Consider the following 72,089-nt stretch of genomic DNA (forward strand, 5'->3'; position numbering starts at 1 on the left):
GTACTTGCACATAGGTCAGTGGTTCTCAAACTCGGTCCTCAGGACCCCACACAGGTCACGTTTTCCAGGTCACCCAGCAGGTGCACAGGTGTAGTCATTACTCACTGACACATTTTTAAAAAAAATCCACAGGTGAAGCTAATTATTTCACTTGTGATTCTGTGAGGAGACCTGGAAAACATGTGCTGTTTGGGGTCCTGAGGACAGAGTTTGAGAACCTGTGACATAAGGCATTGTGGCATTTAGTGTTTAAGTGCTGATGTAGCTGTAACAAATACGTATTCTGCATATTTTACTGGCATGTATAGACTGTTAAACCAATGTTCTCATGCAACAATTGCACATTAACAGTTAATGTGGTTCCAAGAAACATCACTACACTCCTTTGCTGTACAGATTGTTTGTTTATTTTTTTCTTTATGAATAAGAGGCCAAAAACGTATGTACACAGAAGAGAATCCAAAGAGACCCAAAGCAAATCTGCATGGTGCAGCGTTTTCCCCTTTACCTGAGGCTTTGGTTTCAGCATTCTCCAGAGGAGATCTGGGGGGGCATCAAGACAATCACAGCGACAGTGATTACTTGATGTGCACAGTCCCAGCGACATGCACCTGGCAGAGAATCCATCGCATAATAAGCTTATGCAGGAAAAAGCTGATGCTTCCCCGGTCGCTTATTAAATTGGGGTGTTTTGTCCAGGTGGGCTTAATACTTTGATTACAGTAGCACATATTGTAAGCTTAGGCAGGAACATTATTAGAATACTCTGCTGCACTCCACACCCATACCCATGCATCATGGCACACTTCCACCATAACCAACGTCAGCATACCTATGGTCAAATTAAACCACTCATGACCACAAGGTCTCTCATAAATGCACAAATCCTCCAACACTACGCACAGAGCTTGGACCTACCAGACATTGGCAGTCATGCAGGGCCGATTACACACTTCAACTTGCAATGAATCATAGTGAAAGAGGGATGTGTGCCGTACGGAGTTTGTGCGCTCAAGGTGAATCAATAAGTTACACATGGGCTTCCATTCCAGGTGTCTACCCTGCATATATCTCACAATTTAGGGTTAGATAAGCAAAGCTCATGTTAAAGCAGCATGTTATGTTCAAAAGCGAAGGTGTGACTAACCAAGCCTGTCTGAGCATGGCCACACTAAGCTTCACATCAGGGAGGAACAAACATCCACAACTGGTGGCTCCCAGTCCCAACCCCAACTCACAGTTATGTACAAATTAACTGGGACTGTAGCAGGCGTTTTGATATGGTATGTACTAAAACAGGCACAAAATAAAGATATGTAGGACAGTGTTCCAATCATGCGTTCTGCACCAAGTCATTAGTACATAGCACTGGTTACGAAGCCAATCTGATGAATGCGTCGAGCCAAGGACATAAGATGCTGCTTGTCCTCTAAACCTTCTTATAAGTCTACTAAAACAATAAACACTCTGCCAAGGAAAGCAAAAAAGCAATTGAAAGGCATATATAATGAATATACACTCATCTTTATATATAAACCCATCTGCAGTAAGCTTCTCCCAAGCCACACTTTTAAAATACACATTGACGGCAGAACCAAACTTGCAATCTTATTCACTCCCCCTACGGAGTGATCCACACCACTCCCCAGCATTACAAATAAAAGCACTGCACTGCTGCATTTTATTGGTTGTTTCGGTTGGAAATCAAGGCATATTGTTGTTTTAAAACTAAAGGTACCAGGCTATGCACAGATCAAATATTGTGCTCAATTGTTTTTTTCTTCCCTAACAAGTTTATGTGCAAATATGCTGATGGAAACCAGATTTTATGTTGATATTTTTTCTCTCTCTGCAAGCATGCAATGCGTTGCAATAATAATAATAAAAAAAAGGAAAAAAAAAAAAAGAAAAATTATTAACTACATATATGCCATTTTATCCAAAACCCAGATTAGTAACTATACACTCGCTCGAGATTTTTAAGACCTCTCTTTCTTCTGTTTCGATTGACATTTCTGCCCTGATACTGTGATAATAAGCGAGTCTCAATCCCGTGTTGATGCAACATGTAGAAAAGAAGGGGGAGACAAATCCATCTCTATAAAGGTGCGAGGGAGAAAAGAAAGAACATAAGGTAGTTATGCATTTATCTTTTAGCCCCCTGAGCTGCAAAATGATAGTGCAGCACCTAGGTTCTTCCATCAGGGAATGGGTTACACTCAGACTAAAAATTCAAATGCAATGGAATAAGGTGAAACTGTTCGGGGTAGAAGTGAGCACGTTGCTTGCAAAGTCCACGGGATGCTGAATACTCTCGCAGCAAATGCTGGGTTCCTCCCCCCTCCCCCCCTTCCACTTCAGGCCTCTTGCTGTGCGGGTCTCTTGAGGTCCCGGATCTGTTTCACTAGGTAGGTTTTCTCATCGTTAAATTGCTCGTCCTCAGTGCGGTCGTTCTGGAACTTGCTGAGGAATTCAATGAGTTTGCTCTGGTTCTTGAGGAGGATATCCAGTACAGGCTGCGTTTTGTTTGGGTTGGCTACAAATACCTGTAGGTTACAGGAAGGTGGAAGGAAACACACATGAGATCGGATTCTAGTAAACTGGAAACAATTGGACAAAGATTTTAACCTTTTTGATAACCCAGTTATTTGCTTTGTAATAGAAAATTCATTGGTCAGATTATAAAGCTGAAAACGTGTCAAAAATAAAAATGTTCATAAAAGAAGTATCAAGCGGTGATGTAAAGTCAATGAGGTTACCCTGGCAAAAAATATCGGGTCCCCAATGTAAGACACTGGCCTTAGGCATCAGCTTTACATTTACCCGCTTCTTGCAAAAAGGTTTAAAAAAAAAAAAAAAAAAAAACTAATATAACAGACTGTAGTGAACACAGAAGGAGGGGGTGGAGGGGAAGCGAGAGTCTGGACTAATACGTTTTCAAACATGTTACCCAAAATCCACAGCAGTTCTGAGCAAGTAAAGAGGTCACCACAATAGCAGCACCTCTAGAAGATTTGTCCCACGCCACCATTATGGTGTAATATCATCATTACTTATGTCTTAAACATAAGACATTGAGGCTACATTTATATAAAACAAAAAATTATAAGCAAAGAATCCCAAACTCTGCCATTACAGTCCATGTTTTTAGGGTATCCATGCTTTAGCACAGGTGACTTAATTATTACATCATTTAATTTGATTTACCAGCAGGACTGAAGCATGGATATCCTTAAAATCTGGACTGTAATGGCGGAGTTTGGGAAATGATACAATTAACAAAAACACACACACATATACACTGTATATTGCACTTTCTACCCTTTTTTTTTTTTAAAGTACACTGCACATATTTATATGGATTGTGCATTATAAGCACCTAGATAGAGAAGGGGTGTAATCTAGGGTGTTACCTACAGTATACAACTTAAAACCCCCACGTTACCAGCAAAACTAAGAACACATACAGATGTGTCCTCATACATCTAGCCTCAACGCGCCACGCAGCGCAACTTGCCTTGTGAGTGAGCCGCCAAGTCCCGTGCTACTTTGCTAGAGTTGGATGTTTTTTTATTTTACCGGAAATGCATCTAACTCGCAATGCGATGCGAGTAGGATGCTCCCGCAGATTGTGCTGATCAATTCGATACGTGACACTTGTATATCCTTGTGTGACTGAGTCTGTATATGAATCACAACGGAACTTGCACTGAAATAAGCTGCAGCCGCTACATTGTAGCACTTCGTATACAGATTTAGAAACTTTTGCTGGATAAACAGTAGATGATCAACCAACGTAACGATATATTGGTCGCCCAGACACACAGAATGATCTAGCAAGTGACCGCGCAATATATCGTTCAGTGGCTGCATCCAGAAGCATGCCACCGGCTGCCGAATAGTCACATCTGCTGTGCAGAACAGCAGATGTGACGAAGGCACTGACACAGTTGTGCGCGCAATTGCCGGTACACATTAGAAGATAAGCCCGGTATATTATTCTGATCCGCGTCAAAACGATATATCAGATGATATATCATCTAATGTGTACCCAGTTCTAGTCGTTCACAGACATACAAGTGTCACATATCAAATTAATCAGCACAGTACGTGGGGGTGTCCAGATCGCATCGATCCTCAAGCGCATTTTCGGCACTAGCAGTGTTTCACGGGACCTGGCGCGCAGAGAGGGGCTTTTTATCTCAGCTGCAGCAAAGATGTGTAAGGACAGATTTGTACAAATAGGCACAATGGCAACAGCTTTGTTTAGGTTTAAGGGACATGAATAAATGAATATAAAGCAATGTACCATCACAGAACACTTACATCCTCTGGTAACGTACCATCACCCGAGTTCCATTCCTCCGGTAACGTACCATCACACCCCAGTTCCATCCCTCCGGTAACGTACCATCACACCCCAGTTCCATCCCTCTGGTAATGTGCCATCACACCCCAGTTCCATCCCTCCGGTAACGTACCATCACACCCCAGTTCCATCCCTCCGGTAACGTACCATCACACCCCAGTTCCATCCCTCCGGTAACGTACCATCACACCCCAGTTCCATCCCTCTGGTAATGTGCCATCACACCCCAGTTCCATCCCTCCGGTAACGTACCATCACACCCCAGTTCCATCCCTCCGGTAACGTACCATCACACCCCAGTTCCATCCCTCCGGTAACGTACCATCACACCCCAGTTCCATCCCTCCGGTAACGTACCATCACACCCCAGTTCCATCCCTCCGGTAACGTACCATCACACCCCAGTTCCATCCCTCCGGTAATGTACCATCACACCCCAGTTCCATCACTCTGGTAATGTGCCATCACACCCCAGTTCCATCCCTCTGGTAATGTGCCATCACACCCCAGTTCCATCCCTCTGGTAATGTGCCATCACACCCCAGTTCCATCCCTCCAGCAACGTACCATTACACCCCAGTTCCATCCCTTTGGTAATGTACTATCACACCCCAGTTCCATCCCTCCAGCAACGTACCATTACACCCCAGTTCCATCCCTTTGGTAATGTACTATCACACCCCAGTTCCATCCCTCCAGCAACGTACCATTACACCCCAGAACCATAACTCTGGTAATGCACCATCATACCCCAGTTCCACAACTCTGGTAACGCATCATCAAGTTTGATCCCTTTGGTGATTAAGTGTAAATACATACGGAAAGCGTTCTGCATTCTCACATTTGCGCTAATTTTCTGAGCATGCAGAGAGCAAATCCACAAATGATGTGCTGGGGTTAATGAACTTGCATCTGCCCCAAAGTATTTTAAACTACAATGGCACCTCACTTTACATAATAACAAAAGATAGAGGTATTTGCAGTGTAACTATTTGTTCTTATCCCATACAGATACAACAATATTGCCCCTACTGCAGCACCTTAAATACGTGGAAAGCTTCAAACTGAATGTTGCGGCTCTTGTCGCGCAGCAGATTCATCATCAGCTTGAGGTTCTCGGGTTTACTGATATACTTTGTCATGATGGTGAAGTTGTGTCGGTCTAACAGAAGTTCGCCAAGTAGCTGCAGAGAGAAAGAAACAGGTGAAGGGATGTGGAGGAAGGAAGAGTGAAAAGAGAGGAATGGAAAATGGGGAGAGGGGAGGAGAGTGAGAGAAGGTAAATGATAGTGCAGAAAGAATTGGATCATAAGGGAAGAGGAGAAATGGAAGAAAAATAAGATTTAAAATAAGGATTATTTTACCATACTCCATAGCTCTACACAGGAAGTTGACGAGAAGAGAAGAAAAAAAAAAAAAACACAACTCACATAATAAAAAGGGGGCTATTGTGGAAAGTGTATCATTGGTGGGAAACATCCAGATCACTGTGTGTGATCAAACCAACAGCAATAAATGTTCATTCAGCCCAGAAAAGGTAAAACTAAAGCTGGCCAGTCATATTAATAAGCAGATTATACAATATAGAAATGGACTAACATGCTACACGTACTATGGATATGTACTCGCCCTATCTATTGTTTCTACCCCCGTGCTATCTATGGGCCTAATGCAGATATGTATGTAAACCCAATGTTTTCCGTACATATCCGATGTCTGTGGGTCTGTGCATGTGCAGAACGAGTCCCGCGTGTTAGCATTGTATGACGCAGATTTCTTGGCCTCGCAAGCGACCAGGCTGAGTAAGCTGCCGGCTTACGCAGCATGGCCAAAGCAGCAGCCATGGGTCGCGAGGGTGATCCAAAGCAGCTGCACCCGGATCGCAGATGCAGCAATTAGGTGACCCCCCTCCTGCGCCGTTTGCACTTCCCTGCGGCTGTGCAATACCGTCCACACCTGAATCAGGCCCTATATTGTCTAGTTAACAAACCTGCTTTTCTTGTGGATATAACTTTTAGAATTACCTTCAATGACTGTCTCTTTGTAACATAGTTTTCTGAGTGCAACAACTTCTCGTATTCACTAAAGAACTGCAACAGAAGATAAGGTGTTAGCTACACTCTGTGGGATGCAGGACACAACATTATGTTGGACATGGAAAGGTGCAGCAAACAATATACAGAGCAGGTGCAAAGTACAAAGTACATACTGTATGTGGGGAAAAATGGGAGCCTACGTGTGGCGCTGGTGAGTGGTACATGAGCAGCTGGTCATAGAGGTGGCCAATAAAGCAGAACACAAAGATAAAGGTACTGAACAGCGCTAAGAAATATAATTTAGTGCATTATCGCTCAACATAAAAATAGCAATTCATGAAAATGTATTAAATGTCATGTTTTATGGTTGTATGTAATAAATTATGTTCTGTAGAGCCGCATATTTTTATTATTTATTACTGATTTTTATTTTGATCTATACGCACGAAATGACACTTCTTAGCGCTGTTCAGCACCTTTTCTATACAAAGACAGAATATGTACCGGTCTATGTGCAGAACAAAACTAAAGTACAGATTAAGCAAGAAGAGCACTACTGTGTTTGTTATACATATGTAAAACAGAGCAAATGATGGGTGATGGTTCTCTGCGCATCTTACCCGGTCGTAATGCTGCTCAAGAAATTCAGCACTTAAGAGCTTGTGTCTAGTCAACAGGTCCTGGCAGAAAAAACCCAGAAAGCAGAGTGAAAATCAGATTCCAGCATGGTGACTGCTATATACAGCATGTCCAGCTAGACTTCATGTCTGACCAAGAATGTCAGTTTATTTACATACATCTAATCCATTCTAGTTTTTTTTACCTTAAATGTAGCAAAGGCATCTGATGCAATATCGAACGTTGACATCTCCACATATCGGAAGAAGTCATAAAACTGCTCGGACCACAAAATAATCTTGGCAAGTGGCTCGTGCCTGATACATTCTCGCAGCATGATCCCACAGTTCAAAGCTATTTCAGAGGACTCATACCTGGGGATGCCATAATACCTAGTTATAAACTGGATAGCCAGATAAACATAGCTCAGACACAAGCACTAGATGAGAAAGTGGGAAAGAAAACTATTAGGAAAAAAAAGATTATAAATGTAAAGGCCACAAACACAGGGCCTGAATCAGACCCGGTCGCAAGCGCTGAGCGCTCGCAACAAGGTCGATGATGGCCCAGAGCGCATGCGCACGATGGAGCCGGCTCAGTCGTGCGCATGAGCGAGACCCGGCTAGCGACGGGCAATCCGTCGCTCCGGGTCTCGCACCAAAGGGAGCGTGCTGTCGATGGTGAGTGACAGCACTCCCCCTTTGGTGGGCGGGCCGGGGGGGGGTGGCTGCCCAGACGGAGGCGTTCCCATGAGAACGCCTACAGTCTGAGGGTGGTCCCACTGACATCACAAGTATTGTCAGTGGGAGAGCTTTCGGCTCTGTTTGAGCCGAAAGCTCTCTGGGGCTTGCGGCCATGAGACCCTACCACAAGGGTCTCGTCGCAAGCCCGATGGTCGCGATGGTCTTGACCATCGCGACCATCATCCTGGCCGCTCGCATTAGCTGTGGGTGGTCACAGCAATGCGAGCGGCCAGGAGCCGCACCATTAAAAAAAAAAAGACGCCCTGATTCAGAGCGAGCGTTCTGTCAGAGCGACCGGCTCTGAATCAGGGCCACAGTACATAGACATTGGGGATATTTACAAAAGCAGCCCACCAGGCATTCACGGTCTAATTTACAGTAGATGGATGCAAGCAAGTTGCTCTATACTGCAGCACAACCTTCCCTTTAGTAAACAACTTCACATATGCTACAGAAGTCCCCTTTCCGGCTAGGCTTCACAGTCCATACAGTGTTATTTACTCCATACCCTTTCAGTAGCATGAAGAGAATATTCTGCTGGGTGCATATATACTCCACTGTTGGGGTTCGCGTTCCAATCTGCCTTCGTAAAATATTGTTGAAGATCTGAGCCACATCTTTCTTTCCCTGGAAGGAATGCATTGTAAGTTCTGGGCAGGTAAGTGACATTGTAATGTGTACTGTTGTCTCATGAAGCAGTTTCCTACAATGCCATTTGTGTTTATGAGGTCTCTACCAAGTATAACATGGATTGTGCGGTAACATTATATAGATCATTATATCATCTCGTACTTGTAGATGTAGTTTTAATTCTGGCTGCTGGGATGCAAACGACCAGACAGTCAGAATCCCTGTGGCAGCATACTGACGCCAAGTAATGGGGTTAGGGGGAGGGCTGGAGTCAGGGTTAGGCACGAAGGGTTAGGTGTAGGCTGTGGAGTAGGGGGGGTAAGGGGGAAGTTAGGTTTAAGCACGGGGGGGGGGGGTTAGGTTTATGCACAAGGGAGGGTTTAGGCAGTGGGGAGAGAGGTTTAGGGGTAGGGTATCCTGACCCTGTCGGGTTGCCGGCATCAGGATTCTGATTGCCGGCATCACATCTCTTCATCTCTAATACCTCAAAGTCTATGAGCTGCAGATCAGCCACAAGAGTCCCCAGGAGGCCACTGTTGTACAATTCCTGCGCTAGCTGGGCCACAGCTTCCGTCTGTGGTTCCTTCTCATTTGTCCCATATAGGATCTCCTTCATAGCCACCAGGTTTTTAGACACTTCTTCAGTTGCCTATGAAAGAGAGGAGAAAGTGAGCGATGGCATGTTTAGCATAATATTCCCTACCGACAGGCAGGGGGATCACACCCTTCTCCGCCTTACACTTCATTATTTCCCCAGCACCACAGATTTCATCTAAACAGTCATCCTGCAGACAATCCATGCAGACAGACACACGTCTACGAATACGACAATTTCAATGCTAACAGATTGTGGAATAGGTTGAAGAAGAGCCGGTTAAAAGTAAGATCAACATGATCGAAAGAAAGTGTTAATTTCCAGACACAATGTTACTACGTTAATGTGACTAATAACACAGAAATGGCAGCACAACCAATAAAGTGCTTTATTATTAAATGGTAAATTAGGATAACTTGGGTGCTATATTCCCTAGATATATATGAAAGAACACCAAAAGTCTCCTGAAAGGATAGAACTTCATGATGTAAAATAGAAGGCACAAGGATAATTGTGTATGCACTCTCTTTAATAAGTGCAGAATTGAAACAAAACATTACAGCAGTCATGTATCTTACAATAACTTTGTACATGTGGGAGAACCATGGCTGCTATGGTACCAGTGCACTCCATGGTATGATAAGAAGCTGCACAAGTTCCCGCACCCGCTTCTTCAGCAACTTATCCCAATGTACACATGGGAATTTCAGGAGTGTATAGAATTGCAAGGGTATATGTATTAGTCATTGCATAACATCGTTCTGCCAATTACATTAAAGGGAACACAATTTGCATTCACCTTTACAGTATTGCTACATTAGTAAAACCATTAATAGGCACTAGCGCCGGTGTCCGGACATATATATCTAAAGACTAGGAAAACAACTACAACTAATCGGCAGTAATTGACTCATTTGTGTTTTTCGTCACATTACACAACGTTGCAACGTGGGGCCGCTTAAACACAGGCAGATCCCCCACATGCACACTAAATATGTTCATGGGAGACCAGGTTGAAGGTCTCCCGACACGTAAATCTGGCATTAGAGGATTGTCCAGTGGGAGGTTAGTAACTCCATCATTGGGAGGATTGTCTTCCACCAAGAGTTCCTACAAATAAAACGTTGTGACAGTGCACACATATTAACCGATAAAATTGCAGTTCTGTCCATCCTCTGCTTCCCAAACGAGTTCCTTTTGGCTTTGGGCCATGCCACTTTCTTTGGATCCTTGCTCCTGCTGCTAATGTGCAAGTCATCAGAAAGATGGTTGGAAAGTGACATGTTTGAACCAGGAGAGGGACGGGTAAGAGAATTGGTTTGGAAGGTGGGGGAGGTTGTGTGAGGTAATAGCAGCTGTGAAATAAAACAGCACAAGAAAGCAATGTATAAAATGTGCACAGGAATAGCCACAACAGCACATATCTAATGGTGAATAATGGTCATGTGACACTTCATTCCTAACAATGCATCATCCTAAACACAGAGTGTCAAACACATAGCAAAATATGATTTCTTTAACAAACAATAATATTTAGGTCTCTTTTTCACCATTAGATGACTACAATGTACAAAATGGTTATATGGCTGGAAACATACATTCACGCAGCAGGCATATACAGAGAAACTTTCAATTGGGAACAAATAAGCAACTCCTATAGATGTGTCCACACAAACCTATTCTCAAATCGTTCCAAATAGCTACGTGTGACACGAAACATATCTTTTGATTAGGCCGCGCCATACATCACACCACACAGTCTTGTACTGAATATGCACACTGAGTTGCACCTGTCAAAACCCGTGCAGTTCTTCTTTCCTGCCTGGGGGTGTCGCTCTATGCTCTGGTGCTTCTGGCACACTCTGGTCTGTATCTCAGCAGGTTGTTGCATCAGCTAGAAGCACCAGAGCAGAGAAAGAGGAACTGCACGGGTTGTGACAGGTGCACGGTGCTAGAATGAATACTAAGAGTTGCATCACTAAAACGACAAAAGTACAAAGCACGAGTACCCTGAATATTGCAGCGGACTCCTCATGCTGTATCGGACTGCAACTCGGACCTAATCTGGAAAAAAATAGGGTTTTTGTACTTACCAGTAAAATCCCTTTTCCCGATTCCACAGGGGACACTAAACTCTGGGACATAGACGGTGGCGTATGGAGCCTGACACTTTAAATCTTGAATGATTTAAACATGGCTCTCCTTTATACCCCATCTGACCTCAGTTTAGCCAAGCCCAAGATGAGACCGAGAGGAAAGAGGCATATGAGGATGCCATTAAGTGACAGAACAGGTCACCACAGACTTAACTGCAATCAACAAAACGGCATAACAAACAGAATGCAAACATACACAGGAAGAGCTGGGAGGGCACCCAGGGTCCCCTATGGAATGGAAGAAGGGGATTTCACTGGGGATGTCCCAAAGCAGCCCTCACAGGAATGAACGCGATGCAGCTGTACAAAGCACCCCGCACCCAAAGCTCACCCTCTCTAGACACAAAGGTTGAAATGGTAGAATTTAGCAAAAGTGTGCAAGAAAAAACAGATGGTCAGCCTACACAGCTGAGCAGCAGAAGCCCCATGGTGTGCAGCCCAAGAGGCGCCAACCAAGTTGATTGAGCCGTGACCCAGGAAGGAACCAGACAGCCTTGAGCAATGCAAGTCTGTCGAATGAACTCCTCTAATGAAACTCAGTTGACAAACAAGTCATCCTATCGAGGTAGGGCTAACATAAAATTTAATAGCTCATACAACATCCAAAGAATGACCAGAAGAATGTTCAGGCGAAGAGCCACTGTAAGGGAGCAAAGGAACCACAAATCTGCTGAGTGATGTGGAACTTGGAAACGGACTTCGACAAGAAGGAGGGTTTGGTATGGAGCTCCACCGAGTCATCATGAAAAATTCGAAAAGGAGAGTGACAGGATAAGGCACCCAAGCTCTGAAACCATGCTGGCTGAGGCAAATGCAAGGAGGAAGACAGTCTTCCAAGTAAGATGCTGACTTGAGTGGCTCAAATGATCAGACTGCAAAAACCAAGGTCCAAATTCAGATCCCATGGAGCCGTGGGAGGAAGAACCGGTGGTTGCAGACAGAGAATCCCCTGGAAAAGTGTGTGTAATTCAGGAAGGATAGGCTGCTCATGTCAAGGCGACGTGGATAATCGGAGTTCAAAGGAGCATGTTCCAAAGTTTTGTGGACATTCAACATTCTTTGATTTACAGTGTCATGTGTGTACCGTGAATACACAAATACAAAGATCACAATATTGCGCTATGAGTTGTCCCAACACAACATAAGAATTCTTAAATCTCACCAAAAGCAGGTATGGCTTAATCCTCCCAAAGTTCAAATAGTACATGAGAAAAAAAAAAAAAATTGGTATCAGAAACTATATATTCATGTAATAACAGCAATAATAACCAAAGTCCATAAAGGTGATCTCTTAATGCAAATCCAATAGGGTATGGATGTGTTTCAGAAAGAAAATAGATGCTCACATTGATCTTACATGAAAGAAGCATATGGCAGACCATCAAGGTTTCTTTATCACGTAGTGCAGACCTCTGAGTATCCCACAAAGAGATAATTCATTCCAATATCCAATAATTTAGCAGGAAAGAACAGCAGGAAAACAAGGAACTGGTTAAAACACCGCTGTTCATAACATAGATAGACACATGGTGTTGTGCATGTAATCTTCATATATAACGATGTTCTGATGTTGGTATAAAAACTGCACACAAATCAGTGCTTACATTAAATGCTTACACAAATCAAGCATAGTTTGTTCCCATCAAGGTTTCTTTGTCCGCTTGAAAAACTTTTTCCTCATATATTGACATGTATGTGGGTACCAGGAATACCTAGTGGAAGGCTATACCACCCGCAGGGACAGCGCAGTGGCCAACTAGCGTTCCCGCTAGGCTGTTTTAGCAGGGCGCGGCGCCCTGCCCTCCTTCTGGAGGGCAAAAAGTGCCCTGCCCTCACAGTCCGCAGGTGCAGTCTTCACCCACGGGTCGCACATGCGCCCGGCATTTATTCTCCCTGTCAGCAGCGATTGGGGGCTGGCCGGCGTGTCCGTAAGTGCCAGGCACGCCCCAAGAGTGACGAAAGGGGTGACGCTTATAGACAACCCCCTTTTCAATGGCCAAGCCCCTTTGAGTGCGCGCACAGAAGTGCCTTCTCTAGCTCCAACGCCCTGCCTGCTGCCGGAGCTAGAGTGAACACTACAACCACTGTTGCATATTTATCGTGACCAGCAGCATATTGCCAAAATAGTCCGTAGTAACAGACAAGCGACACTGGCTGAAATCACATCCACATTATAGGCAGGAGTGTCCAGAGACATATTTAGAAGGTTAGTGCAGAGTTCTTTAGCTTCTATAGGATATGGGAGCTGAAGACTCACGAGAGTGCCCCTGTTAACACTACGATACCAGACACAGCTCATCATCTGGGCTTGCGACAGTGCCAATTGGACCCTAGGGGACTGGCAACATGTGGCATGGACCACACCACATGTTGCCAGTCCTCCAGGGTACCATTAGTGAAAGGAGTCATGGTTCCAGTTGTTTCGGGCTAATGGTAGGGTTCGGTTGTGGCAAAGACCCCATGGACCCTAGTTGTCAACAAGGCACAATGTGCAGGTTGGTGGTGGTTCCATAATAATGTGGGATGTATTCATGTGGCATTGGTTGGGTCTGCATGAACAAGTCATAATACCCTGTGTCATTGGTCCGAAGTTGCTCAGAATTTTTTTCGAGGAGCATTCTGCATGTTCACCCAACATGAACCCAATCGGGCATTTATGGAACTTGCACCCAAGTTCCTGCACCTACAAATGCCAAGGAGCTATCATGACAGCATGGGTCAACATTTCTCCAGAGGTCTTCCGTCCACTTGTAGAATCAATACCACGTCGAGTTGCTGTACTTCGCTAAGCTAGAGAGGACCCTACACGATACTAGCATCTATCAAATGACTTTTGGCACTTCAGTATACACCAAGAAGTCTCCACTTTTGGGGACCACTCCCCTGAAGCTCGGGAGGAAGGGTAAAGTAGTCTCTCTCGGGACGAAGGTACATGCACCAACCCTTGCACTGAGACGGCCAAACCCCAAGTAGGGATGCCCATCAGACTGAGAAGAATGGAAAATGGGCGTACCTTCGAGGACTAACTCAGAGGAGAGTCCCGCTATCAGAGGAAGCTCAGAGGAGCAGGAATAGAGGGGACTATATTCCTGCTAGTAATTGTTGGAACAGTTCTCACATCACCCCAGCAAACATTGCCACCCAAGCAGCACGCGCAGGAGCTACGCCACTCTGGGCCTCCACAGCACATGCCTCGCAAATGGCCTCCCAGTCAGACTGTGCATGAGGAAATTTAGTTTTACACTTTGTACAGATTAAAACTTTTTTTTGTATAGCTCCACTGTTAACAGGGAGCAACCCAGTAGCATTGCCCTTCCCAGACAGAATGGTGACAAGGGAGGGAACACAAGGAATTGCAATATTCAAACACACAGCACAATGCAGCAAAAAATCTGAATATAGAAATCATTCTAGATTACAAGTGGCAAGCTCCAAACAGCACCATCTACACTCCAGTGTTGTGTCCCCCCAGTGGAAGAAAGAGAAAAGGCAAAAGACCAAAGACCAATATGAGTGAGCAGTGCCTTGCATACCGCCATACAGCATTATTCTTAATCTTCCACTTTATAACAACTGCACTGCGACAAAAACACTAATCCTATACACTATAAGCAACGTTGGACGCAGATGCAGTAGAAAAGTCCAGGAATCGCTACACATGGCAGAGCATCTAAGTTGTGTCAGATGGTGCAAAAAGACTGTTCCTATAACATGACATGGCAGCCACGCCTAAAAAGGTGGCACTCCTGGATTTAGTGTAAAAAAAAAAAAAGCTTGTGTTCAAGTGATCAACATCATCAGGACTATAACATGACAATCAAGTGTATAAAAATATGTGCTTACCTTATAAAGGATTTATATATGATGTCCCTCTACATTTTATTACATTCTATACTATTTGCCTATGTTTCAGCGCTGCGCTCCCTAGTTATGTGGCTGGGCGACAATGGTTACGAGGCGACAGTTTGGGTCTCCCCGCCTTCCACACTCTGGGGATGTGCAGCGTTCCGACAGCCTTCACTCGCCTCCTATTCCTTTATAAGGTAAGCACATATTTTTATGCACTTGATTGTCATGTTATAGCCCTGATGAAAAGGTCTTAGGACCTTGAAACGTTGACTTCTTATAAAGATGTTGTTGATCACTTGAATACAAGCTTTTTTTTTTATACTAAATCCAGGAGTGCTGCCTTATTTCCTTACTTCTGTGAGGCTGCCATGTCATTTATAAACATATTAGAGTGTCAGGTATAATAATAAAACATTTTTTTGCAGAATAGTGGGGGACACGTACTCTATTAGCAACTACACAAAGAAAAGAGACATTAGCTGCTGCTGACTATGGGACCATGGGTATAGGTGCCTGTGACCCAGGTTTGTGCAGTTACATATCAGTCATCTACAATAAAACAGGTTGTAACAAGAGAGGTGAGACAGCTAACAGTAGGTGTGAACTATCTGGGTTACAATAAAGAATGGGACGTGAATCACTTCCTGCGCTCGCACACCCAATGGCACAGGGACACTGCACAAAGAACAGTGCTATACTATACAGAATTCCAACTAATAACTATACGTACAGAGAAATCAGATTTTAGCTTTTTTTATTTTTATTTTTTTTTTATTAAGTAATTTTAATTGAATTTTTTCATATATAGAAACAATATTCATTTACAATGGGTATGTCAAACCGTTACCTGTTACTTGTACATACAAATTCAACATACAAGAGGATAGAAAATTAACAGTTCAATACAAAAGCAATGAAAATCCGAATAATAATATTCTAGGAAATATAAACTATTGTACCTAATACAGAACTTAAATATTAGAGAAAGTAAATCAGGTTAAAGAGAGGAGGGAAGGGGAATGTAAGACATAGGGAAAACACATGAGGGGAGATGAAGGAGGGGGAATTGGCCAAATACAATGTAAAATGGGGTAAGGTACTCAAAGTAGTCAAGACCTGATAGAAGTCAATTGTAGATGTAATATGTCTGAAGAGTTTTTTCTTTAAAATATAGATGTAGAAGTTTATTACGTTATAAATAATAATTATCGTAGAAGCGAATTTAAAGTAATATAACCAAGGATAATGTTGCGTACTAAGGAGTCTATACAAAACCATTTTGTAGGTTCAAAAAAACTAAATATATGAGTTTGGGTGCTGGTATCTAGACTTTCAATATACCTGCCCCAATTATTAAAGTTATAGTATTTTTAATCACCTTTATTAATATCCTGTATTGTAGATTTTATATCAAAGTAAAGTAACTGTAAGAGCTTCCTTTACTAATTCTGTAATAGAAGGAGATGAATTCTTCGTCCAATGAATGCGTATCAACTTCAGTCACTACAACTGTTAAAAAAGGGTTTATTTGCTTTCTAAGGCTATCTAAATTCTAAATTTTTGAAGTTTGCACACATACACGCCAATGGGTCTAAAGTCAAATGCAAGTTACAAATACCATTAAGATATTGGATCACTTTATTCCAGAATCGCCTGATTTTGGAGCAGTCCCAAACACAATGGAGGTATTTAGCATTTTGCAGATTGTTACATTTTAAAAAAGCACCTGATTCCGACTGCACCGTATATTTGCGTTGTGCAGGAGATATATAGACTCTGTAAATTACCCTAAAATGTACTTCTTATAAATATGCAGACTGAAATATCTTTAAAGTATAATCACAGTGTTTGAAAAACAATTCAGAAGAATTATAATTTTAGATTTTTTTACAAAATGTAATATTTTGCTTCCAAAACACATAATATTCTAGTGCAGAGGTTCCCAAACGCCGTGCTCAAGGCACCCTAACAGCCCAGGTTTTAAGGATATCCATGCTTGACCAGAGGTGACTTAATTAGTACCTTAGTCAATTTGATTTAACCACCTGTGCTCAAACATGGATATATCTAAAACATGAACTGTTGGGGAGCCTTGAGGACCGCGTTTGGAAACCTCTGTTCTAGTGATTTGAAAATCTCCAAACCTCATGCAGAGCTGTAAGTGGACCTGGGTGTGATATGTATTAACCTAACCCCCCCTAACCCTCCTTAGGGGTGCCTATCCCTAACCTCGCCCCCTGTGCCTAAACCTAACCCCCCCTTCCCCGCTGCCTAAACCTAAGTCCGCCGGGGGGTACCTAACCCTAACCTCCCCCTGGGCATGCCTAACCCTAACCCTCCCTCCCCCTAGCCTAACCCTAACCTCCCGGGGGGGTGCCTAACCCTAAGTTCCCCCCGGGAGCCCTAAACCTAAAACTCCCCCCACGGCTGTCCGCTGCGGCGCCTGGCATCCGCTCGATCGGGATGCCGGGCGCCGGTCTCCCAACGTCAGGCAAATTACAGGTGTCTACATTTAGACGCCTCTCATTCGTCCCTAGTCGGGATAAAGCAGTCTGGAAGCCGGCGGTCGGCATTTAGACCGTCGGGTTCCAGACTACATCCCGAATAATTTGGATGCCACTATACATGCAGCACTAAGACAACATGCTGCTACTTCTCAGTATATGATTCTGCTAATACTGGAAGGGCAAATTGTATTCTTTACATACTCCAATTGGGCGCTCCAGGAGGTAAACGCACTTACTATAGTAATTTGTATATCATTGCATGCATGCCTAAGGAAGAGGAAGAGTGGGGGGTGCGCACGTAATCACATTTACAGACCACAAGAAACTTCCGAGATGGAGGAAACCCAAAGCAAAAAACAACATCCCTTATATTACACAATGAAATACTCTTGTTTATTAACATTCGCCTTATAAAAAGCAGAAGCTAAACGCTTCTGTTTCGGAAGCGTAGATCACAAAAACAAAACGGAAATCGGTAAGAACTCTGCATGTGATTAATGAATTAATTAAACCTTAAAACAAGCAATTAATTACACTTAAAAATATTTAGAAGACACATAAGAAAGCAGATTATGCTAATTGGAAGTCTAAGTAATTAAGATTGCAAGGGTTTCGAAAAACTCCTCCTGGTAGAAGGTAAAAAAAAAAAATTCCCTAATGTTTAGTTAAAATAGCAAATAAATAGCACAGCTGACGTTTGTATGGAAGGCGGCATAGGGCATAGATCTCATATGAGAGACAGAAGTTAATTGGTTAGCATCCACCAGCTCACCACCCTAAGCATTTCCTTCTGACCACCATTATCATGCCCCGCTTTCCAATCCCATAATAAGGCCCATTATATTGGTGCATCTCAAAGCAACAAGCAAGGAGAGAAATGGAGGACTGGAAAGTAGATGCAGAGACTGAATGCTAGCCTTAATTTATAAATACAAGCATGGAACCATTGATCCTTCTGCTGGCATTGAAGCTTCCATACAGTATTTGCACAGTGCCTGGACCACAGATCATATACAAATGTAACAGAAAGGGAGGCTGCCGGCCAACTGTTTTCCATGTTGGTTTGCGTTTCTATTTTTCCTGTTAAACCAAGGGCAACGTAGACTATTTATGAATGCTGAAATGAAGGCTATAGCAGCCCAGTGGCCTGAATGCAGTACAGGCAGGGGCTTCTTACAGAGCTGGTGCAATTCATTCCTTCCCATATAATTCTGGAAATTGTCACCCTAGTAGGATAAGACCTGCTACGTGCTAGTTTATCCTATCCATCTTTCATAGAGAAACAGGCTCACTGCAGAGTCTTTCTTCCTATGCTATAATTAATACAGCCTTAAATACACTACGCTATAATTATACTAATCTTTCAGAAGATAGTTATGTGTGAAGTGGGTTCCTCTGTAGCTGAGATACTGTAAATATAAACGGATGATTAATGCTGCCAGGTATACACCCATGTGTACTTGTATGCATGTATGTTTTGTTTTTCTACATCATAGGTCATCTGGCTTTATAGTTAAAGGTTACATCTGGGAATGCAGGCATTGGAAGGACAATTTTCTATTTTGAGAATGGGAAGGTCAGGAAGATGTACCAACTTGTGGTCCTATGAACCACTATAAACCATTACAAAAATGGCAACTTCACTAGTCTGCAGTATAAACTGATGTGTAATAAAAATATATCACAAAGTAATGATTTTACATATAAAACATTAATACCTCTTTTCCACCCAAAACCCCTGTCCGACCTGGGTTTTTGGACATGGTTCCAACCCAGATCAGACCCCATTTATACTGCACCATCGATCTGGGTTATTCTCAGGTCAGCCCTGTTCACACTGAACCTGGGTCTGCCCTGCTAAACCTGTGAGGTCATAAAAAGTGAGAGGTGACTGCTCCACAACCACCAAATCAGCTCATACTAGGCATGACCCAGGTTGGATTATCCGGGTCATGCCGTTTACACTGCACCATTACCCGGGTCCAACCCTGGTAGCTACCTGGGTTGGATTGCTGGGTCACTTGACCTGGGTTATCTGTCAGGGACCCTTTTACACTGAGCTGCGACCAGGGTAGACTCGGCAAAAACCCATGTTTTTGCTCTGGTGTAAAAGATCAAAAAAATCATGATAGAAGCCTTAACTGAATCTTTACCCTTTTCCATATAATGACCAGAACACACAATGCCTGTCACAATGCCAGGCAGGATGGGGGTCACGTGAATTTAGGGGCAATATAGTATAGCAGTTATCAGATTTGGTGTTTCACAAAGTGAAGAAGGATTTTTGTCACTTCTCCACGTAGCTTGGAGTACCACATCAAAGTCCTTTCCAAATATTGTAAAAAAAAAATGAAAACAAATTAAATACATTTAAAAAAGTTCCATTCCCCTTGTAATTGCAAGCTCAGATTTTCAAAGGTATATACGGAACTTCAAAAAGTCACTAATTGTGGCTCCAGTTATGTCAGAAATTATGGATACCTGTTATCAAGTTCTAATGTAAGTATAGGACACTTTGGGGCAGATTCAATTCAGAGCAATGTTGAATAGCCCCAGAAGGAGTTCCCACAGCGATTCAATTGACATTGCTGTTAAGTCCGACTACAGGTTTCCTGCTCGCATGCTCCTGAAGCGTGAGTGATATTGCAGAGATATAATAGAAAGTCTTGTGATCTGATGAGGCTAAAGTGGAACTTTTTGGTCTGAATGCTGAGAAACACACATTGGCTCAAATCCAAAACTGCACACAAACCAGTTAATCCCATTCCCATCATCAAGTACAGTGGTGGCAACATCATTTTAATGAAAATGCTTTTAAACAGCAGAGACTGGAAGTCTAACCTTGGACTAAAACTGCTACAAAAGTAGAAATTGTGGAAAAGTTTGGTTTCAACAGGATAATGGCCCAAAGCACACTGTAAAAGCAACACTTGAATTCCTGAATAACAGAGAAATCCTTGAGTGGCCCAGTCAGAGTTCTGACCTTAATTAAGCCAATCAAATATCTGTGGCATGCAGGCGCAAATTTGCTGTCTATTGTTAATCTCCAACTAACCTGCCGTACTTGCTCATGTCGGAATAGCTAACTGACCTATAATGACTAATTATTACTCAATGTCCTCCCCAGAAAATTATGCCAGTCGGGTGGCATGAAGAAGCAGCTAGGTGGGAGCCTTCGCAATAATGTAATTGAAATAGTGACCTTATAATGATTTAAACCAGAGATTAACATTTTATATATTAATTCTTCTCTTCTCCTTAGAAGCCCAGTTGCCTGTTGCTTTTTTATAGTGAAAGTCTTTAGGATCTGGTTCCTCTGGTGAAATCAGCATCAGATTATTTAGTGTGTACTGCTAAATGCAATTCCTTAAACAGGTTTTAAGTTGTTTTAGAGTAGAAATTCCTCTTAGAGCGACCCATATACTGGCTACTTGCTTTTTGTACACAACTGATCAGATATTGGACACAGATAGCCATCCCCACTTGCTGGCTGGACACAGATGGCAGCCCTACCCAGATAGTTCCCAGTTTATGGCTGGACGGATAGCAAACCCAGAAACTGCCACACTTGCTGGCTACACAGAAGGCCCAGGAACAAACACGCGGCCGCTGAAATGCAAAGAGTGGACACAGCAGTCAACTCTTCACCGTTGACTGTTCCCACCGGCAACTCTTCCTTTTATACTGGGGGAAGATCTGCTCAGCCCTTCAGTCTGACGCCACTCTGCACTGTGACGTGGTCAGTGTCACAGTCATTAAGTCACGCTGCGCTGCGCTGTATCTATATCAACAGTCAATGCAACCAGACTTTCAGCCTGCTGGGTGGCAGGGTAATTTTACCGGGCGGACCGCCTGAGAAATAAAGCGTGTAGAGGACACTGTTCCTGGTGTACAATATTAAACAAATCTATATATAACAATTTACTACAATAACTACACATGTACATGTGGTTTGGTCTACACATTTTATTTTTCTGCATTCTGTATAGAATTTATTACTAGCTATAAACCGCATAGCTTACTTTTCTGGATACGTTTAACTTGAATTGTATCTGCCTGGGAATGAAAGGGTTCATATCATGTGAGAAGAGCAATGGAGTTTTACCTTCTCTGCTTTCTTGTCCGAGATGTCCTGTTTCTCCAGTACGGCTATACTTTCCTTTAGATTCTTCACTATGTCTGCAGGAGACTTGTGGGACTTCCCAAAGGGAAATGGCATGTTTGCTGGGATAACACTGCTGTACAATCCTGCACCTCCTGAAGGACAAAGACAAGGACATCAGCGGTTGCATGGTATACAAAACCAGAATACTTATACAACATCTTGTGGTCTTGCTGAACATGCTAATAATGGTGCCGATTTTGGGTTAGAAGCAAAGCAAAAAAAAACAAGTCACTTGTATATAGAATAAACCATGTTGCAACGCAAGGGGTAATTATCGGATATATTGTTTTGCATGTAGGCTAAATACTGGCTGCTCTTGCATGTAGCCCACAAAAGCTGGGCAACTTTATTTTGACACTGCAATATAGATTTGAGTTTGGACACATTCCTCTCACATCTAAATCTCTCTGTACATTTTACATCTGTCCCACCTGCAGTACAGCATAGTTTTATCAATGTGCAAAGTTACTATTGCTTTGCTTCCAACTCAGAATCGGCCTCAAGGTGTATGTAAGAAAGTAATGCACATCTGCTGCACCACTTTGCAAATCTATACACTGGCTCCCCGTGTCTTCACAAATCTCATTTAAACTACTCGCCCTTACGTCAAAGCCTTCATACATCTGAAATTTCCTCTCACAATGCTTGCCCTGATGGATGTACCTCGGACCCAAGCCTCTGATAACTACCTCTCACTGCTGGCTTTACCCTGCTGCTACTCACTTATGTCATTTTGTACCACGCCCGGAGTAGTCTCTCCCACAGCGTTCACATTTTTCAACTGAAAGCCATCACTTTATTAGAGCTTACCCTACTGCCATCTATACTATCTACTCTAATATTCCCTTACATCTACACCTATACTACCCACACTAATTCCCCCTCACAGCTACCCTAGTGTCACCTATAATACCTACACTAATGCACCCTGCCATCTACCCTCCTCCCTACACTCACACCCCGACATCTACCCTACTCCCCACACTAACGCACCCTGACATCTACCCTACTCCCCATACTAATTCCCCCTCACACCTACTCTAGTGTCACCTGTAATAACTACACTAATGCACCCTGCCATCTACCCTCCTTCCCCCCACTCTCACCCCGACATCTACCCTACTCCCCACACTAACGCACCCTGACATCTACTCTACTCCCCACACTAATGCACCCTGCCATCTACCCTCCTTCCCCCCACTCTCACCCCGACATCTACCCTACTCCCCACACTAATGCACCCAGACATCTACTCTACTCCCCACACTAATTCCCCCTCACACCTACCCTAGTGTCACCTGTAATAACTACACTAACACACCCTGCCATCTACCCTCCTTCCCCCCACTCTCACCCCGACATCTACCCTACTCCCCACACTAATGCACCCTGACATCTACCCTACTCCCCACACTAACGCACCCTGACATCTCCCCTACTCCCCACACTAATTCCCCCTCACAGCTACCCTAGTGTCACCTATAATACCTACACTAATGCACCCTACCATCTACCCTCCTCCCTACACTCACACCCCGACATCTACCCTACTCCCCACACTAACGCACCCTGACATCTACCCTACTCCCCATACTAATTCCCCCTCACACCTACTCTAGTGTCACCTGTAATAACTACACTAACGCACCCTGTCATCTACCCTCCTTCCCCCCACTCTCACCCCGACATCTACCCTACTCCCCACACTAATGCACCCTGACATCTACCCTACTCCCCACACTCTCACCCCGACATCTACCCTACTCCCCACACTAATGCACCCTGACATCTACCCTACTCCCCACACTAACGCACCCTGACATCTACCCTACTCCCCATACTAATTCCCCCTCACACCTACCCTAGTGTCACCTGTAATAACTACACTAACGCACCCTACCATCTACCCTCCTTCCCCCCACTCTCACCCCGACATCTACCCTACTCCCCACACTAATGCACCCTGACATCTACCCTACTCCCCACACTAATGCACCCCCAAACCTTCTGTACTGCCACATACACTACCCACACTAATGACCCTTCACACCTATACTACCCACACTAATGCCCCTTCACACCTACCCTACTGCCACCTATACTAGCAACACTGTCGTCTCCTCACACCTACCCTACTCGCATCTGCACTACGCACACTAATACACCCCCTCACAGCTGTCCCAAGCTCCACTCTAAGACACACTCACTCCTCTTGTTTCAGCTGTGCAGTGCAATTAGATTGTAAGCGCTCTGGGGAACAGTGTCCTCCCTAATCTTCCATTTGTCTACCATGCAGGTCTTATGTATATCCCGTTTTCCTCTTGGTGCGGCGCTGCGAAGCACAATGGCACATCACAAACAGACAATGATAATAAGGTAGGCCTTAATTCAGAGTACAGTCAGAATGCTCACATGACTTATGAAAGGAGCATTATTTAATATCAGATGCCAACCAGAAGTAACAATTCATATCTGAATGGTCATCGGTGAGCTTTTGAAGTGTTCAGAAACAATTAAATATTTGCAACAAGCAATGGATGAGCGCAGAGCAAAGTAAATAAATTTATATTATTATATATATATATATATATATATATATATATATATATATATATATATATATAGCGTACCAAGCAGATGGCAAATTATCACCCAGTTATATTATCTGCAACAGTAACCACTACAGAATAAAAATATTGAAAACTACTGTTTTTTCAATGGAAATCATTGGGTACATTTATATAGACTACTACACAGAAACAGTGCGCCAAAAGCAGAGTTTTTACAAATGCATGTGCACAAATGCCCTACTTATATAAAAGCTGACTATTTTATTTATTTTTATAAAGGTTCTCGAATAGCAACTTGTGCTTGGTCGATGCCACGTATGACCCGTCATTTGAGAAGTGCATTATTATCGCTAGCTTCTCACATGTGCTTCTTATATGTCCTAAATGGGATGCGGTCATACCACGGTGATTCCGGCGCTCAGGTTAGGGGGAGGGTTAACGTTAGGCACTAGGGGGAGGGTTAGTCACTAAGGGGTGAGGGTTAGGTATAGGCACCGGGGAGGGAGGGTTAGGGGTAGAGGTAGGGAGATGGGGAGGGTTAGGCACTAAGGGGTGAGGGTTAGGTTTAGGCACCGGGGAGGGAGGATTAGGGGTAGAGGTAGGAAGAGGGGGTAGGGTTAGGATACTAAGCGACAAGTGTCAGTATCCTAACCCTGTCGGCAAGCCGGTGTCAGTATCCTGTACCCAACCCATCATAAAGTGTTCCTCCACTGCCGTACTGATAAGAAGGAATAATACAGGGACCACTTTCACAGCAAACAAACTTAAACAATACTGCTACAAAGAAAACAAAAAGTCTATATAAACACTTTAGAGGCTTACAGGAACTAAAGATTGATAAAAGCATTTAATGGTAGTGAAAAAAAAAACATTCTCCATACACTTCATGCTTCCTGCCCATAGGCCAATCAAAGGCAGGACACCTTTGGGAGTGTGACATGTTCAGAGAGTACAATTGCTAAGGGTATATATAATGTAGTGACAGGCTTGCCATGGTGAAGAGAACTTTGAAATATGGAAAAGGGAATCGGAGTTAAACATTAAGCCCACTAAGCTCCCTTTCACCCCCTACACAGTAAGAAGCTATATATGGAAGAGGTGCTTCTCTAAATGAGGATGAGTGACTGTCCTTCCCAGCAGAAAATGGACTGTGCAAATTTTAAAGGTACAACGTCAGATGTCAAGGCACCATAAAAGGACTCTGCATTTAGATATACAGATGCCATTAGGATAGGCTATAAAGATACTGTATGACACTTCAGCTCTCTGTAAGGGAGTGGGACTTTAGTAAGAGTTGTGATGGAATATTAGGTAAACACTAAATGTCCTAGAGGTCCAACTGGTCAACCTTTTAGTGTGTTTTTTATTTTATTTTACATTATAGATCTAAACCTTAATCCCATCCATTCCTTTGCTGTACTCTCCAATACAACCAATGGGAGATACATCACCCTGTATTAAGTTACCTTTCTGTCTTATCAATTAGTTTCATAGTGTTTCCTCTTTTTCTAAATCATTTAATTCTTTTTTTTCTTAAATATGTTCTACCTTTAGTATAGTTTTGTGTTTTTATATTGTATTTACATTTTCTTCTCTAAGCTGCACAAGAAGTCTTTTCTTATAGTAGGTACTCAGATTGTGGGACTGATAAAGGTTTGACTAAAGGACAGGAGACAGACAAGGATTTCCTGTTCTGAATTATAGAATAGTGTTTCAAATTAATTGTTAAAAATCTAAATAAGCTCTACCCATTGATTTGCTCTGTACTGTCATTTTAGTTACGAATCTTAGCAAATCCAGTACATTTAATTGACATGATCATTTAACAGCACTTCCATATGGCCTTGGGAACTGTAAATTATTTGATGCAAAATAACCCTTTTTTATTTTTAAATGATCCTACCAGCCTATAGTCATTCTTCCCTATAGTATTTTTTGTAGTACAGTTGAGTCTCCCATATCCAAATATTCTAAAAGACGACATTTTCCAAAATACGGAATCTTTTTGGCATGATGAGATAGTGACACCTTTGCTTTTTGATGGTTCAATGTACACAAACTTTGTTTAAGGCACAAAATGATTGAAAATATTGTATAAAATGACCTGAAGGCTGTGTGTATAAAGGTGTATATGAGAAAACATAAATGTTTTCTGTGTTTAGATTTGGGTCCCATTCCCAAGATCTCTCATTATGGTATGCAAATATTCCGAAATCCAAAATACCCCTGGTCCCAAGCATTTTGAATATGGCAGACTCAAGTAGTACAGCTGTCATTCTCCAATCGCGGAATTCCACCTACCAGCAGTTATTGGTTAGAATGTTTGGTTAATGCCACTGCTGCTCTTGGTTATTTTACTACTTTTAATACTTTTGTATGTATACAACCTGGACCCATTCACTTATCTACTTTAAATATGAGAGGTCATGTAGCACCTCTTCTGTAATTAATATTTGTCTATACCATACTATGTGAATATCTTCAGTCTAATGTAGCCGACCTCTTTGAATTTTCAACAGTCAATACAGGGCAAAGATAGTTTTGCAATTTCTCTGTTTACTTCAACATAACTTCACACTAAGATATACACTATACATATATATATATATATTGTACAAAATATTCCTCCGATGGGGATTGGAACAATATATCATGCTTATCGTATAGCGTGTACACCCAATGGTGTGTGCACAGCAGATGGGACAATACACTGAGGGGGGTCATTCAGACCCACTCGCGAGCGCAGGACGCTCGCAAGCAGGTCGATGTTGCCCCACTGCGCATGACGGAGGGAGCTCCGTCGTACGCATGCACGAGACCCGGATAGCGACGGGCTCTCCGTCGCTCCGGGTCTCGCACCAAAGGGAGCATGCTGTCGATGTTTATTGACAGCACGCCCCCTTTGGTGGGCGTGGCTGCCAGACGGAGGCGTTCCCATGGGAACACCTACCGTCTGAAGCTGGCCCCACTGACATCACTAGTGATGTCAGTGGGAGTGATTTTGGCTCTGATAGAGCCAAAATCACTCGAGGGCTTGCGGCAGGGAGACCCTACCACAGGGTCTCCGTCGCAAGCCCGATGGTCGCGATGGTCTTGACGATCATCATGGACGCTCGCATAAGCTGTGGGTTGTCACCCACAGCTATGCGAGCGTCCAGGAGGACGCTCCATTTTCATGGAGGAGGGCCCTGATTCAGAGCGAGCGCTCTGGTCAGAGCGTTCGGCTCTGAATCAGGCCCTGAGTGACACCATGCTGCTACATGCAGCATGGAAGGATATACCGTGGCGTAGTACACTGGATCGTATAGTGTGTAAGGCATGTGCGATATATCACTACCTCGCATTGTTCAGTCGCTGGCTCGCACCATCGTATAGTGAGTACCCAGCTTTAGCCTTTTTATTCTGCTACTTGTTGGTTTTTTACCTTCTTTCACTAATATATTTAAAGAATATTTGTTACACTGTTATACCTTATGGCGCAGTCTGTTTGAATGATTACATATTTTCTGCACAAACCTGTTATAGAATTGGTGCTACATGCATAAACAATGACAATATCTTGTACAACACTATGTTGTATTGAACACCACTTGTTTTAGTTTATTCCATTGGTCCCGCACCAACACTTATCAGAGGTGCTAAATTATTTCTCATTCTCCTAAAGCCTACTTTTTTCATACAAACACATTTAGTACTTGGGGTAGGGGGGGGATTTATTAAAGGTCTATTTTAATCAAATCTATTTTTTAAGCAATATACCTGGCGAAAGACTATACAGTGGCCTTTAATAGATATACTCAGATAAATCTAGGGTCCTACTTTGCGTGTTGGTTTTCCTAACTAATTGCTTGAGAGATGCCTCACACCAGCCATACCCAGCCAACAATGAAAGAGATTCCAGTCTACTCAGGTATACTGATATATCCAGTAATTACCGCCTCACATGTCATTGGCCTCTGGGGGATTTCCTTTAGTCATTTTGTCACATGGTCTACAAATTGTCCCTATTTGTAAAACTTCTCTCAAACTCTTCCAAAGTTTCCCATATATTCACAATCCTATCGGCAATGCCCTATATCAGTGGTTGCCAAACTTTCTTACGGAGCTCTAGAGTATCAGCATTTTCTTACGGCACCTTTAGGCCAAAAGTTTGTGTTTGACAAATTCTGAAAACTTATGAAGTAAATTGTCCTTATATTTCACCCTTCGGGTCAGTTATGAGGTGGTGGACAGGGCTGCGCTTCTATTTGTCCATATATTTTAAGATTGGTAGTTACCAGCACTTGTTTAGGCTATCATACTGACCATAAATAATTTGATTTGGTCATTGACCACATACCCGTGGCACCCCTGCAAGAGCCCTGACGCACCCCAGGGTGCCACAGCACCCAGTTTGGGAACCACTGCCCCATATGAAAGTTTCCATTTTCTATTCTGTACATATAAAGCAACGTCACCTGCCTTTTTTTTTTACTATACCTTACAGGGTGTAACTTGGAATAACTATGAGCTAGCCATGGTTCGCATTGTAGCAGGACTCAAATCATTTCACTCAGCTTCTTTTCCAAACTGTAATCATGCGTACACCTAGCACTCACCACTTGACCCTCACTTGCCAATACCAATACACATTTCATCATCATCATCTCTAAGTAGGAATGGGGAATCACGTTTTTAGCTGTCTGCATGACCTCTAATGAATAGTATTAACTGCTCACTAAGAAATGCTGTTCCCCTAGTACCGGGATGTAAGCTATCACTTTTAGAATATTCATTATAATACATATTCCCTCTAGTAGACGGTACACTGATAGTAGTGTACTATGCAGTCTCATTAAGGAACAGTGAACAGTGCCTGCATACTGTGTGGTACATATCAAATTACTATGGCCACAGCCCAGCTTAAAGTAATGAATCACCAGCATCTGAGAGCAGAACAGTCAGTCACTTGCAGAACACAAGTAAGTGGCTGAATAACCGAGAGCCTCAAGAGATTACAGTTACTGCTGCATCAACATAGGTAGTAACCAAAAGATCCCCACACCAATAATACACAATGTTATAAAAGGCACACTCCTAGTAACCCAATAAATAGCCATTTAGTAGGAAATATATCTCAAGCATTCAATTAAAATAAAGTTAACCACCAACTAATGACCTTTTGGGGAACAAATCTGTGTTCTTCAGCGTGGTCCCGGTAAACTCTGAGAAAGGATAGTGGCACTGCTCTTTGCAGAACAGTCCATTGCTGACTACCTGGGAGCTGGTTCTTACTATAGAGTCAGTGTTCTCCCCAGGCTGTTTTCTGCGGGCGCATCAGCCGGCAGAAACAGCCTACCGCCTGGCACTTTCCCCCGCCAACCCCTGCTGTGGGACGCTGGCCTATGAAGTGACCGGAGGCTAAAGAAGCCTCCGATCGCTTCAGAGGCCAGCGTTCCCAGTGATGCAGTGCGTGAGGAGCCTGCCCCGTGCGATCTAGTTAGATCCAGTCAAAGCGAAGCAGCGGGAGTGGGAGCGGCGAGCAAGTTAAGGTAAGTTCTGGGCTGGGGCCGGGACCAGCCTGGTGGCACTGCATAAGGGACCAGCCTGGGGGACACTGCGGCGGGACACTATTTAAGCCTGGGGGCACTGCATAAGGGACCAGCCTGGGGGGCACTGCGGAAGGGACACTATTTAAGCCTGGGGGCACTGCATAAGGGACCAGCCTGGGGGGCACTGCGGAAGGGACACTATTTAAGCCTGGGGACACTGCATAAGGGGCCAGTCTGGGGGCACTGCATAAGGACAAAGCAAAACTACAGGGGGCACTGCATAAAGGGGAAAACTACAGGGGGCACTGCATAAAGGGGAAAACTACAGGGGGCACTGCATAAAGGGGAAAACTACAGGGGACACTGCATAAAGGGGAAAACTACAGGGGACACTGCATAAAGGGGAAAACTACAGGGGACACTGCATAAAGGGGAAAACTACAGGGGACACTGCATAAAGGGGAAAACTACAGGGGACACTGCATAAAGGGGAAAACTACAGGGGACACTGCATAAAGGGGAAAACTACAGGGGACACTGCATAAAGGGCACAAATACAGGGGACACTGTATAAAGGGCACAAATACAGGGGGCACTGTATAAAGGGCACAAATACAGGGGGCACTGTATAAAGGGCACAAATACAGGGGGCACTGCATAATGGGCACTTTTGACTGAGAGCCAGTGGGTGAGCAGCCTGAGACCTGGCGGGCTGGAATGGTAAGGGAGATACCCCTTTTCCCGGGACGCGCATAACTGCGAAGGCGCCCACCCAGCTACTTCTTCATGCCACCCAGCTGGAAAAAATTTCTGGGGAGAACACCGAATAATTATATTGGAAACCAGGTCAGACTGTCAATCACTGAGACTAGCTGATAATTTTGGGGAAAAGGGGTAGAGTATACATGGTGTCTTTATTAAATAATAATAATAATAATAATAATAATAATAATAATAATATACACCACAGTTTCTGAAGTTGAAGTCTGAGAGGAAACAAAGGGCCTGATTCAGACCCACTCGCAAGCGGCTGTCCGCTCGCAAGTGGGTCGATGGTGTGCTCTGCGCATGCGCACGACGGCGGGAGCTCCGTCGTGCGCATGCGCCAGACGCGACGAGCGAAGGACTTTCCTTCGCTCGTTGTGTCTGATCAAAGGGGGCGTGCTGTCGATGTTGAGTGACAGCACGCCCCCTTTGGTGGGCGTGCTTCCCTGACGGGGGCGTTCCCACGGGAACGCCTACCGTCAGAAGCCGGCCCACTGACATCACTAGTGATGTCAGTGGGAGTGATTTTGGCTCTGATAGAGCCAAATTCACTCCGGGGCTTGCGGTTGAAAACCTCAACCGCAGGCTCCGGCTCGCAGTTTCGATGGTCGCGATGGTCTTGACCATCGCGGCCATCAAACTGCACGCTCGTATAGGCTGTGGGTGGTGACCCACAGCTATACGAGCGTCCAGGAGGACGCTCCATAGTTATGGAGGCCAGCCCTCATTCAGAGCGTACGGCTCTGAATGAGGGCCAATGATCACTTGCAGTTTTCAGACGTTTTATTTTACACAAGTCATTGAGTTTCCTCCACGCAGACCACAGTTGCAACCAATTTATTAATAAAAAAAGTAAATTCAATGTATTTCTTAAAGGGCATTGCCTGTCATTCAGCATTTACTGTGGTTCTCATCGCAACCAGTAGTTTTCAAAGATTCAACAGCAAAAGGTTTTCTTAGCCATGGTATGGTAAGTAAAAATGATTACTGGTTTGATAGATTATGCCAATAGTACAAATGTACTAATCCTGCTGCAAGGGTTACTCAATGGCAGCAGTTTCGACCACCAGTAAGGGACAACTAGATGTATGCTATACCAATATACACATTACAAAAAATGCAATAATCTATAAAGTATCATTTTAAATCAATTTGTGTCTTTCAAAAAGAAAAAGAAAATAAATAAATGGAACTTAATAAGACATTCAATGGGGACAATTCATTTAATGCAATGGCCACGGTGTGTCGTTATGGAATGGCACATTGCGTAAATTCACATTGTAAAACTTGCCTCGTACCCCATAGTGAGCAGAAAAACTTGTGATGTTGGGGATATCACAGGTGGCTAATGTGTGCATCCAAGAACCACAAATAAACAAATTGCCCCTATGGATTTAAGCTCACATTATCGAGTATGTACAAAAATACAGAAGGCCAAATTACACGCATATTTACCTGTAGTGATACTTAAAGTCTCCCAATTTTTTGGTGGGCAGCCAGTCTTGGTAAATCTCAAAATAAAGTGTGTTTTAAACCTGCAATACATAAAATAATCTGAATTTACAGGTTCCCATTATGTTAAACTCTCCGATTATATATGTTGTATGTGTGGGTGCATAAGCTTCTCTACATAGCACCAAGCCATGTTTACATAGTCTTACAAAGCTACAATAAAATAAGAACACAAAATGTGACATACAAGTGCAACAGGAAAACAGAATTTGGGTTTAGGGCTAACATGAAGAGCTAATAACAAAATAGGTGCAGGCAGACATTCAGCAACAAAATACAGGTTTAGCAAGTAATTCGTTCAGGGCAGGATTCTAAATCTGGGTACACAGCTGTACGATCATCGGGCCATTCTCTTGATTCCCGACCCGTTCATGCCCGAGGGTCTATGTACCTTCCATCATGTTTTCTCAGTAGAAAAATGGTCGCATCAAAAGATCGGGTTTTATGTGCAGGTGGTTCATTTTCATCCAGATCAATGGTACAATATCAGACAAAGGGGTACATTTACTAAGATTGGTTGCTATGGGCAACATCTCCACTTCAAAAAACTCATCTTAATTTAAATTTACTCCAAAGAGTGTAGAGTGTACGACTTCCGACCGCTCTGGCCGATGTTGCTGCCCATACCAGCAGCAGCGCCACCTTTGTGTCTTTTACGCAGATAATTTAGATAGATAAGTTTCAGAGATAGCAAGTTAGATTGTAAAAGTGAGTACACGCAAATAGGCACTTTGAACGGGAATGCAATGAAAAGCAAGTTTGTACCTAGTTTTAAGTGACACATGCATTGGGAGAAATTGCAGCTATGATGCAGATTTAACAAGTAAGATTTTGAATACAATTAGTAGTTAGACCAGGACAGATTTAAATGCAGAAGTAAAAGGATAGAGGCTCATATGTTAGGAGCAGTGAGGGAGTAGAAGGTACAGTGTGAGGTAGCAGTGGTAAAGAACACTGCTAAAAAAGGGAAGCTTTGGGTCTAGGAGCATATGGAACAACAAGAGAATCATTATAGGAATTGGCTGCTTAGATTAGTACTTTGATAAGAATGAACATTTTAAGCTATGAAGTAGACTCCTCACTTAAAACAAGGGTTATCAAACTGTGGATCGTGACCATCCCACCATGGGGTCCTTGGTGCTGTGAGCAGGGTGCTCAAGGCGGGCTGAGAAGCCGCAGGCACCACAGACTGACACAGGCCTGCTCCCATCTCCACACGGGTGTAGTAGGTATTGCCGCCGGCCACATGACAGCAGTAGGCCGGCAAGGGTGAATATCCCGATCATCCCTAAGGTAAGTATCAATAACCTAATTCTACCCCATAACCCTAACCCTCCCTTAGGGGTGCCTAACCCTGACCTCACCCCCAAGTGCCTAATCCCCCCTCTAAATGCCTAAACCCAACACCCCTTCCCCACTGCCTGAACCTAAGTCCCCCTGGTGCCTAACCCTAACCAGCCCCCTTCCCCTAGCCTAGTCCTAACCCTCCCAGGGGGGTGCCTAACCCTAAATCCCCACGGGAGCCCTAAACCTAACCCTCCCCCCCCCGGGGCTGTCAGTCTTCCAGCGTATGGTTAATGACAGGCGTCGAGTTTTCGACGCCTGTCATTAGTACCACACCGGGATTAGAGAGTCTGGAAGCCGGCGGTCGGCATTTAGGCCGTCGGCTTCTGGACTACATCCCCTCCACACTAAATGTCGAGTGTGACATCATCACATACCAATGCGGACTCAGTGAGGACTTGATACCGGCGGAGAGAGACGAGCCAGCTGAAAAGAACATTGGCAGGTAAGAAAAATACAGAGGGAGATGGCAGCATTTAAGAAGACATGCCACAGGGCCCATTTCCAGGGTGGATTGGCTGCTAATCGGCTTGGATTATTTTTTTTAGACTCAGTAAAGTGCAGGAGTCTTGTCCCATGTGACAGTCAACCTCAGGTGCCCAGTTTCAAGGATTTGTGTTCAACACTACAAGGTCGTCCATCACTTAAGTAAATAACATTTATTATATAAATAAGTTATACTTATTGAAAACGGTCATGTTTTCACCACACCATAAAAAAGTGTGCTACTTATAAATATATAGGTAGGCTTGCAATAATACCGTTAGTCACACAGGAATGTAGTTAAAATACTGGCGGGCGCTATCCCGGCCGCCGATATCTCAACAGCCACATCCCGACATGGGATTAAAGATAGGCGTCGAAATCCCGACGCCTATCATTAGCCCCACTACTAAATCCCGACACCCGGCTTACCGAACGAAGGTAAGCTGGGTGTTTTAGCGTGTAGCCGCTGGGTAGGTAGGGTTAGCATTAGAGACCCACGGGGGGAACTTGGGGTTATTTTCCCCCCTCGGGAGGGTTAAGGTAGGAAAAGGGGGGAGGGGTTAGGCACCCCCCTCCCCCGGGAGGGTTAAATTTAGGGTGCGGGGACGTTAGGTTTAGGCACCACTAAAGGAGTGTTAAGGTTAGGGAGAGGGGAGGGTTAGAGTACTTACCCTCATGCAGTCGGGATTCCGACCAGTCGGGCTGCCGCTGTCGGTGTTTGATCCGGCGGCTAAACAGCTGCCAGCATTACATACCGATTCCGTCACACAATATGAAATACACAGGTTTTAAGGCTGGCTAAATTCAGGCCTGACTTTCACCTGTTTTTTTTCAGCCACAGAACCTCAGAACCTGTGAAAATCATAGGTGTGCCGGATTAGGAAACACACACATTATTTATATATATTAGCGTTCCCGCTAGGCTGTTTTAGCGGGGCGCGGCGCCCTACCCTCCTTCTGGAGGGCAAAAAGCGCCATGCCCTAACAGCCTGCGGGAGCCGTTCTCACCCGCGGGACGCAGTGTCCCGCGGGTGGACAAACATGCGGTGACCCAGTCACCGCCGGAGAATAGACGCCGGGCGCATGCGCCCGGCATCTATTCTCCCTTTCTGCAGCGCTTGGGGGCTGCCCGGCATGTCCGTAAGCGCCGGGCACGCCCCCAAGTATGACGAAAAGGGGACGCGTCTTATAGACACGCCCCCTTTTCATAACCACGCCCCCTTTTCGGGCGCACGCGCCTTCGACGCGCGCACAAGATTGCCCTCTCTAGCTTCGGCGCCCTGCCTGCCGCCGGAGCTAGAGGGAACACATATATATATATATATATATATATATATATTACACACACACATACAGTTCTGCGGTAACTTGCTGCGGTCCTGTAATTTTTATTGGCAGACGGAGTAACAAAACAAAATAGCTGAGAAACCCTGGCTAGAGGATAAAAGTCCTGAGAGCATGTGATCAGAACGTATAAAGTATCATCACATTTTCTTTAAATAAAAACTATACATGCAATTTAAATTATATAAAACATCAACAAGTAACACTAATCAATACACATACAAGTGGATCCAGGGCTGCTTATAACTAGAGCCAAGTACCTAACACTTACACATTTATAGGAAAGCTATCCCTTATCAATACCATTCAATATCAATTTAATTATTGTAGGTAGAAGCAACTGCAATAGTATACAACAGTGAGAATGCAGGTTGCTTGCTAATTGTTTCTGTAACCATGTAATCACTTCCTGGGAGGCCTGGTTCTAGTAATGGTGCATACACACGATCAGATTTTTCCTTCAGATATGAACGATAACGATTTAAAAATCGTTCAGTCGTTCATATCTGAAGGAAAATCGTTCATATCTGACATACCTGAACGATGGACGATCAACGATGCGCGTTCCCGATGGTCAGATAACGATTTCTGACATCTGATGTGTTTGCAGTCAGACTTGGACGATTCCATTCATTTTAATGCAGTCAAAAATCGTTTAATCGTTCAAATCGTTCATCTGACAAGTCTGACAAGTCTGACAAGTCTGACAAGTCTGACAAGTCTGACAAGTCTGACCGTGTGTATGCTCCATAATATGAACAGTAGCACAAGCACTATGTGAGTAATGCTGAATGGTTGACTATTAGAACATGCAGATCAACACTTACTGTATAATATGCAGGAGAATATAGCATATGTAATGAAAATGTTAAGACTACATGTTACGAAGGCACAATGACTGACTGACTGTCACACACACACAGCTTATAAACCCAATCTATCAAAAGTTCATAATTCATAATGTGCAGACGTTACTTATACAACTCCTACATATTAGGCAGTGCTTTACAGGGAATATTTAATCATTCACAGAGGAGATTACAGTCTATATTCCCAACCACACACACACACACTACGGTCAGTTTTGTCAGAAGCCAAACAACCGACCACATAGGTCTTTGACATATGGACGGAAACACACACAAACACCATGGGATGCTAAGAAAATTCTGCAACATCGGTGGTCTCGAGTTGTCAGCAAACTGTCTGAAAGCAGCAACTCGTGGCCATCGCTCCAAATTGAATCATCCCCACTGAGTCATTTATTGAAAACAACGTCATTCTAAAACTCCACGTTACCAGCTTAAACTTCTGTTTTGGCGATGGATCAATCTCCAGAAAAACAGACATGACAAAAACAGTCAGCATATTTGGAAATGAAGCAACAACCTAGTTCTGGTCACAAAGAGGAACACAAGTGCTTGTTCTTAACCAATGCCATTTATAGGTATAAACCCACTATATCATAAACATAGGAGGGTGGTAAAACTTGAATTGCTTGCTCTATAATAAAAGAGGCTTTCATGTATAGTATAGAGCTCAGCTAAAGGTTAGTGGAATGTCACCAATACTGTGAAAGTCATGTGAAACGTTTTGCTTTATTAAAAAAAAATACATATATTTCTGTAACAGAACTGAGATATTTTAGTAAACCAGAAACAAAATGAAAGAAAATGGGTAATTCGGTGTCAAAACAACACACTGATTTTATGTCACCAGCTCAGATTTTGATTAAATTTGTTATATGGAGAGTATATATGTAGTCTAAGAAAAATACAAAATATTATTTAAATATATCATGCAGTTTCCAAAATATGGCTATGTAAAGTTTTCAAAAATCTGTCAACGCACAACCAGCATATTTTCAAATCGCCATAGTAGCTCTCCTAATTAAGCTAGAGAGGTGAGAGTGTGGGTGGGAGAGGTGGGAGTGGCGTCATTTTACTGTGTTTTTTATGCAATTTCCTATGAAATACAACACTGATTTTGGTAAAAGTTTTCCTCAAACTGAAAATTTTTGATCATGACTATCTCAAAAAGTGCATCGACAAAAAAGTAAAAAAAAAAAAAAATTCTGGAAATATTTAACATTAGTATAAACTGTTTTACAAAATGTAAAAGTGGGAGGATAATGTGTTCATAGTTAAAAATAATTTTAGAGCTATGTAGTTTATTCTAAAAAGCCAGGTGTATTACAAGTAGTAATATGTAATAATAGATTTGATGGCTTCATTAGTTTTATTATATAAATCAAGTTGAATAGAAATACTTGACATTGTATTAGTCAGTCAACAATGTTAGCTGAAGATAGTATGACAATGCCTCAGTGGTTTTTAAAGTGTCATCAGGAGACATGACAAATTCTTCCAGTTGGCGTTATAGGGGCGACTTTGCATAAGACATCTATTAGAAGTATCCATAGTACATCAGGCTTCCTTGGATAGAAGAATGATGGGAAGGTCCAGCTAGATGAAGGAAGGTCACTTTTAATTCGTCTTCATCTTCATTCTTGTCCATCACATAAGCAAGCCACCATTTCTTGTTATACACAACGGATATATAGTCATTTATTTGTGGCAACTAGAGTTTGTCTCGAGATTTTGAAGCCTTAGAAAAGGTTTTCACAGATATTTTTAAAGTACTTGAAATCAACAGGTTTAAAAGCATGATACTGTTGTGTTCCCTGAATAGTTACTGACTGGCTGAAAAGATCATTCAAAAAGGTTTCAGACTCAATATAGTCTTCTTGAGGTGTGAGGATTTGGTTCTCATATGGAAGTTGTAGGCTGGCTCTAGATGCCAGTCTCTTGACTGTGCCTCCAACTCCATCACAGGGGCCTTTCCCAATGCGCTGTGGCCTGCAATACCGAGCACGATTCCTGACCATTGATTCATGAGAACAATGATTCATGAGCATGATTCATAAACAATGCATTAACATTATTGAAGATCATTATTTATTTTCTTGCAAGCACATTGTTTTTAGTTAATAAAGTCATATAAGAGCTTTTATAATTAGGCCTACAAAATTAGAATTTTTGTAAACTTCTTAGATGACATATATACTCTCCATATACCAAATTTGAACAAAATCTGAAATGGTGAAATCTGAAATGGAGAGGTAAAATTTTAACAGAAAAAATAAATAAAAAAGTATTGATTTGACACGGAATGGCCCAAATAATTTTCCTATAGGAAGTTACAATGCCCTGTTCAGGCTTCACATGACCTCCCACTGGATCTCTGCTATGAAGTAGGTCATGGTAGAGCAAGCCCTTCCACACCCAACAAAACATGCCACTTCCCTTATGTAGTGTTCCCGCTAGGCTGTTTTAGCGGGGCGCCGCGCCCTGCCCGATTTTCTTAAGTGCAGAAGGCTCCCTGCCCTATTTCTGAAGGGCAGAACGCTCCCTGCCCTCCCGCGCGGCAGCCCGCTAAGACAGCCTGCGGGTTCTGCCTCCATCCGCGGGTCGCTGTGTCCCGTGGGACACAGGCATCTATCCACAGTGGCCGCCCGGCATCCATCCACAGTGACCGCAGATCTTGGGGGCTGACCGGCATGTCCGTAAGTGCCGGGTACGCCCCCAGGAGTGACGAAAAAGGGGAAGCGTCATACAGACACGCCCCCTTTTCTTTGGCCATGCCCCCTTTTCGGCGCACGTGCGCAAAAGTGCCCTAACTCTGGGTCCGGCGCCCTGCCTCCCACCGGACCTAGAGTGAACACTACTTATGTTGGCCACATATAAAGAATAGTCAGGCAATTAGGCATCTTTCGACCAAAATATCCAGACACTGCTCCAGGTTATGTGCTCACACCAGCCTTTAACAATGATAATAATGTGTTCTGATATTTCATATATCCAGCTGCTGATTACCGCAGTGTGTGTCTAATTGCGTCTAATTGTCCGCTGACATATGCGCTGTACTCACCCAGTGATGCACTATAGATATATCGCCCGTTCAATGACTGAAAGCCACATATTAAGCTCCTTATTATCCCTCCATATTATCCCATTTATAAATGCTTTGAATTGCACATTTGTGTGTACATACATACACCAAATACATGTATATTTTATTTTGTGCTACTGAGACTGGTGAGATCTACAAGTCAGGTTGAATTACTTTGTGGCAGGAATTTAATAAGATAAAATTGGTTGAAAATTAAGATTGGTTGGACATATCTAAGCTGGGTACGCACCTAACCGATATATCTGCAGATTGAGTGATCTGTGTGATGGTTGCTCATACACACTGAACCACCATCTCCTGGCCATGGGTCCCACCGCGACCCCCCCCCCCCTCCCAACCCGCAGCTGTAAGTGTACGGGCGGTGTGCTGACCGCAAGCCCATACACACAGCATGATGGACAGATATCTGCCATCACTGTATATGAATATGTCTCTGGAGACAAGTAGGCGCTAAAATCACTGCAGCACTCAAATGTTTCTATAAGAAACACTGAAGTGCACTGTGTAGTGAATATACATAAGTAATGAAAGCAGGTATACTCTCCTTATGGTATACGTCCCAGTAGAGTGAATGTCCTTCCAATCACAGAAGAACGTAAGATGGTATTCAAAACATATGTGGAAAAAAAATGGAAAACAGTGCAATAAAACACAAATGTTATGTTTACACATAATATAACTGCCAAATCAATGGGAAAAACCACACTAATAAATATGCAGAATCTGTAATATTTCTACAGATTTTGCGTATCCATTAGTGTGGTTTTTCCCATCGATTTGGGAGTTTTTATATGTGTATGTGAATTTAATTTTTGTGTTTTATTGTTTTCCATATTTGTTTTTCCACATATGTTTTGAATACTAATCAAACGTTCTTCTGTGATTGGAAGGACATCCACTCTACTGGATCGTATGCCTGCTTTCATTACTTATGTATATTCACTAAACAGTGCATTTGAGTGTTTCTGTACATTTTATATAGTTCAGATATCTGCCATCGGCTGTGCAGCAGAGCCGACGCGATATGTCTGAACGACGTTGTTCGCCGACATATTGCTGGTGCACACTGGCCGACGGGAACACGAATTATATATATCTGCCAGCGTGTACCCAGCATGAAAAGTTCACTCAGTAGTGACTAAATGAGGTGTTCCTCCACATAGGTGGCAGACTAATACATACATTTTCAGAGCGAGAACCCAGATTATTCAAGGGTTTGAAGACCCTCACCTTAAAATCAACTGTTTAAACTAGCCTTGTGGTCAGAGCTAGAGAAAACCAAAGAAACAATTAATGGTACAAAAATAACATGACAAGTTAATATTTTCCTAAATGAAGGTCCATTGTGTTTCTACAAGAAACTTGCTAACAAAGTTAAGCCCCACACAATATCAAAGCCATAGGTAACCTCATTAGTTAATCAGTGAATACAAAGCTACCATTTGTTATGCAACACAGCGAAAAGTGACAAGTGCTTGAATGAGCAAAACTAGATAACAACAGCAGCTCTAGCAGGTAAGTACATTTATCCCAACCAGTATACAGTAAACATGTTACCTTTTATAGGAGACATGCATATTAGTAGTACGCCCTGCCACCATATCAAAAACACTAATAGACACACACACTATATAACAGGGAATTGTATACACACGCCATAAATATAACAGGGAGTAGTATGAACAAGGTGTAGGTGTATAACAGTGAACAGTATAGAGACACCCCATTACAGGGAGAAGTACAAAGACACTGTATTTTACAGAAACTAGTAGACACACTTAGGGTGGAAGTCAATTGTTTGCAGCCACCTACACGCCCAACGGAGCTATTGAAATGTTTCTCCTGACAGGCGCGAGATTAAGCTGCCGGCACTTCAGCTCACACCCCCCCCCCCAGCGGGTGCGAGATGAAATGCGCGAAAAGTGACTAGTTTGGTCCCCCAAACGGCACTTTTCGCGATCGCGCCTATCCCTTTGGTCGGGTGTAGCAGTTTTACACGGCTAAACCCGACCTCAGTGGGCGCAATATTCTAAACAACTGAATCTCGCCCGACAATCTCGTTATACTTTATATGGGAGATTAGGCTCGAGAAAACAATAGATTGCCACCCATAGTGTATAACAGGGTACAGAACCGACACATACTGCATACAATAAGTCAGAGGTTCCCAAACGCGGTCCTCAAGGCTCCCCAACAGTTCAGGTGTTAGAGAGAGCCATGGTTGAGCACAGGTGGTTAAATCAATATGAATGAGGTACTAATTAAGTTACCTGTGCTCAACCATGAAAATATAGAAAGCCTGAACTGTTGGGGAGCCTTAAGGACCGCGTTTGGGAACCTCTGCAATAAGTAATAGTATAGACACACATACTGCATATATAACAGTAGCATACAGATATGTCCTCTTACACCTATCCTTTTGTGCACCATTTGGTGTGAGAATTACATGATTTCCATCCTGTGCAATTTTTACTCAATTTTGCATCTTAGTTCGCATATAGTTTACTAGATATTTAAGATTAGTTTTTTGTTGCAAAGGAATTAGTATATAGTCACAGATAAGTCATAATGATGCATGGCGCTGCTAGTGTACAGTCGCATATAAAGCCTAATAATGCAAGTATGCAGTATGTTACCCTTTTTAAATAGATTCCATACTTTTTCCTCAATTCTAAAGCTGGCCACACACTAGACCAACTTACATCCAACCATCCAACTAGTTGATTGGTTGGAATGAAAATCAGGTAAGGTATGAAAGTAAATGACAATCAGCAATTTGCTCCCAAACGCCGGAAAATGGATAAAAACTGTTGTTTGAACAAATTGGTTAGATCAAACATTTAACAAACTTGTCTGATCGACCATTTTCATCTGTTTTCTGGCATTTAGGAGCAAATTGCTGATCATCATTTACTCCCATACGTTACCAGATTTTCATCCCAACCAATCAACTAGTTGGATGGTTGGATGAAAGTTGGTCTAGTGTGTGGCAAGCTTTACTTTGATCATAGTGCACTAGGTATTTATGATTAATTTGTTGTCAAAAGGAATTAGTATAGTCGCACATAAGGCATAATAATGCAGGTCACTCGTATCAGACCTGTTTTATTGCCAGTTTACATAGACTGCATACTTTTTCCTCAGTTTTGCATCTTACTTTGCTTACAGTGTACTAGGTACTTAATATAAAGTCACAATTTGAGCACAACGATGCACGGTGGGAGTCACTGTCTATTGGCTTTTTACTTTAGATCGTGCATTTTATCCTCAACTTTGTACTAGTGTACTAGGTATTTAGGATTAGTGTTTTGGCACGGCTTAGTTGCAAAGTGCGTAGAGCACTGAACAGGGCTATTTGCAGCGATTTGAGGATCGGTGTATGACACTGGCAGCATACAAGGGCGTAGTACAGACACTGGCAGCATACAAGGGCGTAGTACAGACACTGGCAGCATACAAGGGCGTAGTACAGACACTGGCAGCATACAAGGGCGTAGTACAGACACTGGCAGCATACAAGGGCGTAGTACAGACACTGGCAGCATACAAGGGAGTAGTACAGACACTGGCAGCATACAAGGGAATAGTATAAACACAGCATACAAGGGGGACACACTGCATACAAGGGAGTAGTATAGACACAGCATACAACGGAGTAGTATATACACACAGCACATAACAGGGAGAAGTATACACATATTTCACATAACAGTAGTATAGACACTATATATTGCAGGTAGCAGTACACTCACTGTATATAATGGTACAGTATAGAAACTTCATACAATGGAATTGTATGGACACAAACACTGCATATAATAAAGGGAGTAGTACAGATACACACTGGGTATAACAGGGACAATTACAGACAGGCATACTGCATATAAAGGAGTAGTGAAGACATACACTATATATAGCAGGGAGTAGTATAGTCACAGTGTATAACAGGGAGAAGTAAAGACACTGCATAACAGAGTAATGCAGACACAATATATAACAGGAAATAGTAGAGAAACACTGCATAACAAAGAGCAGTATAGACAAAGTATATAACAGAATAGTATAGATAAACAGTATATAACAGGGAGTAGTACAGATACATACAGTATATAACAGGCAATAGAACAGAGTGACAGTGTGGTAGTGCCGTACAAGGGCATTTTATTATGTGTACACAGGGTAGGCTGTGAATGGGGGATGAAAGCACACAGGCAAAGTATTCTATACACAGGGTAAGCTGGGCACACATACGTAATATGTACTCACAGGGTAGGCTGAGAATAGGTAATGAGAGCACACAAGCAGTATATTATGTATACAAAGGTATGCTGGGAATGAGGCACACAGGTAGTAAGTATATTATATAGATAACAGGTGGGATGGGGATGAGTGTACACAGGCATTATACAATGCTTACACAGGGTGGGATGGGGGTGAGGGCACACAGGAAAATATTATGTACACACAGGGTATGCAGGGGATGAGAGCACACAGGTGGTATACTATGTATACAAAGGGAAGGTTATGGATGGGTATGAGAGCACACGTGTATACACAGGGTAGGCTGCGGATGGGTGTAAGGGCACACAGGCAGTATATTATGTATACACAGGGAAGACTGGGGTTGAGAACACAGGCAGTATATTATGTATACACAGGGAAGGCTGGGTATGAGAGCACACAGGTAGTATATTATGTATAGACAGGGAAGGCTGGGTATGAGAGCACACAGGTAGTATATTATGTATACACAGGGAAGGCTGGGTATGAGAGCACACAGGTAGTATATTATGTATACACAGGGAAGGCTGGGTATGAGAGCACACAGGTAGTATATTATGTATACACAGGGAAGGCTGGGTATGAGAGCACACAGGTAGTATATTATGTATACACAGGGAAGGCTGGGTATGAGAGCACACAGGTAGTATATTATGTATACACAGGGAAGGCTGGGTATGAGAGCACACAGGTAGTATATTATGTATATACAGGGAAGGCTGGGTATGAGAGCACTCAGGTAGTATATTATGTATATACAGGGAAGGCTGGGTATAGGAGCACTCAGGTAGTATATTATGTATACACAGGGAAGGCTGGGTATGAGAGCACACAGGTGGTATACTATGTATACAAAGGGTAGGCTGGGGATGGGTAGTAGAGCGAACAGGTGGCACATTATGCACACAGGGTAGGCTGGGGATGGTGAGTGAGGGCACAGGTGGTATATTATGCACACAGGGTAGGCTGGGGATGGTGAGTGAGGGCACACAGGTGGTATATTATGCACACAGGGTAGGCTGGGGATAGGAGCACACTGGTCGTACGGGATACTCACAAGTGACCTAGTGAGCTCCAGACACAGGGACACACCCTCTGCCGGGCCCTGTGGTGTCAGTGTACGGGATCTCCCAGGTGGGGGTCACTCAGCTTGTGGCTCACTATACGGGTGTATAAGGGGGAGGGGGTCCTTCTCCTCTGGTCGGTTACAGGGCTATCGCTGTGGTCACTTCCGGGGTGTCTGGGATCCCGTAGCGCGGCTGGGGCCACCCTCCTGTCCTTTCACTCCCGGGTGTCTCTGCAGAAGGGTCACTCCGGGGGTCTCTCTTCTCACGGGTCACTCCGGGCGGCTCCTCCCGTCTCTATGGTGTTCAGATTCCCGCTTCCGGCGCCTCTACAGTGGCGTCACTTTGGCGGCGACATCCGTGAGACTGGAGCCAGCTCTGGCTTAGATTTGACTCTATGGTAGTGCTGGGTAGAGCGGCCGCTGTGGTGTGCGGCTGGCTCAGGAGTGCCTCCTTGTGGTCTGTACATGTAATATTAGTGTACACGGCACGCTGGTAAGGTAATCATTATTTATGCCGATATACCAGTGTTTGGGAGCTTGTCCAAAATATTTAGGGTCATTTCATTGTCCATAATATCCAGTGACAGGGGGCATAGCCAGAACTTTGTGGGTCCCATAGCAACATTTTGCAGAGGCTCCTTCCACTTATTAGCCACTGCAGTTGTTCATTTTATGTGCCCTGGTTCTTTTTATGAACTATAGTGGTGCACAAGTTAATGTTAACAGTTATGCCCCATAATAGTGCCCAAGTTCACATTAAACCACAAAGTGCCCCCAGTTCATATTTATGTCACAATAAAGTGCCCCAAGTTAACAGTATGTCACATTGAACTGCTGCCAATACACATGCCACACAGTGCCCTCAGTTCACTTTATGCCACACATTGCTTAGTGGGCATTTTCCTGAACCTAGTAGACAACTTTGTGACCTGGGTGCAGTTAAGTTGGGCCCCCTAAGCCTCTGGCCCATATTGCCTGGGGGGGCTGTGACGCGATTCGCGCTGAAACACGTAATTGTGGCCCCGCCCCCTGCTTCACAATGCCAAAAATCCCGGCATTGAGTAGCGGGGGTGGGGGCAAACTTATGGAGCATACACACGGTCAGATTTGTCAGACTTGTCAGATTTGTCAGATGAACGATTTGAACGATTTTTGACTGCATTAAAATGAATGGAATCGTCCAAGTCTGACTGCAAACACATCAGATGTCAGAAATCGTTATCTGGCAAACGGGAACGCGCATCGTTGATCGTCCATCGTTCAGGCATGTCAGATATGAACGATTTTCCATCAGATATGAACGACTGAACGATTTTTAAATCGTTATCGTCCATATCTGAAGAAAAAATCTGATCGTGTGTATGCACCATTACTCTATTCTGTGTTCACCCCAGTGCCGGCCACACACCCCTCTACCACACCCCCTTGCTTGTCCGACCTGACTGACCCCTCCCGGAGGTGGCTGCCAGAATGCAAGCCTGCTCTGGGCCCCATAGCAATTGCACCTCCTGCACCCACTATAGCTAACGCCCATGTCTAGGGTCATTGTAGTTCACCAGCAAAAAAATACTTTTGTGATGTCAGGAGCCTAAGTTTCTGCTCCTACATTCATTTATGAATGATGATGACAGCATCCTCAGGAGTGCAAGTGAGATTTTGATCCAGATGTAACAGCTCCATAATGCGTCAAGTGACGAGATTTTGACGATTTAGCCGCTAGATTAATGCAGCAAGCTGCTTTCGCCTTTAAAAGAATTTGGTGCATTAAATCTAGCAGTTAAACCAATGACATCTTATTATATTTGAACTTGTGTGTCTGGAGGCTTAATAAGATGAGTGTGAGGAGGACACATTCATAAGGGTTGCCTAGTATGCAGGAACACACAAATCCCCCGCTGCAGAGTTGCATGCATAATTAGAGTTATTCACTATCTCAAACATGCGTACCCACAATACACAGCCTATATTATACTTCAATACGCCAGTTACCCTCCTCATAAGACTTGGTTTACTGTAGCTTAAGCCCCCCAACCCCCTAACTCCCAAAAGTGTTGTCAGTCCCAGGGCTTATTTTTCCTTCAGTTGATTAAAAACAATGGTAAAAATATTGATGGCTGGAAAAATCGACCACCCACCACCGATGGCTGCTTAAATGGGGGGAAAAAAACAAAATGGGTGTGGTATGAGAGATAGACAGTAATTAGATAGACACCAGATGTTAGACAGTCAATAGTTAGACAGGGACAAAAGGTCGACATGGACAAAAGACAGACATACTAAAATTCGACATGTAAAAAGGTTGACAGGGTCAAAAGGTAGACATGAAAATGATCGACACAAAAATGATCAACAATTATTTTTTTCCCCCTAATCTTCACCCTAACCCTCCCCCTCCCTCCGGGTGCCTAACCATCTGGGTAAGTACCTAACCCTCCAGTAAGTGCCTAACCCTAACACCAAAAAAATAATAATAATGTGCCGACCATTTTTGTGTCGACCATTTTCATATCGATCTTTTGACCCTGACGACCTTTTGTACTTGTCTAACTATTGACTAACATCTGGGGGTATGTTTACTAAAGTGAGAGTTTTTAGAAGTCTAGATGTTGCCCATAGCAACCAATCAGATTCTACTTAACATTTTGTACCTTCTAGAAAATAATAGCTAGAATCTGATTGGTTGCTATGGGCAACATCTCCACTTCCAAAAACTCTCACTTTAGTAAATATACCCCCTGGTGTCTATCTAGATATTGTCTATCTAATTACTGTCTATCTGTAGTGCGGAACCCAAAACCATCAGCCTTGAAACATTGATGTTTGAAACAACAACAAATAACTGCATTGATGAGTGATGTCCCACCTTTAAAGCCTTTCTTTCTCCAGTTCAGAGTATAGCAACTGCTGCAGGCTAATGCTGAGCCAGTGGCGTAACTAGGGCAGGGCGAGCGGGGTGCGTGCCCTGGGCGCCGTTGGACCGGCGGCGCGAGGGGGCGCCGCTGGCCACGGTACCAGCCCGCCCGCCCTAGTTAGCCAGTGTAGCGCCGACCACAATGAGTGCGGTCAGCACTACACATTTACACAGGACTAGGCTTCCAGCGCCGGTCCTGTGCTGCACGCCTGAGCCCATTCCCTCCCCCTGAGCGCTTGCCCAATAGCGCCAGGAGGCGGGCTCAGGCTGTGCATAACACACGCATCGCCGCCAGCGCTGGCGGCGATGCGTGTGTTAAACTGCAGCCAATGAGAGTCAGATAGACTCTCATTGACTGCTGCAGCACCCACTGCAAGAGCCGGACTTCCGTCCAGCTCCTGCAGTGGGTAATGGGACTGATGTCATGACGTCTGTCCCATAATGCTGAGCGCGCCAGCCCGGGCGGGAGCGGCGTCGCGAGCAGGACCAGGAGCAGAGATTCAGGTAAGTATATTTTTATATATATATATATTTATTTTTTGTCTTAACCTGTCTGCACAACGGGGGAGGGGGGTGGCTACTACTGGGGGGACCTCTACTGGGGGAGGGGTGGCTACTACTGGGGGGACCTCTACTGGGGGAGGGGTGGCTACTACTGGGGGGACCTCTACTGGGGGAGGGGTGGCTACTACTGGGGGGACCTCTACTGGGGGAGGGTGGCTACTACTGGGGGCGCCATTGGGAGGACCTACTCTACTGGGGACTACTACTTGGGGGGGAACTACCACTGGGGGCATTATAAGAGGGGCCTACTTCTAGAGGCACTGCACTTGGGGGACCACTACTGGGGGCAATAATAGGAAGGGCCACTACAGGGGGCACTGGATAGGGGGGGATCACTACAGGGTGCCTGCATAAGGGGACCACTACTGGGAAAACTGCATGGGGGGGACTACTGCTGGGGGCACTATATAAAGGGCACTGCATAGGGGGGGGACTACTACTGGGGGCACCATATAAAGGGCACTGCATAAGGGGATACCGCTACTGGGCGCACTGCATTGTGAGGACTGCTACTGGGGGCACTGCATAAGGGGGAACACTACGTGGGGCACTGCATTTGGGGGGGCCACTACTGGGGGTACTGAGTAAGGGGCACTACTATGGGCCTGCATAAGAGGGACCACAACTGCATACTGGGGGTACTGTATAAGGGGTACTACTGGGGTTAAGGTGCATATGGATAGGAATGTTCAGCGTGAAAATAAAGGGGTGTGTCATGTTGACACGCCCCATTTTTAAGTGACCACGCCCATTTTTTTCCGCGCACATCACGGGATGTTGGGGGGGGGGGGGCTCCCTTTTCAAATTTGCCCTGGGCTCCAAATACCCTAGTTACGCCACTGTGCTGAGCACACACTAGACAAAGCTTCTGAACAATTTGGCCGATTCCAACGCATCGGAACAACAAACCGTTCAAATTGTCTAGTGTGAACCCACTATGTCGCTGACGATGCGCGCTCCAGTTGGTCGTCAGCGATATCTCCCGTCGGACCTACATGCAGGTCTGACGGGGGATGTCATTAGCGATGGAAATGCTGCCGAAGGAGTCCTGAAGACAGTGACACATTTTAGGGGGTTTTATGATCTTAAACTTAAGTTTTGGTCTGGCAGATTTGATTGGGGCACTTCTGTGCTCACCCAGCCATGGGATTAAGATATTAGTGTTAGCGAGAGCGTTCTGCACTTCTCTCTCTCATACACTGGACACTACACGAACGCCAACCTGACCAGTGCACTACTGCGCATGCACGGTTCTCCACTCCTCTTTCTCCTACGTGTGTGTATAGGATGTGCCCCTGAGTGTCTCCACTAACTGAGACTGGCCAGAGACCACAAATACAACTGGGACACCACCGTTACTTATGTTAACCATTCCCCTGCCACCACTACATATATAAATGCTTATAGTGTGTATGCTCCTGATTGCAACTGGATATCCTTGCATCCTGTACCTGCTGCAAATTGCATCAACCCTGTGTTATCCTGCACTTGCTTCTACCAGTTAATAAACCATTCACTGATTTATCTGCCTTGTGGACTAACCTCTATGGCACACCACTGACACCTGTTGTACTGTCATCAAAGGGTCTTCCAATAATTAGCTTCTTCCGAAGTCTTGGGTAAAAGTTGATTTGCCATGGTGGCCTATCTATGTTGCATGTTGTTTTTTTTTCTGGTTCTAGTGTTAAAGGTGTAAAGTCTCTTCTTTTAGCCAACTCTCACTGGGAAAGTGTCCTGAAATATCTGTAGTAAAACTATTTAAAATTTCAAGTCCTCAATTTTCAATTTTCCACATTCCTTTCCTAAGCTATGAAACAATGCAAGCAACGAATCACATCATTGTGCTGTTGGATCTTGAGAGATCTGGGTGTCAAGGCTGTGTGCATTGGGCAAAATGAAGAGAAGATGAAGTTCGGGAACCTTTGGGCTTAGATTAAATTTTTTTTTTAAGATAAGCCTCAAGATGTGGCAGTTGAACCTCCCAACTGTCCCGCATTCAGCGGGACAGTCCCGTTTTCTTGGGACTGTCCCACTCACGGGCCGCAGCGTCCTGCGGTTGGGGGGAAGTTGGGGGGAGCACAAATATGCTATGCAGAGCAGCGGGTAAGCAGAGGTAGAATAGATGCTGTGCCTGGTGCTGGTGCACAGCATCCAATATGTTCTATGTCTCTGTCTATCTGTTCACTATCTATGCTCTCTATCTGTCTATGCTTTCTGTTTATCTATGCTCCCTACCTATCTATGCTTTCTATACATGCTCTCTACCTATCTATGCTCTTTATCTCTATCTATTGTCTCTGTGGATGGTCACAGTGGGAACTGGTCTGAGAAGGAGTAATTCAGACTAACGCCGAAATCCGAGCTGCCCGCGCACTGAGGCGGACAGGAAGACATAGCCAGCCGGCCGGCCGATGTTGACATAATAACATGTGGATGGCCACCAGGGACAACCTCCAGGCGCTCCACAACCCTGTCATACACACCAGGCTTTTCTTCCGCTCTGCCTCTGGCCCCACCGGGATCCACCGGCTTTCAGCTTTTGCCCTGCGGTTGCTAGTACAGTAACCGGGACATTTATGCCCCCATCATCGGGACGCCGGAACGGAAGGCTGAAAACCAGTACTATCGGGAAAAAATGGGATGTATAGTAAACATACATGCCTACCCTCCCGGTTTTCGCGGGAGGCTCACGATTTTTAGGGTAAGCCCCCGCACCCCCGGAAGGGTAGGCATTTGTCCCGCATTCTGCCCACTTCCTAGTGAAGTGGGCAGAATTAGAATATCCGCGGCGATCGTGGGTGTCCATGCAGGGGGGGGGCTTAATGATGTGATTCACGTCATTTGGCTCCGCCCCCTATTTAAATTTGAGCCAGTTACGGACATTTTACCATGAGGGGCGGGGCTTATTGATGCGGCTCATCAGGCCCCGCCCCCATCACCACCCACCTGCCTCTTTTCCCGGGGAAGAGACAGCAAAGGTAGGCAACTATGATAGTAACCCTTTGTTATATGGAAAGGATGTATCCCTGGCACTACTTAATATTGAGTGCACCAAAATAGAATATATCCCTCAGGAAGCCCAGATGGGTCGAAACGCGTTGTGATGTCCCCTGTATACTTCGTGGATCCTGACGACACAATCCGTGCACCCAACATTTGTTAAGGTTAGCCGCTGCCACCTCCGAATCCTCTCAGCTGACGGCGCCAGGCTGAATGAAGGAGAGTTAGAATGGCAAGGCACAAAACACCTGAACGGGTCTCATTGAGCTGAGATGGACAGCTGCACCTGTGAGAACGGAATCTATTTTTGCTAAAGTACCTCATGCATTTGGATTTACTTGTGTAATATACTGTAACACCGACTCGAAGGAAATACAATATTGACTCCGCCTATTTGGTAAAATGATCCAACACATTTGATCTTAAGCACTAATTGCACCACCATAATCCTTTTAAGCCAATTCTGCACCCTGTATCAATTTGAAGAAAACACTTGTACTGAAATAGACAGCGGTCTCACGCTTATGTGTTGGAAACATTTTGGAAACCTGAGGCAGATGCATGCTATCTGATGTGCTTACATGATTTAGTATCGCTGTTCATAGCACTATGGCCCTCATTCAGAGGCGGTCGCAAGAAGCGATCGCTCTCTCTAAATGAGGGCGGCCGCTTCCTTTTTTTTAGTGCGGCCTCCTGGTCGCTAGCTAAGCTGTGGGTTACCACCCACAGCTTAGTGACCGACCAGGTTGATGGTCGCGATGGTGAACACCATCGCGACCATCGGGCCTTGCGACGAGATCCTAAGGTTGGGTCTCGGCAACCGCAAGCCCCAGGGAGCTTCCTGCTCTGATCGAGCAGGAAGCTCCCCATTGACATCACTGATGATGTCAGTGCAGCCGCCCACAAAACGGTAGGCGTTCCTTAAGGAACGCCTCCGTTTTTGAAACCACCCCCCCGGCCCGCCTACAAAACGGGGCGAGCTGTTGATCAACATCGACAGCCGCCTCTTTTGTAGAGAGCTCCGGAGCGAGAGAGAGATGGTTAGCCCTGCGCACGCGCAGTGCGGCGCTGCGCGTGCGCAGGGCTAACCATCGACCCGGTTGCGAGCGCATCGGCACTTGCGACCGGGTCTGAATGAGACCCTATGTCCATCATTCTAAAGCAGCATTTTTTTTTTATAAATAAACTGTGCACAGCAGTTTAGTAATTTACATATGCTTGTATATGTGTTCTTTTTATGTGTGTTTTATTCATAGGGTTCTGTCAGGTTCAGTATAGCTTTTTTCATTATTATCTAAATAAAATAGTTTGTCCAAGCAATAAGGATTTTTTTTAATTTTAATTTTGGTTCACTCTACATTAAGTAGTGCCAGTGATACATAATTTTCTTTATCTATTACATGATATACTAAGGGGACCCTAGGTACATCCCATTCCCAATGGCAGCAACCCACGTAGACAGAGCAGCGCAGGTTTGCTGACATCCCCACTTGCTCCTGTGTTATATGGGGATGTAGTTGAAATATCGGCGTTCGGTTTGCCGGCGCTCGTACCCAAACCGTTATATGTGCTAAGAACATAAAACATATAAACAGACCCAATCAAAGGAGGAGAAAAGAGCTTATAAGGCTGCAGTAGTCTAAAGAGACAATAAAAGGGCCAATACAGTTGAATGTGTCAGCCATAATCACTCCCGCACTGCATGCATGGAACAATATGTAGGTATTCCATGTATGTTTAGTTGTACGCATCTATGCGACCGCACTGCCCCTATCTGTACGCTGAGTTTAATAGTCGTTATCATTATCAGTGCTAACACCCAGTCACGCCTCTTTGGCTGCAAATGGAGATGTTTCATATGACTCATTGGGGCTAAGGGCCTGATTTAGCACAGATCACAAGCCTGCGTTCGCACGCACCCAGCCGATGTATGCATTCTGCACATGAGTATGCATCGGGTATCTGCGCATGCGTATGGCACATTCTGCGAGTGTGCAGAATGGGTCCTACTAACACGCACTCAAGCCCTTGAATGCATCTGCCTGATTGACAGGCAGAGGCATTTAAGGGGCGGTGCGGGGGCGGGCGCCAGTACCGGAAACGTGGGCGTATCCACCGCATTTTCCGGGATTGTCACGCCCAGGATATGCGTTGATCAATGCAGTATTCTGGGCTCGCAAGCCGGCCAGGCTGAGTAAGCTGAGGCTCACTCAGCTGTCCGGCCGTCCACTATCGCGACCATCAACCACCGATGGTCGCGATTGTGCTCCCATCGGTCGCAGTGTTGGGAATCGTAAATGCAGCAGGGGGTGTCATACACCTCCTGCTGCATTTGCATTATTGCAAGGATTCAATTGCAAAGCTGCCTGCGTGCAGCTTTGCAATTGCGTTTCTTGCTGAATCAGGACCATTGTCCGTAGTTGCTTACGTACGTTGGCCGCTCGCTAAGACATGGTGGGCGTGCTTATGCCTTGGCGAGCGATCGCTTCCTGTGGCGTCACTTTGACAAATTTGCATACCTGGGGTGAGCGATCGCATCTAGCGAGAGACTCTGAATGAGGTCCTATGTGTGTTGTATATGGATCTCATGTCTTCTAATAACATTTATCTGATTAATGAATGTAATTGATTAATAGAGCACTGCTTTCAATTTAATTCACCTGTTCAGTAACGGAACAACTGTTCCGATTATATTGCTGTTATCACAGAGATTTTTTTTTTTGTAGCACTACTGTCCTACATCACTGTTGACCTTGTAATTTTATTTCTTTATTATTTGGTTCCCATGCAGTTCTTTAAAGCTGCACAGCTCACTGCCATTTGGTAATCACTGTAAATAAGTAACAACTATGTGGGAAAGACAGGAGAGGCACAATGTGTGCAGGATTAATGTTGTGTGACATTCTCCCTATCCGGGTATTCAGATGTCTGTTCTGTCCACTAGGTGCCGCTGCAAATTCTTAATACTGGTAGTGCCTGTTGTTGAGCTGGTAGAGCTGCCCACACTGCAATCATGCACTTGATAGAAAGCCATCGCAGAGTGAGTGACGGGATGTCAGCGTTTGGGGGTATGATGGGGGAGTGGCCTGAGAAACGCAGGCGTGCCTGTCCGTTTGAACACTATTATATGGGCGTACATAAATTAGCCACTGCAACAGCATACGCAGCTTGAGTACTCACTGCATGCGACGAGACTTGCAATTTCTGAGACAGGTAATTCTGCGTGAGGGTCCAATGTTACCAATGTATACGCAGGACTGCGAAGTGTTACGGATGTAAGAAAGCAGTAGTGGGCGTCTCTATGCTGGCTGAGCAGCTTTACTGCGTGTGTTATCGCAGCTGCGATCGCAATAGCGATCCGTGCTGAATCAGGCCCCAAGACTGAATCCGAACCATAACTCTTAATTGTGGCTTTACCAAAACCAAATCATGATGATGAATTAGAACCAAAACCAAAACACGGGGGTCGGCACACATTTCTAATTATTACCTTTAATTTTAGTACTAAAAAGTTCCACTTGTCACGCTCCGGACTATTGAAACCACTTTCTTACCTCTCCGGGTGCCTGTCCAGGATTGCACAGAGGTCCGCTCACGCTGCACATGGCTCCCAGCTGGTGATAAGGTCTGTCTGTGCTGCTCCTGTCCCGTCCGCTCAGTGTCCTGTTACTGAGAATGGAGATGGCTCTCTGCAGCCCCTTGCTCACAGCGTGTCTTCCCAGCATGATGGCACACGGGCTGCACACCAGAGTTCCCTGCTAAACCACAGTATGGGAGCAGCCATGTTAGACTCTGTCACCTGACTCTCTTCCTCCGCTCAGAGCGCTGCTTCCAGACCAGCTGATCGCAGCATCCAATCCCTGGGGATCCTCCCCTATAAATTCCATTTCCTGACTGGCCTCTTTCGCCATTACAACGTTGCTTCTTGCTGAAGTTACAGCTCAGTGCTGAGCTCCCAGGTACTCTGTATCTGTACGGTCCCAGGGCCTGATTCATTAAAGATCACTATTGTTAAAGCGTATGCAGACGGGTGATTGTTGCGTACAGCACATGTGTATGCATCACAGTGCGCGCGCGTGAAGGCACCACTGCAATCGCACTGCGATCATGGAGAGTGATCACAGAGTGATTGAGAGGCAGTGAGCGTTTGAGAGTGGTGACGGAGAAACGCAGGCGTGCCTGACCGTATGAATGCCATTGCATGGGCGTGCATAAATTGGAAGAAGAAAAATAGTGCAGCGCTAGTAGACAATAATAATTTATTAAAACACAATGTCACATGCACAAATAACATTTATTATACCTGATAGATAACTTATATATAAAGGTACAAGCTATTAGGGGTGATTATTGTGATAAAGAGTTCCTTCAATCAATTTCCCTGACAAGTATCAGTCCATATCATAAATTACAGTATATGTACTGGATAAGGATCTCACCCAATCTTTAATCAGCAATGTCCAATCCACTTATGAGGGAAAATGTTCCAAATATTGGCACAGGAGTATTCAGAATGGAGATGGATGGAATATATATGTATTTTGAGGGTGCCGTGGTGTAAGTCCCACTTGGGTCCAGACAGCTCACCTCAGCCTCGGATGATCGCTATATGAGTGGTCTCCTGTTCAGATCTCCTGAGACTTCTCCTATAATGTAGACAGCGGCACTGTGAGTAGGTGCCGGGACCAGATGATTTGTCCGCTAGGTCTCTCTCTGCATCAGCAGTCAGCCGGATTACCTCCGTATGTGGCTCCCGTGTGTGAGCAAGCTCAGATCACTAGAACGGGAGCCGGCCGCCGAGGTGTATCTGTGTGCGGCAACGGGTGTCACAGCTGGGATACTCCAAAGTGCCAGTGATGATAAAGTGGGGAAAAAAGTATTCAATCAAGGACCCTGCGTCTTCAATATAGCAGCTTGGGTAAAGGTAGCCCGTGCACCTTAACGAGTTTCATCAGACTGTAAGGAGACTCTAGTGCTACAGGTGTGCACTAATAAATTAATCAAAAGGGGTGGAATTATAGGCTCTACATAAACAGGGCCGGCCCTAGCCCAAGTTTTTTTGTAAGCGAGTATATTTTTTGGCGCCCCCCTATGCAGTGCCCCTTTTACAGTGCCACCGGTAGTGGTCCCCCCTGTGCAGTGCCCCTTGTGCCCCCAGTAGTATTCCCCTTATATAGTGCCCCCAGTAGTGGTACCCCCTATGCAGTGCCACCGGTAGTGGTCCCCCCTGTGCAGTGCCCCTTGTGCCCCCAATATTATTCCCCTTATATAGTGCCCCCAGTAGTAGTCCCCCTATGCAGTGCCCCCAGTAGTGGTACCCCCTATGCAGTGCCCCCGGTAATGGTCCCCCCTATGCAGTGCCCCTTGTGCCCCCATTAGTAAGCCCCTTATATAGTGCCCCAGTAGTACTCTCCCCCACCTATGCAGTCCCCCCAGTAGTGGTACCCCCTATGCAGTGCCCTTTATATAGTGCCCCTAGTAGTAGTTCCCCCTCTTGTAGTGCCCCCAGTAGTAGCCCCCCTTGTAGTGCCCCCAGTAGTAATCCCCCCCTTGTAGTGCCCCCAGTAGTAATCCCCCCTTGTAGTGCCCCCAGTAGTAATCCCCCCCTTGTAGTGCCCCCAGTATTTCCCTCCCTTGTAGTGTCCGCAGTAGTATCCCCCCCCCTTGTAGTGCCCCCAGTAGTAATCCCCCCTTGTAGTGCCCCCAGTAGTAATCCCCCCCCTTGTAGTGCTCCCAGCAGTAGCCCCCCCTGTAGTGCTCCCAGTAGTAGCTCCCCCTTGTAGTGCCCCCAGTAGTAGTTCCCCCAGTAGTAGCCCCCCCCTTGTGGTGCCCCCAGTAGTAATCCCCCCTTGTGATGCTCCCAGTAGTGATCCACCTCCCCCCGTCCGCAGTAGAGACGTAATAAAAAAACCCACTTACCTGAAACCCGCTCCTGGTCCCGCCGCCGATATCAGCTCCTCCGTCCGCCGCTTTGCATCATGGGAGTGACATCATGACGTTACTCCCATTACCCACTGCGGGAGTCGGGAAATGTCCGGCTCTGGCAGTGGGAGCACCAGCCGATGAGTCTGTCTGACTCTCATCAGCTGCTAAAGCAAACACATGGCTGCCGGCGGCTGTGTGTTTGTGCTGTGTAGTGCTGACCGAACTCCGTCCGGTCAGCGCTACACACGCGGTGCAGCTGTGTCACAGAGACACAGTCTGCCCGCGGCCCACATGGTACGCAGCTGAGGTGCCCTTCACTATGTGGCGCCTTACGCAGCTGTGTACCATGAATAACGGGAAAACCGGCCTTGTATATAAACCTGATCTAGTACTGCAAAGCACTTATGCCCGCCTTCTGATGAGAACGCCTCCGTTTGGCCAGCTACCCCCCCTCCCCACCTACAAAACGGGGCGAACTGTCGATCAACATTGACAGCCACCCCATTTTGTTGCGAGCCCCCAGTGATTTCTCGCTCGCTCCGGGGCTTGCGCACGTGGAACGTGCGCACTGCCCGCCCATCGACCCGCTTGTGAGTGCATAGCGCTTGCGAGCGGGTCTGAATCAGGCCCTAAGTATGTAAAACACAGAACAATTTAATTGTTGGCCCTAACGACTAGAAATAGATAAAGGGGATATCCAGTGCAGTTGGTCGATAACAGCACATTTCTGAGTGTAGTCTTTGGCCACAGCTGATTTTTATTTTAATTGCCCCTAAGGAATCATCATACTTGTTTACTCTCCTGGATGTCCGGGAGACTCACACATTTTGTGGAGCCATTCCTAACTCCTGGGAGAGTACAGTAGGCCACTCTACTGGGGTATGCATTAGGGAAGCCGGCGGACGTAAGGCCAACAGCCGGCTTCCCGACTGCGTTATCCTGGCGAGGGTTAAATGACAGGAGTCTAAATCTAGACACCTGTCATTTTACCGACACCTGGAGACCTGCGCCCGGCATCTCGATCGAAGTGATGCCGGGCGCCGCTGCGGACAGCCGCAGGGGGGTGGAGGGTTAGGTTTAGGGCTCCCAGGGGGGACTTAGGCTTAGGCACTTCCCGGGAGGTTAGGGTTAGGCTAGGGAAAGGGAGGGTTAGGAGTCCCCGGGGGGGACTTAGGTTTAGGCGGTGGGGAAGGGGGGGTTAGGTTTAGGCACTTAGAGGGGGGATTAGGGTTAGGCAGCCCTAAGGGAGGGTTAGGGTAGGTTAGTTGATACTTACCTGGGGACGATCTGGATTTTCAGCCATGTCGGCCAGCCGCTGTTGGGATTTGAACCACCGGACGCAAGTAATTCATACTGGTTCCCTCTACTGGACCCTGCTTCTCTTTCTTGTGAAGTGAGTGAGGCCATGATGATGCCATTTCAGGACTGGCCCCTGTGCCCGATGACAGGAATTGCATCATTGTGCAATGGAGGCGGGGCTACAGTGACATGATTGTCAGTATCTCGCCTCCTGCATTTGACCCTTGGATGACAAAGCAGACGAGTATTGGTGTAAGGAATTGGAAATAAGGGTCAGATATCACTATTAGAGATGTGTGCAGACCCCCATGCTTTGGTTCTAAATCATCATCGTGTTTTGGTTTTGGCAAAACCACCCTCAAGTGTTTTGGTTTGGTTTTGGATTTCTTAAAAAATTTGTTTAAATAAAAAAACAGCTAAAATCATGTAACTTGGACCTGTTTTTGCCCTATATTACTATTAACATAAATAACATTCATTGCTCGTTATTTCCAGTCAATTTCAACCACTTCACAGCACCTGAAATCATGGGATAGGGACTTAAATGCAATCCAAAATACGCAAGATGACGTTTTTAGAGTCAGAGCTCTATTTTACTCTGAACCCCAAAGTGATTCCGAACCGGGTCTTGCTTGGACTTGGAACCCCAAATTTCGGGTGTGTTTGTTTTACAGTAAAACTCTCATCTCTAATAATATGCATCCTTTACCTTGATTTGCTCCTAATGGTAAATAAGGCTCTATGGGGCAGATTCAATAAAGGGTTATTACCCGGCACATTAAGCCCTAGAGGGTGCACTCAGGAGCTGCTAGGAAAAATCTGCATTAAATGCACCCTCTGGGGCTTAACACACAGGGTAACCCACTGATTCTGGCACTCAGCGTGGAATCTATGCGTTAACGCGTGTTAGGTTTTCTGCTCAGGGAAAATGCATAATAATTGAATAGCTCCAGGCGTTAAATCCAGAGCGTTTCCTGTGCGGTAAAGACAGCAGCTAATTGAATCTGCCCCTATGTGCCATTTAGGATAATTATTTTTAATGATCTCTTATTTTGTCCTGTTGATGAACAAAATGTTGACCTTTGTTTAAATTTACTGCCAGTTGACAACCATTGTGATCACTCCAGAGTTGACACATCCAGAGTTGGATGCATTTTTGTTTGCTTAGCATAAAATACGCAAATTGTACAGCACTTTGCTTTGGCAATATAGATTAAGGGGTTCAATAAGAATTACTTTTGTGTAATATACACGTTTCCAGAGGCGTCACACCAAGCGGTGACACACCAGTGCAGTACCTCCTTCAACACCCACAAGGGGGCGTAGCCTCATGTCCGCAAGCCCACGCCTCCTGAGTTGTCCCATTTCGTTAGCGTGACTGCATGTCACATCCCAGTTGTCGTCATGCTGAGAGCGTGCTGGGAAGCCCCCCACCTCTCCGGCAACAAGGGATGGGGTAATAGATCACGCATGTCATCCATCACCACTGCTGGCCGCTCTGTGCTATTCAGATGCAGGGGCACCGAGAGGGGGAGGCGGGTACTAATTACCCGGGCCCAGGCTTGCAGGAGGGGCCCGGGTCCGGTGGCGCCCCCCCTCGCTCTTACATCAAAGCAGCCCAGCTCATGCTGCTGTGTGTTGGGCTGCACTGGGAGACTGCTTGTGGCTGCTAAGTAGCAGCCACAGCAGTCTTATGCCTGTGGGGAGAGCGATCACACTGATCAAGCCCCCCACTGGCTATGCGCCGGGCTGAGGGGCTCACAGCGCACCCCTCCCCAAAGCGGTGCTGCTAAAATGTGTTTTGGTTTGTTTCTTCCTAAGGGGGTGTGGCCACGCCTCCTGCGAGTAGGTCACGCCCCCTTCCCCCGGGCGCGGCTGTCGGCGCCCCTGTTTGGGTGTCACCCCCTCAGATTCTGTCACCCGAAGTGTGCCCGCACCCTCCTAGTGACGCCCCTGTGCGTTTCCTACTGCACATGCGCATCAAAGATGTCTGATCATACGTCCTTATATCACTTGTTTGTGTATTGTTGATTTGTGTCTCTATACACCTTTTAAGAAGCGTATCTCTTAAGGGTGCTGGAGGGCTGGTGCAACTATATGCTATGATGATTATCACTATTAGCAACTGCAGCCGATTCTGAATTGCTGATTGTGTGTTAACTCCACTAGCTAATAGTACTTAGATTGTTAATGTGGCGGACAGTATTCTCATTTGTGTATGTGACACATCATTCATTATATTATTTGTGTACAAATAGGGTAATGAGAATTTAGCATTTACTACAAAGTGAGACCACACATCTACAATACTGTGGGGCATAAGTATGCACCCTTGTACGTCTTACACAAATGGGGGCCAATTATGCTATTACCGGAACTGTGAAGTCGGGGCGGAATTGCCTCTCATCAGCCGTCTGACTGCCAACTTCACTCGGGAAGCGGGCGCCAGCAGAAGCCTCCCTTCCGCTTCGGGAGAGTAGGCGAGTATGACATCACACATTTATTTCCATGCACAAAATGCAGTAGAACAAGATTTTCCACCCAACAGCATCAGACCCTCAAAGCGCAAATGCTTCTGACTTTAAATGAGCTCCTACATTTATATATTTGTATGTATAAATAAATGCAGTTAAAAAAAAATAATTGATTCTTCACTTTTACTCTATTGATTTAACCCATAAAGTACACTTTACTTACTTTTCAGCAATATCTACCTTGTGGCAAGTTGGAGCACGTTTCCCACAAGTTTGTAAAAGTCATTTGACGTAATAGGCAGCTATTTAGCTAAGGCCCATGAAAAACTGACCAAATCAAACTGCGACTTTCATTACGTACTGCAAGGCATTCTCTGACAGAAACCATTATATACCTTGGGAGTTAGAAGTTGCATGTGTTTCACCTCATTAGCCCTATGTAAGCCTTGTTCATGTCTATGAAACTGATAGGAGCTAGGGGAGCAGGACAGAGTAGGGCAGTGTTGGCTAACCTTGACACTCCAGCTGTTGTGGAACTATATATCCCAGCATGCCCTGCCACAGTTTTAGCATGCCCTAATAGCAAAACTGTAGCAGTGCATGCTGGGTTATGTAGTTCCATAACAGCTGGAGTGTCAAGGTTAGCCAACACTGGAGTAGGGGAATGCCAAGAGACTCAGGTGCTGAAGAGCATTCCAAAAAGATAAATGTTTTGTTGTGTGATATAAAGATTTGAATATTTTGTGTATTTCATTTTGATATAAGTAAACATGAGTGTGTTTATTCAAGTCATGCTTTATTTTTCTAAAAAACAAAAACATAGAACACACTATTAAAAAGACAAAATAAGTTTCACTTTTAAAAGGTTACAGCTATATAACATGTACTACAACCATGGCCAAAAGTTTTGAGAATGACACAAGTATTGGTTTTCACAAAGTTTGCTGCTTTAGTATTTTTAGAGCTTTTTGTCAGATGTTACTATGGTATACTGAAGTAAAATTACAAGCATTTCATAAGTGTCAAAGGCTTTTATTGCCAATTACATTAAGCTTATGCAGAGAGTCAATATTTGCAGTGTTGACCCCTCTTTTTCAAGACCTCTGCAATTCGCCCTGGCATGCTGTCAATCAACTTCTGGGCCACATACTGACTGATGGCCGCCCATTCTTGCCTAATCAATGCTTGGAGTTTGTCAGAATTTGTGGGTTTTTGTTTGTCCACGCGACTCTTGAGGATTGACCAGAAGTTCTCAATGGGATTAAGGTCTGGGGAGTTTCCTGGCCATGAACTCAAAATTTTGATGTTTTGTTCCCCGAGCCACTTAGTTATCACTTTTGCCTTATGGCAAGGTGCTCCATCATGCTGGAAAAGGAATTGTTCGTCACCAAGCTGTTCTTGGATGGTTGGGAGAAGTTGCTCTTGGAGGATGTTTTGGTACCATTCTTTATTCATGGCTGTGTTCTTAGGCAAAACTGTGAGTGATCCCACTCCCATGGCTGAGAAGCAACCCCACACATGAATGGTCTCAGGATGCTTTATTGTTGGCATGACACAGGGCGAAGACTTTTGGAGGATGGCCTGGTGTCAAGAAGGGCAGCAAAGAAGCAATTTCTCTCCAGTAAAAACATCAGGGACAGACTGATATTCTGCAAAAGGTACAGAGATTGGACTGCTGAGGACTGGTGTAAAGTTATTTTCTCTGATGAATCCCCTTTCAGATTATTTGGGGCAGTGGTCTCCAACCTGCAGCAAGTGGGTCCTTCCTCCTCCGCGCCGCCATCTTCCCAGTGATATCTTCGGTAAGATGGCACTGCGCAGTGACAGCAAAGACTCTGTGCCAGAGCCTTTGCTCTCTAGTGCACATGCGCCATCTTCCCGAATATATTACTGGGAAGATGGCGCCTCGGAGGAGAAGGGACCTGCTTGCCAGGAGCAAGGTAATATGCCTGGTTGTGGGGGGCACGCTGCTCAGATCAGGGGGTCTGCTGCACACGGGCCCCCTTGGACGTTTATACCTCCCTGTGTGTACAGTGTTAAATGGCAAAAACAGATCTAGTAAAATACAATAGTTACATTCTGAATAGTGTATTAGACACTATCAATACAGTATGTTAATGTAAAAAAATAAATTTACAATAGTCAGGTGCAATATACAGTATAATGCATTTTATTAATATGCATATAAATAGTACATTCAATTGTAGACAGGATAAAAATTAATAAAATAAACTAATAATAGCAATATAAATAATAGTATAATCTTACATATAAATTATAGTAGATATGTTTGAATGAATAATAATCTAAACACTTCTAATACTGATACACTACATGGAATGATATTAACAACATTCCGTTCTCTCCACTCCACTGAAACTGCCCTCACAAAAGTCAGCAATGACCTCCTTGCTGCTAAATCCAAGGGCCACTACTCTCTGCTCATTCTCCTTGACCTTTCTGCTGCTTTTGACACTGTGGACCACCCTCTCCTTCTGCAAATCCTTCACTCCCTTGGTCTGCGTGACACTGCCCTCTCCTGGCTATCCTCCTACCTCTCTGACCGATCCTTCTCTGTCTCCTCTCATGACTCCTCTTCTCCCCCACAGCCTCTTGCAGTGGGTGTTCCCCAAGGTTCTGTTCTTGGACCTCTCCTTTTCTCACTCTATACATCCTCACTAGGTGAACTCATCAGCTCTTTTGACCTCCAATATCATCTCTATGCTGATGATACTCAGATCTACCTTTCCTCCCCTGACCTCTCTCCTCACTCGTGTCTCCAACTGTCTCTCTGCCATTTCTTCCTGGATGTCCCAGCGACTTCTTAAACTTAATATGTCTAAGACTATTAGCACTGGGACTTCGAACGTCAGCGACCGGACACAGAATTAGGGGGCCCATCATGGCTTCACTGCTGGTGCTTTGTGTAGATCCGATTTCCATGGGAATCATCTTCCCTCCCCCCTACATAACCACACTTCCCACCATTTCTTTATCAATTGATGGCACAACTATCTCGTCTAGCCCCAAAGTGCGCTGTCTTGGAGTTATCCTGGACTCCTCCCTCTCCTACAAACCACATATCCAGAATCTCTCACAGTCCTGTCGCTTTCATCTTAAAAATATTTCCAAGATTAGACCCTTTCTCACCCAGGATGCCACTAAAACCCTCATACACTCATTGGTCATCTACAGATTGGACTACTGTAACTTTCTCCTATCTGGCCTCCCCAAATCCCTTCTCTCCCCTCTCCAGTCTATCCTTAATGCTGCTGCTCGGCTCATCTTCCTCTCAACATCTGCCTCTCCTCTCCTACAAGCCCTCCACTGGCTCCCCTTCCCCTTTAGAACCCAATTTAAGGTTCTCACACTCACTTACAAAGCCCTCAGCCATTCCTCTCCCATTTACATCTCTGATCTCATCTCCCTTCACTCTCCTGTCCGCCCTCTTCGTTCAACAAATGCACGCCACCTCTCATGCCAATTGATCACTTCCTCCCACTCCCACCTCCAAGATTTTGCCCGCGCTGCTCCCCACCTTTGGAACTCTCTCCCGCTTCCCATCAGACTCTCCACTTCTCTACAATCCTTCAAACGGGCTCTCAAGACCCACTATTTCATCAAAGCCTTCCAGCTCTCATCTTAACTTGCTGCTACATACTCCTTCCTCTCTGCCTACCCCATCTGTTTCACCCCTGTTTGTCCCTCCCCCTTAGAATGTAAGCTCCTATGAGCAGGGCCCTCTTGTGCATCTCCTTACTATACCTTCATCTACTTCTTACTCTCTACCAGGGCACCTAACACTTGATTGCTTTGCATTGTTGCTTATCTGGGTGTTATGGTCGTGAATGTAGCAATGTATATTATCCATGTCCTGTATTGTAGTGTACTGTACTGTATAAGTCACTGTAAATCAATCTATTTGTTTATGTACTTTGTAAGGCGCTGCGGAACACTTGTGGCGCCATATAAATAAACGATAATAATAATAATAATAAAACATCAGCTATAAATATCCAGGGGGTGGGTACATTCCAATATAGTGGCACGGTTCAGGGTGTAGCACTTATTCTTCCTAAGGGAGTATAGTTGCCCAGACGGAGTGCGTTACTCATCCTGTTATATGTTTGCTAGTTGGCAGGGTTGCTGTTCCAACATCCGCAGTTCTTGTTCCTGGAGTTATGGTGGACTCTGTGGATTGAATGCTGCTCCATACTTAGGACTTGAGTTGATAATGCCTGAAGTCTCTCTATCCTGAGTTTGGAGCAGCAGCACCATAACTATAGGAGCAAGAACTACCAGATTGTGATAAATATGCCCCTAAATGTAATAGTCTTTAGTTTGCCAAAAGGATTGAGCGATTTTGACGCTGGATTTAAAGCGGTTATTTTTCTTAATTCTGCTGCAAAATTGCGGAAGACCCTGCACTTTTGGCAAACAGGAAGCTATAAATTTGGCCCAAAATGTATGTTTACGGCCCTTTGGAAGCGGGCTGGGTTCAATAGGGGGAGGGCAGATGTAAATTTACAGTTAAGGGCTTCAGAGCATTAAAAGACCACTAGACCTAAAATGAAAGAAGGTTTATATAAAAGCTAATCATCATAACATTTTCCTGACTCATCTACATGCAGCATTAAGTCACTAACACATTTGCCTTTCTAAAGCTGGGTATACACTATGCGATTTTTTAACTGTTTTCTCGATTTCCGACAGATTGGAATGACAAATCGTCCAGTGTGTACGCCCTATGCACGCTCCCGTGGGGTCACATCTTCACATCTGCCGTAGATACTGCTCAATCTGAAGATATCGTCAACAATTTGTCACCATCGTGCAGTGTGTACGCACTAACGTACACCCAGGAGATATGTTAACACTATATGCACAAACGACGCATGATATATTGTTTGGTTAGTTGGAAGATTGCACAGTGTGTATGCACTATATCGTTTGTCTGGGAGTTCAAGGGAAATCGGGACGACCATCGCGTTGTTTGCACATCATCTAATGTGTACCCGGCTTAAAAGTTCCTGAGCAACAACTATTAGCACTGGGACTTCGAACGTCAGCGACCGGACACAGAATTAGGGGGCCCATCATGGCTTCACTGCTGCTGCTTTGTGTAGATCCGATTTCCATGGGAATCCCAATAGCGCGGAGGATGTGGTTTCCATATAAAGGGGTCTATTTACTAAGCAGTGTTAGGAGACAGAGTGAAAAGTGATAAGGTGCCAGCCAATCAGCTCCCAACTGTCATTTTTCAAACACAGCCTGTGATATGGCAGTTAGGAGCTGATTGGCTGGCACCTTATCACTTTTCACTCTGTCTGCTAACACTGCTTAGTAAATAGACCCCAAAGTGTTATAAAGGTAGAAGTACTCTTTCAGTACGCACATACAGCCCTGATAAAAAGTTACCCTACTGTTAGCTGAAATTACAAGACTAAAGGCTGGCAATACATGCTGGATCTTGTAGTTCCACAGTATGCCAGTTACATCTACCAGAGCAGATACTAGGAAATGTTTTAGTAACAGTTCAGAAATAAGTAATAATAAAACACCCACGTATAGAAGATGAAAACACTTGTTTTGATCTGTTACAAGCTTTTAAGCTAATATAAGTGTTTGTATATTGCCTGTAATTGCTGCTGCTGCTGCTTTGAAGTCATGTAGGGCTGGTCACATATTTTGTTCCTGTATATCAGAGTATGTGGTGACTTGAGTTCCTGTAGGACATGAAAGGGCCAGTTTGGTTGTGATCTGTCTGCTGGCCTGTTTTTGGTTTTTCTGTCCCCTCAGCAGGGACCTGCTGATAGACACTCCCAGGATAATGTGTTTCCTGGTGGAAGTGTAAAAATCATTAGCTCCCTGTGTGGGGAAGAGACAGTGTCTGATTCCCTTCACTAGAAAGTCTCTTTTATCTCATGCTAATTAGTCTGACAAAGCTGTCTGCATTTCCTCAGCTGAGCACAGTGGCCCAGACTCTCTTGTATTCTGATAGTGCACCATGCCCTGAAGAAGTCTTTAGAGCCCTGAGCCTTTCAGTCTGTCCTTTTTTTTTTGCGCTTTAAAATTCACAGATTGTATTTAGACTTGTAAACAAAAGAAATAATTTACAATCCGCTAACAAAGAGCAGTGGAAAAATACTGGAGAGACCCCCAACATACACAATATACACAATATATTCCAAAGCACACACACCTATTTTTTGTCAGCTGTCAATTTACTTAGCAGTAAGTTGTCTGAGGAAATCCAGGCAAACACAGTGAGAACATACAAGCTCATCACATATTAGGCCCCTAGTTGGAATTGAACGCATGGCACCAGTACAGTGCGGCAGCAAAGCTTGAAACAAAACATGACACAAGACAAGTTTCAGGTGAAAGTCTCATCAACACAAATTGTGAGTCCCTCTTTTGCTTCACCATTACACAGAGTGGCATTTATATTTATAGAATCAAATTTTGTGAAATTTATATTATATGACATAGAGCTGGGCTGACGGTGCAAAATTCATTCTTCTGTGTCTTATCGTTGTGGTAGGCCTGGGAACATTTTGCCAGCAAAATTGTGCTGCTAAATGCATGAGGTGAATGTTCTGTATTAAAAACATTGTTAATTTCTTACCCAGGTGCGGGGTGGGGGGGGAGGATCACATCCAGGAGTAAAGGTGCATACACACACAACGATTTTGTTACCAACGATTTTATGAACGATTTTCTGTCAGATTATCTGTCAGATTTTTTAAAGTGTAATGAACGATTTTTTTGAACTACAAACGATTTTTGCAGATTCCCTTAATGAAAATCGTTGAGTTGACAAGTCTGACAACTACAAACGTGAACACGCATGAACGATTATCGTTCTTCATTTGACTCAGAAAGTGGACGATTTTTTCAAACGATTATCGTTAAACGATATCGTTTAACGATAATCGTTCAAAAAATCGTTGTGTGTGTATGCAGCTTAAGTCTACACACAGCCCTCGGCTCATTGTACTGGGCATCCCATGTATGCGGGTTTTCAAAGGCGGGCACAGAGTTTCTTACTTATTTTCATTTTTTGGAATTATTTTCCAGGTATTAAAAGATGAAACTATTTTCTAAATAGCGGTGGTGCCTACTACTAAGGTAATGGGAAGGTGGAGATAATTCATTTTAACACCACTGTTTGGAAAGTGGAATTAGCAAGGTCACTGAGGGTAACACAATACAGCGTGTAAAATAAGTATTGTACATATCAACATTTTTCTCAGTAAATATATTTGTAATGGGGCTATTGTAATAAAATTTTCACCAAATGTCAGCAACAACCCATGCAATCCACACATGCAAAGAAATCAAACCATAGATGTCCATAAATAAAGTAATAATGTGAAATTACACAGTTAAAAGTATTGAACACATGAAGAAAGGGAATTGCAAAAAGGCATGGAAAGCCAAGACACCAGCTGAAATCTATCAGTAATTAGAAAGCCATCCTGCCCCTTGTCAGTGCAAATTAATATAAGCTGGTTCAGTCCCAACTGATGGCCTATAAAAAGGTGTCTCTTTAGCAAGGTGTCACACAAGAAACATCTCATGATGAGTAAAAGCAAAGAGCTCTCTCAAGACCTTTGCAACCTTATTGTTGCAAATCATACTGATGGCATTGGTTACAGAAGGATTTCTAAACTTCTGAATGTTCCAGTGAGGACTGTTGGGGCCATAATCCGGAAGTGGAAGAACATAATTTCACCGTAAACCGACCACAACCAGGTGCTCCTCGCGAGATTTCTGACAGAGGAGTGAAAAGAATTATCAGAAGAGTTGTCCAAGAGCCAAGGACCACTTGTGGAGAGCTCCAGAAAGACCTGAAATTAGCAGGTACAATTGTTTCAAAGATAACAATAGGTAATACACTCAACTGCAATGGCCTGTATGCACGCTCACCACGCAAGACTCCATTGCTGAAGAAAAAGCATGTTGAAGCTCATTTAAAGTTTGCTGCACAACATTTGGAAAAGCCTGTGAAATACTGGGATAATATAGTCTGGTCAGATCAGACCAAAATGTAACTCTTTGGATGCCATAATACACTCCATGTTTGGAGGAAAAATGGCACTGCACATCACCCCAAAAACACCATACCAACACTGAAGTTTGGAGTTGGGAACTTCATGGTGTGGGGCTGTTTTTCAACATATGGTACTGGCATACTTCATTTGATTGAAGGAAGGATGAATGGAAAAATGTACCGAGACATTCTTGATAAAAATCTGCTGCCATCTACCAGGATGCTGTAGATGAAACGAGGGTGGACATTGATCCCAAACACACAGCCAGGGACACTCTCAATTGGTTTCAGAGAAAGAAAATAAGGCTGCTAGAATGGCCGAGCCAATCACCTGACTTGAATCCTTGAAAATTTATGGAAAGAACTAAAGATCAGAGGGCCTAATTTAGACCCACTCGCGAGCGCTGAGCGCTCGCAAGCGGGTCGTTGTTAGCCCAGTGCGCACGACGGAGACGGCTCCGTTGTGCGCATGCGCGAGACCCGGATAGCGACGGGCAAGCCGTCGCTATGGGTCTCGCTACAAAGGGGGCGTGCTGTTGATGGTAAGAGACAGCACGCCCCTTTGGTGGGGGTGTGGCTGGCCAGACGGAGGCGTTCCCATGGGAACGTCTACCGTCTGGGGCCGGCCCCACTGACATCACAAGTGATGTCAGTGGGAGTGCTTTCGGCTCTGATAGAGCCAAAAGCACTACAGAGCTTGCGGCAACGAGACCCTACCACAAGGGTCTCGTCGCAAGCCCGATGGACGTGATGGTCTTGACCATCGCGACCATCTTTTTGACCGCTCACTATAGCTGTGGGTGGTCACCCACAGCTATGCGAGCGGCCAGGAGGCCGCTCTAAAATTCAGAGGGACGGCCCTGATTCAGAGCGAGCGCTCTGTCAGAGCGTCCGGCTCTGAATCAGGGCCAGAGTTCATAGAAGAGGCCCACGGAACCTTCAAGATTTGAAGACTGTTTGTGTGGAATAATAGGCCAAAATCACACCTGAGCAATGCATGAGACTAGTTTCTCCATACAGGAGGTGTCCTGAAGCTGTCATTACCAAGAAAGGCTTTTGTACAAAGTATTAAATACATTTCAGTAAGCGTGTTCAATTTTTCCCTGTATCATTTCACATTATTACACATAACTTAATTTATGGACATTTATGGTTTGATTTCTTTGCATGTGTGGATTGCATGGGTTGTTACTGACATTTGGTGAAAATTTCATTACAGTAGCCCCATTACAAATATATTTACTGAGAAAAATGTTGATGTGTTCAATACTTATTTTACCCGCTGTATATGGGTGTATATTCTGGAAACTTTACAGTGTTAGGCAATATTGTGAATCCTGTCATAGAATGAACAAAAGAATCACATGAGCGGCCATGATTTTTGTTTAAAAAGATTTGTTACCACAATTTAGTGCTAATATTTGTCCTCATGAGTTTGACAGATTTTGAGCCTAAAGCTGGGTACACACTATGCAATTCTCGGCCCAACATGACTATATCTGTCAGCAGGGGCGTTTCTAGAGAGGAGGGGGCACGTGTGCAGTCTCTGCCCAGGCCCCCTCCTTTCTTTCCCGGTGACCTGCACACACTCTACTGCCCAGAGTCTACAGGTGCAGTGCTGAGCTCTGCTGGCCACCGGAGAGAAAGGGGGCCCGGGCAGAGATTACACACGGGCCCCCTCCTCTATAGAAGAGGAAGCTACAAGTGAGAATGATAATTAACAGAAAATTGACAGGCCCAAACAGCGCCCCCTGCCCTGCGGTGCCCTGTGCCATGGCACTGGTCGTATTACCCTAGTTACGGCCCTGATTATCAGCCATTTTGGTAATTTTCAGGCTATTGCTCTCAAGGGCCTGATTTAGAGATGTTCACTATTTCGATATTTACACAGTTTACACAGTTGAGTAATTATCGGGCAACTACGCTGCATCATGGTCGTACTGAGCATGCGCCAATGTACCTTTGTGATGCCGCTCGCAAAGAGGATTTCTTTGCAAAGTGATTGACAGTCAGGGTACCGCTTGGGGGAGGTAACGGAGTGTCGGCAAAAAAAATGCAGGCATGTCCCAGCCATTTTCGGGGCGTGTCATAGCCTGAGTCTGCAATCCCAGATAAAGTGGTTCCGCCGGCTCAGTTCAGGGTAACCATAGGGCTGCTCAGATGGCGTCTGGGTATGTGTACGCATTTGCTTGGATCTGCGAAGCCGCCGGTGGGCGTCACAATAAATTTATAGCCGGCTACAGCATTAGCATATTTTTGCAGAGCAGCTGCTTGTGGGATCGCAGCTGCAAATGCATTAATGTACATCTCTGAATCAGGCCCTAAGATTAGCTACAAAATTGCAATGTGTATGGCCAGGGCCGGCTCGAGGCACGTTCCGGATTGGTTGCTATGGGCAACACCTCCACTTCTATAAACCCGCAGTTTAGAAAATAATATACCCCTTACATTATCACTCTGCATCCGGGTTCAGACTCAGCCAGCCTAATGCACCAACAACGGCTGCACATGCATCAGTGAGGGCCGTCAGGGACAGGGATCCCATTACATCTGACTCGGAATCAGCCCCATTGTCACCAATATAAAAAAAGAAAGAAAAAACTTTTTGAATTTACCATACCACTCATGCTTGTTGCTTTAGTAATACTCACCTGTGTGATCACTGCTTAGTGTTTCTGCCATCTTTTCTCTCCCTAGTTACAGCAGAGTCTCACTTCAGGAATACTGTAAAATAGTTACAATTAGACCACCCTGTTGTTTACATTAAATTATAGGATTGCTGGGGGTGTCAGTGGCTGATAAAAATAAAGTATAAGGGGTATATCATTACAACTGCATTACATATACGGATTGTAATAAATAGACAGGTTATTAAAATTTCTCGACCCTGACACTGGATCTGGCAGATCTCTTTGAGGACCACACACTCAAAGATCAGTTGGGAACGGCTGTTTTAAGGCCTGATTCAGTAGGGATCACAGCTGCGAAATCGCACGCAACGCAGCTGCAAAAATGTGCTAATGCTTGCCAAAGCTCAGCCGGCATAAAGACGCCCACTTCTGCTTTCTCATATACGTCCGCTGTCGCTCTGCTGCGCAAACATCGGTACTATCGACACACATCGACCAATTACGCAGCATCTGACCTGCCACAGACACTGCAAGTCTCTCCGCACGCAGTGGGCTCTCAAGCTGCATATGCAATTGCAGTGGCGAATTTATGCACGCCCAAGCGACGGCGCTCAAACGGATAGGCAAGCCTGCGTTTTTCCATCCACTCCCCCATCACCACCCCCAAACGCTCACAGCCTGTCACTCACTC

At 44.7% G+C, this 72,089-nt stretch overlaps 1 protein-coding gene across 3 annotated transcripts; it reads right to left on the minus strand.

The window, feature by feature from the left end:
• Positions 1–1,505: 1,505 nt before the first annotated feature.
• CAB39 (calcium binding protein 39) lies at positions 1,506–44,970 on the minus strand. Of its 3 annotated transcripts, XM_088466443.1 has the most exons (11): positions 44,531–44,970; positions 31,990–32,069; positions 21,609–21,760; positions 10,140–10,346; positions 8,881–9,045; positions 8,275–8,393; positions 7,229–7,397; positions 7,026–7,085; positions 6,394–6,459; positions 5,410–5,553; positions 1,506–2,546 (listed from the first exon to the last, which is right to left on the minus strand). In XM_088466443.1, exons 3-11 carry the CDS (start codon positions 21,720–21,722, stop codon positions 2,358–2,360), a joined length of 1,233 nt encoding a protein of 410 aa, XP_088322569.1. In that variant the 5' UTR covers positions 21,723–21,760; positions 31,990–32,069; positions 44,531–44,970; the 3' UTR covers positions 1,506–2,357. The 3 variants fall into 3 exon arrangements, with proteins under 3 accessions (XP_088322569.1, XP_088322577.1, XP_088322586.1); XM_088466451.1 differs by lacking the exon at positions 31,990–32,069; XM_088466460.1 differs by lacking the exon at positions 10,140–10,346 and having other exon boundaries at positions 44,531–44,964.
• Positions 44,971–72,089: the final 27,119 nt, after the last annotated feature.

Source organism: Taudactylus pleione, unplaced genomic scaffold (assembly GCF_031769625.1).
Source record: "Taudactylus pleione unplaced genomic scaffold, aTauple2 ptg000066l, whole genome shotgun sequence".
NCBI classification, from domain to species: domain Eukaryota; kingdom Metazoa; phylum Chordata; class Amphibia; order Anura; family Myobatrachidae; genus Taudactylus; species Taudactylus pleione.

Coding starts and splice junctions, on each gene's coding strand:
- CAB39 (XM_088466451.1), bottom strand. CDS start 21,722: ATGCCATTTCCCTTTGGGAAGTCCCACAAGTCTCCTGCAGACATAGTG. Junction 9,046..10,139: donor ACAGAACTGCAATTTTATCG/GTTAATATGTGT, acceptor TCTCTTTCATAG/GCAACTGAAGAAGTGTCTAA. Junction 2,547..5,409: donor AAGCTTTCCACGTATTTAAG/GTGCTGCAGTAG, acceptor TGTAACCTACAG/GTATTTGTAGCCAACCCAAA.